Source organism: Nicotiana tabacum, chromosome 23 (assembly GCF_000715075.1).
Source record: "Nicotiana tabacum cultivar K326 chromosome 23, ASM71507v2, whole genome shotgun sequence".
Classification (NCBI taxonomy): Eukaryota; Viridiplantae; Streptophyta; class Magnoliopsida; order Solanales; family Solanaceae; genus Nicotiana; species Nicotiana tabacum.
The window spans coordinates 17,400,123-17,472,211 of record NC_134102.1 but is presented as its reverse complement, the minus strand read 5'-3'; the positions used below and the strand labels follow the sequence as shown (position 1 = coordinate 17,472,211).

General features: G+C 37.4%; 1 protein-coding gene and 1 long non-coding RNA gene across 4 annotated transcripts; one reads left to right on the top strand and one right to left on the bottom strand.

Moving 5' to 3' along the window:
* Window positions 1–20,257: 20,257 nt before the first annotated feature.
* LOC107766078 (putative UPF0481 protein At3g02645) lies at window positions 20,258–23,685 on the top strand. 3 transcript variants are annotated; one of them, XM_016584791.2, is made up of 3 exons: window positions 20,258–20,315; window positions 20,758–20,849; window positions 22,090–23,685. In XM_016584791.2, the coding sequence occupies exons 2-3, from the start codon at window positions 20,778–20,780 to the stop codon at window positions 23,569–23,571; spliced, it is 1,554 nt and encodes a 517-aa protein (XP_016440277.1). In that variant the 5' UTR covers window positions 20,258–20,315; window positions 20,758–20,777; the 3' UTR covers window positions 23,572–23,685. The 3 variants fall into 3 exon arrangements, with proteins under 3 accessions (XP_016440277.1, XP_075101318.1, NP_001311828.1); XM_075245217.1 differs by lacking the exon at window positions 20,258–20,315 and adding an exon at window positions 20,364–20,489; NM_001324899.1 differs by lacking the exon at window positions 20,258–20,315 and having other exon boundaries at window positions 20,778–20,849; window positions 22,090–23,571.
* A 32,963-nt stretch (window positions 23,686–56,648) lies between these two features.
* Window positions 56,649–67,606, bottom strand: LOC142177581 (uncharacterized). The gene is made up of 4 exons (XR_012706126.1): window positions 67,479–67,606; window positions 67,293–67,370; window positions 57,792–57,859; window positions 56,649–56,888 (listed from the first exon to the last, which is right to left on the bottom strand). It is a non-coding gene; the product is annotated as an uncharacterized LOC142177581 (long non-coding RNA).
* Between the last annotated feature and the right edge of the window lie 4,483 nt (window positions 67,607–72,089).

The following is a 72,089-nucleotide window of genomic DNA, read 5'->3' as shown; positions in this document are numbered from 1 at the left end:
CCATCCGGGAAGTTAAATACCCGGACTAGTTAGCTAATGTAGTGGCAGTGCCTATAAAAGGGAATAATCTAAGAATGTGTATAAATTACAAATATCAAAACAAGGCATTCCCTAAGGATTCTTTCCCTTTACCTAACATTGATCGGATGATCGACGCGACGGCGGGCATGAGATACTTAGCTTTCTCGATGCTTTTTTCCAGGTACAACCAAATTTGGATGGACCTGGACGATCAAGGAAAGACTTATTTCATCACTAAATTTGGCATCTACTATTATAATGTAATGTCGTTTGGATTAAACAAAGTCGGTGCCACCTATGAATGCCTAGTAAACGGGATATTCGAAGAACAGATAGGAAAATCAATGGATGTTTATATTGACGATATGTTAATCACGTCTCTGCGGCTAGAGGACCATTTGAAACATTTGCAGGAGACCTTCGACGTACTGAAGAAATACAATATGAAGCTGAACTCGGAGAAGCGCACATTCGAGGTCGGATCGGGAAAATTCCTCTGGTTCATGGTAGATAACGTCAAGGCTGTTCAAAGATTGATCGGGCGTATAGCCGCCCTTGGCCGGTTCATATCGAGGTCGTAGAACAAAAACCAACGATTCTTCTCACTATTAAAGAAGAAGAATAACTTTTCCTGGACCTTAGAATGACATCAAGCTTTGGAGGATCTCAAACGGTACCTATCAAGTCCGCACCTGCTGCACACTCCAAAGGCAGACAAACAACTATACCTTTACTTGGCGGTTTTTGAGTGGCGGTAAGTGGAGTCTTAGTCTGGGAGGAACAACGTACACAATTTTCTATTTACTATGTCAGTAGAACTCTAGGCGAGGCCGAATCAAGGTATCCTTACTTGGAAAAATTGGTGCTCTCTTTGCTAAGTGCCTCTAGAAAGCTGAGGTCGTACTTTCAATGGCGCCCCATATGTGTCGGGACCTCTTACCCGCTAAGGAACGTCATGCAAAAACTCGAGCTCTCGAGCCGATTGGCCAAATGGGACGCCGAAATTAGCGGGTATGATATCAAGTATCGACCCTGAACTGTCATAAAATCTTATATTTTGGCAGACTTCGTGGCCGACTTAACGTCAGCCTTAATACCCGAAGGCAAAAAGGAATTACTATTAACCCCGGGGACCATTTTAGGAATCTAGGCCCTTTTCATGGACGGTGCCTCGACTGCGAAAGGGTCTGGGCTTGGCATAGTACGGAAAATGTAATTAGGCAATATATTAGAACTGTGAAACTGACTAACAATGAGGCCGAGTATAAGGCCATGATCGCAGGCCTAGAATAGGCTAAGAGCCTTGGGGCCTAGGTGATCGAAGCTAAGTGAAACTCCTTTCTTGTGGTAAATCAAATTAATGGGACGTTCAAAGTAAAAGAAGAACGGATGCGAAGGTACTTGGACAAACTACAGGTAACCCTGCATCAATTCAAAGAATGGACCCTGCAGCACGTACACCGAGATCCGAACAACGAGGCTGATGCACTAGCTAACTTGGGGTCGTCAGTCGATGTCGATGAATTTGATTTAGGAATAGTAGTGCAGCTAATGAAGCCGGTGATAGAAGAAGGCCACTCCGAAGTAAACTCAATGAGTTTAACTTGGGATTGGAGGAACAAATATATAGACTACTTGAAGACCGGAAATTTGCCTTCGGATCCCAAAGAATCGAGGGCCCTGCACACCAAGGCTGCTAGATTTAGCTTGGTCGAAGGGGCATTGTTCAGGAGAACCTTCGACGTCCCACTGGCCAGATGCTTGGGACCTGGAGAGACGGAATACACCATGAGAGAAGTTCACGAAAAAAGATGCGAAAGACTTCGTATTTAGGGCTGAATGTTTGGTTCAGAGTCTATTTAGGGCCGGCTATTACTGGACCGAGATGGAGAAAGATGCGAAAGACTTCATATGAAAATGTGATGACTGCCAAAGACATACCCTGAAGATCCATTAACCGGGAGAAATGCTCTACTCGGTCTTGTCCCCATGGCCATTTATGAAGTGGGAAATGGACATCGCCGATCCCCTGCCACGGGCACCCGGTAAAGCTCAATTCATACTATTCACGACCGATTATTTTTCCAAGTGGATCGAGGCTCAAGCATTCAAAAATTTTTGGGAGAAAGAAGTCATTGACTTCATCTGGGACCATATAAAATGTCAATTCAGGATATCGGCCGCGATCGTTTGCAACAATGGAAAATAATTCGTCGGCAGGAAAGTGAATAAATTTTTTGAAGATCACAAAATCAAGAAGATACTATCAACACCTTATCACCCTGTTGGGAACGGACAGGCATAATCAACAAACAAGACCATACTTCAAAATCGGAAAAACAGGTTGAACAGTGCAAAAGGGAAATGGAAGGAGATCCTGCCCGAAGTCCTGTGGACATACCATACAACTTCAAAGTCTAGCACTAGGGCCACCCCGTTTTCCTTGGTTTAAGGAGCCGAAGCTTTAATACTAATCGAGGTGGGAGAACCGAGCCTTAGGTTCCAGTATGCGACCGAAGATCTAAATGTCGAGGCCATGATCTCGAGCCTTGAACTACTGTATGAAAGGAGGGAGGCCTCCCTGGCCCGGTTGGCCGCCCAAAAACAATGGATTGAAAGGTATTGCAATAAAAGAGCCAGCCTCAGACACTTTCAAGTTGGGGACTTGGTGTTAAGGTAAGTAACATTACACACCAGGAACTCGAACGAAGGGAAGCTGGGCACAAACTAAGAAGGACCGTACCGAGTTTTTAGAATAACCGACAAAGGCTCTTATAAACTCGAAGCGGTAAAAGGCATACAATTACCGAACAATTGGAACGTGACACACTTAAAGTGATATTACTGCTAAGGTACGAACTCAATTATTTTTTAATTATTTTATAAATCGGACTAACGTATGCAGGTAATCGGCTAAGGACGGATGTGGCTATTAGGTCTGAAAACATGCGTTGCACTCTTTTTCCCTCGAACCTATTTTATCCCGAAGTGGATTTTTCGGTAAGGTTTTTAACAAGGCAACTATAAAATGTGCTACCTTAGATTTGAAGACTGGTTTCAAACCTAAATCAATGATCGTTTACTTAGGGTCAACAATATTCGAGCCCTCACAAGTTCGACCTCGAATAACTGGGGGCCATTACCCTCGGATTAAGGTCTTTAGCAAGGAAACTTTATATGCTAAAAGCTAAGGCTTGGTGGTTAGGATTCATTGTGAGGGCCAAATGGTCATATGAACCATGCCTACATAGTCTACTCTAGCCATAGACACAAGTTTTTATGCGCTTTCGATCGTGTACCTTGCATACTAAGAAATGAAAGAAATTTCCACTTCCCTTACACTTTGTTACTGCACATTTTTGTTTCTTCGATCCCGGATCCTAAAGCCTACGGGTTACCCCTACTCGGGGACAATCGAGCCCACGGGCTACCCCTAATCGGGGACTGTCGCCCGATGAAAACCCAGGCTACTAAATTCCGGAGGCACCAAACCTATTAGGCGGTGTCCAGGTATAAAAGGATACTGCAACCCTAAAACAGCTCGGAAACATCCGAAGTCCGTAACTAGAAAGTAAGGCTCTTATGAAAATTCGAAACATACTAAAAGGTTACCCTCGGAAAAAACATCATCTGAAAGCACTTAAATATCTTAAAAATCTATGTTCTCACCGAGGATTCGAAGCCACAAGCAAACAAAGTTGCAACAAAGTCGGGCTTCAAAAAATGAATGCCCCAAAACTACACCTGATTCTATGCTAAGTCATCAAAAACAATACACAAATAGAAATTGCAAGAAGATGTTGGAAAAGTAAAGACACAATATTACCAGAAAGGGAAAATTTTTATATATATTCCAAAATATATTTACAAAGGACCGATAGAACGGCCACAAAGCAAACAAAAAGATACATAAGAAACAATAAAAAACTAAAAAAATACTAAGGCATTTACACCTGGTCTTCATCGGAGCCCGACTCGTCGCCAGAACCGTCGGAGCCCTTGGAACCCTCAGAGCCCTCCGAACCCTCAGAGCCTTCGGGACCATCAGGCTCATAGAGCTCATTTGTTTCGGCCTCTAGCCTCCCAGCTTCTTTAATCTCGGCCGATAGGTCAAAACCTCGAGCGTGAATCTCTTCGAGGGTCTCTCTCCGGGATAGCCGTTTTATGTATTCAGTCTTTGTCTTTAAGGGGGTCTCGGCTACCTCCACATCGTCCTTGTATCGAGCCACCATTTCTTCGGCATCAGTAAAGGTTGTATCCAATTTTGACCTCAGTGCCGCATATTCTCTTTCGAGAGCATCCCATTCTGTGACGGACGGGCTTAGCTGTTCCCAGAGATCATCATTCAGCCGAGACCATTTATCGTCTTTGTCCTTTGCAGCTTCCTTCTCTGAGGCTAGCAAGTCCATATTTTCCTTCCACACTTCGGTCTTGGCCTTGACCTCGCCCATCTCAACCCGCAGCTGATCGTTTAGGTCTATCTTCTGTTGGACCTGCGAAGTGGTGTTGTTAGTCACCATGACTAGCTGCTTGTTTTTAGCTTCAAAAATCTTTACCTTCTTAACCAGGTCGGCGTGTTCCCGCTTTAGGGTCGAGGCCTCCTTCTAAGCTTTTTCTAGCTCGGCCTAGAGAATCGAGAGGTCTTTAAAGGCCTCGCCATGTTGCTCACTAAGAGCCCTGTATATGTTTCTTCTTCCGGACCTGCTCTTTGAGCTCGATCTCGAGCTAGCTAATCTCCAAGCTGTCACGCCCCAAACCTAGGGGCATGACAAAAGTGGTATCAGAGCAGTTCTGTCCTAGGGAGTCTACAAGTCGTGTCTAGTAGAGTCTTATTTATGGGTGTGTCGTGCACCACACTTATAAACAGGAGGCTATAGGGCATTTAAAACTGTCACTCTTTCTTCTTACTCTATATCGTGTGGTAGAGCTCTGTTGTAAGAACTAAATTTCCTAAACTCTATCTTATTCATGATACGACGATACCTACATTCCGGAAGATGATTGGTAGAGATATAGCTGTGGAAGAGTTGAGTTAGAAAAACTCGAGTTTGTATCATTCCTATGATGGATAAATGTGAGGTCTTCAGTAGAACATGTGTGTACCTTACGTGTAAGCTTCTTGATAAGGAGCCTTAAGGCAAGAATATGTATCCACCTCTATGGTGAAAGGCAATGAGAGGTTCAGAAGATAGATACAAGCTTGAACAAGTAAAAGGAGCAAGATGGGAAGGATACGAGGTACCCAGTTAATGAAGATTACTGGTATTTTCAACTCCGGTAGAAAAGTATAAGCATTGTGACTTACCTTCAACAGTAACGGACGTATGTAGAATTGGCCACACCCATCTCAGTTATACCTTATTGGGGGCTAACATGTGTAGTTTAAGAAAAGGACAGGATATTAGGATCCAGCTGGGGTTAGAGTAACCCAAAATGGTAAATGGATTGTTTGTGTTAGTTGGCATTTCTGAAGGATATTACAAAGGTGCTAATAGATCTCCTTGTGAGGTACCCAGATGGTTCACTCTAGAATATTACAATTAGATCTGGTACGGAATATCTGGAAGGGATAAATATTACCTTAGTATGGCTCGCGTCCCTAGTAGAGCGAGAATGTTAAGCAACCCCAAGAGCCACTGGATGGAGCAAGGGGAGCTAAAAGCAAAAGAATCTCTTGTTCGAGTTTTCAGAATAAAGTCATAGACATAAATGTTAGCGGGAAATAAGAAAAGAGTTAATGAAGCATTATGAGTAAGATATGATACATGGATGACAACGGTGGATCAAAAGGATGACAATATTATAGAGTCTATAGTCAATTGAAGGGAAAGACGAGAGGTGATAGGCCTTGAGACAACAAAAGAGTATAGGCCATAAAGTCATATCCTCATTTCAAGAAATAAGTTCGTAACTCCAACGCGACTACCAGAAGGAAAGGTTAGACTCCAGAACAATAGAAATCAGTATGGGCTGGTGAACAAGATAAACTAAACATGAATTAGGGACTAAGTGATTGGATAATAGTCAGCATCATGAGAATTTCATATTTCGTTCCAGCGATAATAGAGTGGACAACAGAAGAAGATTCATGAGAAATTCAGAGAATGGTCATTCAGGAAGACGCTTCCCTAAAGCAAGCAAGGTGAGTAAAGTTAAGCTTAAGGGACTGTATATGCGAGTTACACTAAGTGTCACCCTCGTGAGTGAGGAATTTCTTTATCCTTGTTACTGAAGGATTACCGCGAGGCAAGTAAGGATCATCGATGATGTGAAAAGATGCCAAAGATGAGAGGGTAAAACATCTATACGTAGATCATCATAGCACTAAATCTTAGTGCTCCCCTAAAGGGGGGAATATGGTATGATGTGGCATTAGGTCAGAATTAAGTGGTTCTAGTAACTATGGAAATGGTAAAGGAAGAATGTGATAAGAATAAAAAAGGGATAAGATTGCACTTATTCAAGTCCTGCAAATACGCTACAATTCCAGAACATTATGCAAACACGATGTCAAGGAGAGGAGGTAAGGGTTCCTGCCCGAGATGTTATTGATAGATAAGGAGCTAGTGCGGGACGTAAGTTAAGATAAAGGAAATGACCCATGAAAGACTACGCAGAATATTGATATGAGAATTAGCCAATGAGTAGTTAGTAGTTGATTCAGGAAGAGCCTAGTTATGGCTAGACAAGAGAATACAGACAAACCAATAGATCGTGCAAGATAAACGGAGTGAACTCCAACATGGGGATTTCAGTTTCACAGATATGACATCGCGACCTTAAGAAATATTCGGATAGGAGTTGGGGTAGTTAAAGATACCGTATGAGTGTTAAGGGAAGACAGTCAAAACTTCAGTTCGGGAGCAACCGTACAAGCATATAAGTATGGAGGTAAGTAACTAAGGAATTTTATATGTGAGTACGAACATCAAAAATTCCGTCGAGTATACAATGTAATAAGCTCGCAGCCTTGCAAGAATCAGAGGGTCCTCCCTAAGTACTACAATGAAAGACTAGTGGAGGAAATAAGGAAGAAGTCTTTAACCAAGCATAGTCACCTAAAGAGGAAATGGTCATGTAACAACAGTCTCACAACAACATTGTATGCACTCTATCAGCAAGTGGCACCTATCGTGGCTAATGAACGGGAAGAAAAAAAATTATATCAAAATCAAAAGGTGATATTCAAGATCATATGGGTTGTATGAAATTCCAATATGTGTGGGCACTAAAATAGGCTAAGTATGCACGCAACAAGGAGGCAGAACGACCAGGAAAAGCAATTGCTTGCATTTAAAGAAAGTTGAGAAGGAATGAAAGGAATTATTCGATCAATGATCCAGAGATAATTATATAATGAATGTACCTAAGATTTCGGAGTATTATCCATGCGGCATATATGTTGACAATCATACAACCGTAGAAGATTCCGGTATAGGTTAAAACAAAGAATTGATCCTAGGTCATAGACAAAAGATTAAATTGTTATAAAATTGTATCATGTATATTCCATAGCGTCCATGAAGGGCTAAAGTAATAACTACTGCCATGAGCCGAAGATCGGAAGATAACTTAAGACTACATAAAGTTTGATCAGAAGGAAGAGGAAACTAAAGAGTTACAACAACGAAGTAAATCAGGAGTCTGATTATTGGACCTAGAAAATTATAGAAATTGTGCTTGAGAACATGGCAGAATCACTCTTAATATCAGAGGTGCAAGAGAGATAATACAACAATCATATTTTATAATGGCTCTATAAGGAAGCCAGTTAGAAGAAGTACCAACCTTATAAGAAGTCAGTATGAAGCTCTCACCGGATTGTGTATACACCAGAGGTGCAAGTACTATAATAGAGCTTTAAGTTGTGAATATGAATTATACCTATGTGGAAAGGAGGTCATGAAAGAGATAGAAGATGTGATGCGAGATTTTAAGGTAAGTAAGGTAAAAGTGAACAACATACGAGATACTCAGATGCAGAAGGTTGGGAATAGTCCATACTTCGGATGAAGGCTAGAACTGTGGGGATTCAATATCCAGGAATGATAGTGGCATCATCAGTGGTATATCTTATAGCCTATGGTTTCTAGGTAGAGAGAGGTCTGGTTAAGAAAGTAAAAGAAGAGTTAGAGATGATGTGATGTCTCACTTGATGTTCCAAAATAACACAAGGAAATCTATGGTTCAAGGAAGTTGAAGGAAGGCTGCGAGTAGTATAAATGGATATGTATGGGTCGCAAGCTAAAGTATTGTAGAGCGACAAGATTGTAGGAAGATAGGAGTAAGGATAAGAAAGGGCGAGTGAGAAGGTGACGAGAATGGATAAGCCTTCGGGATTAAGCCCACGAAAATGAGAGAGAGTTGATGGGTGCCTGAATAAGCTCAAAGAAGTCTATGACTAGTAGCATTTAGAAGAGATAGAATGTTGCCCTGGTAGTAAATTAAAGGTGTGATTGCGATAGATAAAGGAAGATGTTTAGGCCTTCGAGTGAATAATGATTTGAAGAGGATTTCATGGATTGTACGAGATTAAAATACCCACGTAAATGAATCACATTGGGATGCTATAAAATATGGTCATTGAAGTACAGTATCACCCCTAAGTGGATTAGGAAAGTCACTTCAAATGTTCCCCTAATGAGACGTGAGCCCTAGCGGTAGTGTTACATAAGAGGCCAAGTTATCGGTATTAAGATGAATCAACAATGGATGGACAAAGGTCACAAAGTATGAGATGAGATTAGGCCGTCATTATTAAGATGAACAGTAATGAGGGGGCATTAAAGGACTTAGCTTATTGCATATAGGATAAGCAACGAAAGTAATCTGGAGTTCGGTAGCAGCCCTCAATAATGATAAATCAAAGTAAGAGTTATGATAGTAAAGTCATACGGATGGATAAACGGATCTATGACAGAAGGTAGCAACAGTTACGAGATTAGAAAGATTCCGACTACAAGTCGTGGTGTGAGAAAGAAGCTTAAAGGGGGGAATGCCCTAGCCCTTAGAATTATTCACAGAACAGTTGTTTAGATGGCAAGGAAAGTACTAAAGTATTCAGAGGACATAAGTTATGAAAACGATAAGTATATCAGTCAACATTCGAGGACGAATGTTCCAAAGAGGGGAATGATGTTACATCCTGTATTTTCGTATGATAAAGTTTCGTCATAAGTTAATCGACGCAAATTCGGGAATGAAATTATTTCGTGATTATAAGCATTATGCTATTTTTAAACAAGTGATGAGTAAATTGGTGAAGATGAGAGGGTAAGCAAATCGAAGAAAATGAATTTCGTCGAAGTTTGACATTTTGGGATAAAATATGGCCCGAGCTAAAATACCCGGTATTTATGGACTAGTACCATACAAGGTACAACATGGCCATGATAGTGAGGTGTATAAGGTATGCTAAAAATGAGCAATATTTTAAGTAATTTGGGATAATTCTTAAGTATGTGGGTAATTGGTTAATTATTGGTTAATGAAAAAACTAACAAAGTTAATTATTAATTAGTGGTTAATTAAGGTCTTTTGGATAAAGACCAAAGATGTCACGTGGCAGCAAGGCCATGTCCAAATTGTAACTCTTACAATTGAGTGGATAGGTGGCAAATTTTTTAATATGTGGCTTAGTCCTTAGTCATAACATAAGCCTTGTAAATTCAAAGATCTACATATCTTTTAGCAATTAAGAGATACATATCTTTCAAGCAATTCATGGCAGACTCTCTAAAGTACAATAGATTTTGCAATTCAACTAATTCATGCAATTCTAAGCAATTTCAAGCAATTCACGGATAAAGCAATTCAACAAAGATTTCATAACATCTTAAGCAACGTGAGATTTTGCGATTCTAAGGGAGTACGGTGCAACCTTTTTCAAGAATATCATACGGATTTTTCCCTACTCCAGGTATGTTAAGGCTAAGCCTATGTTAAGGCTAAGCCCTTTCTTAATTTTGGCATGATCTCATAATTACACGAGTTTGATAACGAGGCATAAAGAAAAATTCATATCCCGGAATTTACGTATATTTTTCTAGTCTTGTAAGTTACAATATTCTCCTTATCGGGACTTTATGTTCAATTGAGTATTATCTTCTTCCAGTCAAGAGAGCATAGAATCTATATATACAGTATTACAGTATTTTCATTACCATCGAGCTATAATCGATGGGCAGGCCCCTATTGGGAAACCTCTGATCAGATGGTAAGTTATATACCGAGCCTACTGTGGCCGAGCGCCTATGAGCGAGCCCAGATGGCCGAGATACAGAGCCTAGTATGGCTGAGCGCCTATGAGCGAGCCTACTACGGCAGAGCAGTTATATATATACCGAGCCTTATAAGGCCGGACAACTATTTTACTTACTATATTGAGAGAGTTGAGTCAGTATCAGCAGGTAAGCATATCTTCAGATTATCATTGACTTCCAGTTGCTTTCAGTTATTATATTATCAGTTCAGTTTCAGCTTTCAGTATAGTGCCTTACATACTTGGTACATTATTTCGTACTGACGCCCTTTTTTTGGGGGCGTTGCATTTCATGCATGCAGGTTCAGACAACAGACGGGTAGACCTCCTTATTAGGTGTTGCCCAAGTTCAGCTTGATCGGTAAGCTCCATACCCTTCGGAGTTGCCGGGTCTAGAGCTTTACGTACATATATATATATATATATATATATATATATGTTATGAGTAAGTGGGAGCCTTGTTCCAATCACAGTATATCCATCAGTAGAGGCTTGTAGACATATCCTGTCAGTTAATGCAGTATGTTGGGCTTGTTGGATTGTCAGCTGTAGTAGTTATGACGGCCTTATCGGCCCAGCTTTTTATTGATATTTAGTCAGTATTCGCAATTATCTTGCAACGTGGCCCATGGCCAAAGTATGACATTATATGTCCAGAGTCCCTTAGTCGCAAGTTGGTACGCGAGGATAGGTGAGGCACCGAGTGCCGGTCTCGCCCCCAGGTTCGGGGCATCACACAAGCGGTATCAGAGGAAGCTTTCATGGTGAAGCACTGAAGCCTGTAAAACAACGAAATTAGTAGGAGACATCAAAAACCTAAGTGGGATTCACAAAGGGGTACAAAAGGGTTAACACCTTACCCGGTTCAATGCCTGTTGCGCCTCTTTGAAAAAACTTGACGTGCCTACCTCGTTCATCTTTGCCCAATCCTCCTCAGTCACAAGCTATCGGAGGTAGCTGGCTATGCCCACCAGAGTAGACAGGACCCGGGCATCCTCCAAGATTGTGAGAACGGTCGTTCTCTTACGCTCGAGGTCCACACTCAAAGCGGGAAATTGCTTCACTAGTTTAGGGCTCGAACTCGGCCCGTCAGCTCCCGAAGGCACATCCTTCTTTGGGACCTACAGGTGACCAAGCCCGAAAAACTCCTCCAGTGCAGCTATGTCCATGACGTCGAAAAATGTATTAAGGGCATCATCTGGACCCTGCACTCCCTCACTTGATTTTTCTTTGCCCTCTTGGGCCTATTCGAGCATGGACTCGGTATATGAGGGTGTCATCATGATGTCAATGATATCGGTTGCCTCCTTCGGAACAGGAGAGACTTCCTAAGACGCCGCATCATCCATCTCCCCCTCATGTTCCCAAGTTAAAGGGGAATCAACCTCATGGTCCTCTTTCTCAGTCGTCGCCTGCTCCCCCTTAATAATGGCTGACCCATGAGCAACAAAGATGTCATATTCTTCGGGCTCATCCCTGAGCCGGTACAGGAAGTCAGGATCAGGTACCCTGGACCTGGTACTCTTCTTGGGTTTTCGGACCCAGGTGGCCGTTCTCTTCTTCCTCTTCGCCTCGGTGCCCGGGGAACCCGAGGACTTTCTCTTTTTTTCTTCTTCTTCTCCTCCTTCACGGCAGCCCCGGGCAGCCCCGAAATGGAGGGCTCGGCAAGCAAGGACGGATCCTCATCCTCATCCAGCAGCCTAAGTTTGGTCATCTTAGGTAGACCTATAAGAAAAGAGAAAGGGTTAGCACTATGTAAGTTAAGAGCGTGGGGATAACTATACAGGGAGGAACCTTACCATGAGAACGGGCCTCCTATGTAAGTTAAGAGCGTGGGGATAACTATACAGGGAGGAACCTTACCATGGGTACAAAGCTCTTCATGGGGGGCTCCTGAGCCACCTCGGGAACGGCCACCTCGGCATCTGCGGCCGGGTGGGAAGATGAAGGGGCAGCCTGCTGAGGTACCGACTTGGAAGTTTTTGCCATTATAATTTGGAAAATATTGGTCTGAAGAAAAATATGAAGATTTGAAGATGGTATGAAGGTCTAGGATGAAGGTTCAAAGAAGATGTATGAAGATGAAGAAACGAAGGCTCAATGAATAATGTATGAAGGTCTGGAGAAGTTAAAATCCATTAGAATATTCGAAGGTAAAGTCTGGAATCGAAAAGTGGAAGAAGTGAAGAGGGTTGAGGTTATAAGAGAAAAGGCAATCAATGCGCGACGTTTCGCATTCGAAGACAGCCAACCGATGACTGACACGTGTGCGAAGTCAAAACGACGCGACTGATGGGACATTTCGATTTACTCTCCATCTCAGCTATAACATACGATGGAAAAAACCGGTGTTCATCTATCGTTTCCCGTCGTTTCGGCAAACCTACTCTCCAGAAAATGAGGGGACTATCTGTATACGGGTTAAATCAGGGATAAAGCATACCTTGATTTCCCGGTGAAGAAAACAGAAGAAGGGCATGGACGCACGAGAATGAAATCGAGTCCGGGAACCTTTCGTATTGAGACCCACGAAAGAAGAACGATGTGTTCATCAACGGTCGTGATAAAGTGACGCTCCCTGGACCCAGAACGAGTTTTAAAACCTCGAAAAATACGATAATCAGTTACACACGAAGGATAAAGGGCCGTGATATTCGCATCTGACCAGATATCACAGCGCGGATCTCGCTCGATATCGGTTACGAATCAGTAATTAGCTAGAAATGAAGATTTTTACTTTTTTCGACTTGTACTAGGGATGAAACTCTCCTACTATATAAAGGGAAAGTTTTTTTCTTTTGAGAGATATGGTAACACGCGAACCAACGCAATACAAATTTATTTTCCGGTTTCTACCTAGTGCAAAAGTTCCTTGCTTAACTGTTTTGTTCTTCATTAACGATTGGGTGGGAACCAAGGGTCCGATCGAGGGCAAACTACTGCTCAACCTAGGTTCAGGTCAGGACGTAACATTACAACTGGTTTGATCATTCATTTTGTCTTTAACTCGTTTATCTAATATTCTTGATTATTTGTGTTGAATCAATCCACATATCCTTAAAACCACGTATAAATTCAATTGTTATCCGATTTAAGGGTAAACAATATATAATCCTTATTTATTAGTATGACCATTAAATTTAATCAAGATAATGATTTTCAAAATTCTAATAAAGGTTAGAAATTTAAAAGCTGTTATAGTATAGTGGAAGAAACGTGCCAAAACGAAAATAATTGAGTAAAATAGTCTTTGATTTGATTCACTCTATTTCTCATTCACTTTTGTAATTATTGGCCAACTTTATTTTGTGTTGAAAGGGAAAACAAGGACAGATATCTGATTTTTTTTTTCATTACGTATCATATACTTTCGATTAACTTTTGTAATTATTGGCCAACTTTATTTTGTGTTGAAAGGGAAAACAAGGCCAGGTATCTGATTCTTTTTTTTATCATTGCGTATCTCATTCCTCTTAGAAATCCAGGAGAAGCAAAAGTTGAAGAGACCAACGAAAGAAGAAATTAACGGCCAAACCAAAGAAGTAACTTTCTGCATTTTCTCGTTCTATATATGCTCGCTATAAATTAATTTATGAGTATTATTTTCTACCTCTAGTGCAAATCACATGACTCAAATGGATAATAATTTTGTTTGAGTCTTGAGATTCTTATTGTCTCTTCTTCTTTTGTTTTCGGTTTTACACTTGGTATTTAATTCCTGCTTTGGGGCCAGTTTAATCCGAAATCACGACGAAACATCCCACTTTAGAGGTAAAATACTCCGTATCAAAAATAACTTCATTCCCAAGGCCGATCTAACACGATCGCTTTGGTTAAGAATGTATGAGTACTTATTACTGGCACTGTTTTAAAAGGCATTTTCGGGGCGAGGCGTACCAAAAACGCCCCGAGGCGATGCTATGGGGCGAAAGTCTCAAGAGGAGTACGCCCAGCAATTTGGGACATAAGCCCGGGCGTTCGAGGCGTATTCCCGGGCGTTCGGAGCGTACGCCCGGGCGTTCGGGGCGTATGCCGGGACGTTTAAGGCGCGTTTTGTTAGTGAGAAGTAAGCCCCAGAGACTTTTTCAAATTAAAATAAAATTTGTTGAATAAGTCCTTCATATAATACCCAAATTCTCAAAAGTCAGTTTGTTAATTACTCAAAAGGTTTAAAAAAGAACTCAGATGTATTAAATTTAAAAGTCAACACCTTTTTTATTGATTTAAGCCCTAATTCATGGTCTTTCCCAATTTTTAATCTTGTTTGCTAATATCTCCCAAAAGCAATAAATATTTAATTTTTTTTATAAATACAAAGAGAACTACATTCTCCTTCGTAGCAGCAAATTCAAAGTTCAAATTGGAGGTTAATCATCCTTTTTGTTCCTCCATATAGAACTTTATTTTTTTAGAATCAAATTACTTGTGCTTGTAAGTAGCGCACACACACACACACACACACACACACACACACACACACACACACACACACACACACACACACACACACACACACACACACACACACACACATATATATATATATATATATATATATATATATATATATATATATATTTTTCTTCAATTTTTATGCAATTTTACCTGTTTATAAATATTTACTGTCATTATATTATTTTATAAAATATTAAAAATTAAATACCTATGGGGCTTACGCCCCGTGCCTCGGGGCTTACGCCCTGCTGAGGCATATATAAAACGTCTCGCCTTACGCGCACGCCTTTTAAAACACTAATTACGGGTACCACATCCTCCGATGGTTACTCATAATTAGTCTTGTGTTCTTTTGGAAATGATGTACAATTACAATCTGTGAATTGAAATTTAATTCAATTTTGTTACCATACCATTTTAAACCTATATTTTGTTACTTATTGGGATTACGGTTCAAGAAAGTAAAGAGGGATTGCGCACTCTATTTCTTTTTTGGTTTTTTACTCGGTGTCCAGTACCTACAGTGGGCCCGACTAAATCCGGCGCGGGAAGTCCCACATTTGAGTTCAAGTATATTGATATGAATAAAGCTACTCAAAAATTAAAAAGATTATTTCTAGAACATTAATACTACCTAAAAGAAGATTTCATTAAACAATTATCTCAAAAAAGATTAAATAGATTAATTATTTATGTTATTAATTGAAAAGCAATGATTAAAATAAATTATATACATATCATTAATAATTTTTCATTTCAAAATATTTAAAAAACATAATTTAAATAAGAATATGTATGATTTTTTTAAAACTTAAGGCCTCTTAATAAAGTTTAGCTTTAGGCCACTATTTTTCTTGAGCCGCCCCTAATTGTAGCTGAAATAAATTCATTTCTGATGTAAACATATTTCACCTCTATTTTAACTCACCTTATATATATATATATATATATATTAAAGGAATAAAGTTACCATATATAATTGGCATTATGATTAAGCCAAGTGGCAAGTCAATAAATGTCAATAGTATATGGTAACTTTATTCTATATTTGACTATGTTAGTTAAATACAAATATACTCTCTCTCTCTCTCTCTCTCTCTCTCTCTCTCTCTCTCTCTCTCTCTCTCTCTTTATATATATATATATTGAATTTGAATTAAAGAATAATTTTGAATTTATAGATAAAGCTTTAAAATTCGAATTTAAATTAAAAATAAAAATATATCCTTTTTTTATCATGTTATCATACTTAATTTGGTTAATGATCATATGCAATCGTGTTAGGAACTTTTGTTATCTTTTCTAATTATTTAAATACTACTTTGCCTCTGGCCAAAAAAAAAAAACTTCTCCATATAACTATAAATCTCTTTCACATTCAAGACCCTATAATTATAGTTCTTTAAAACACTGTAGCTAGATTTGAATAAAGCGAATTTCTTTTAAAATAAATATAATATATAGGATACACGTCTATGTTTATCCAAATAACAAAAAAAATTAAAAATCGAGTAAAAGTTTACTTACATATATAATGAAGTAAATATACATGCTGGAGAAAGAAACATCACAAAAATCAGTCAATATTAAAAAAATATAAAAGGGCCAGAACTGTCCCTGAAGTATTAGAATTGATACAAAAATGCACTCCATCCATCTATTTGAATAAAAATACCCCTACCGTTATTTTTTTGGCTCAACATTACCCTTATTACCAACATAAAATTCTGAAAAAAAAATAAAATTTAATTAATATTCATGTGTCATCGTCCGATTGACCTAACTTAAATCCTAAACCAAATTTTAATTAAACCCACCCGTAACCCGCCCGATTATCGACCCGCCCCAATTTTAAAACATAACTCTTTCTTTCTTTCTCTCTCTCTCACCTCTGCCTCTTCGCCATTTCGTTTTAGTGAGTATTTTGTTACGAGTGTATGTCTATGATTATTCATGAGGCAAACTCAAGATTGAGTTCTCTATTAGAATAATTTTTATGGAAGATGAAAGGAATTGTCATATTCTTCTTAATGCAAAAAGTTTAGATTCTTTTTGTTGATGTAATGGATATTCTTTATTATATAATTTTTTTATTTGAAATTTCTGAAAGTTTTCTTCACTATTTTGTCATTCCTTTGTGAAAATTTGAGGATTGTTTTTGATTTTTTACTATTTATGTAATCTGTATTTCTATTTTTAATTTATTTCGCTATTTGTTCTATTAATTAATATGTAAGCTTTTCTGCTATGGGGAATTGGTATTGTGCAATTTCATACATATTGGGTTCATATGATGTACTAATAATAGTTGTCAATTTTTTTACTAGAGAGAGAGAGAGAGAGAGAGAGAGAGAGAGAGAGGAGTTAAAACTTAAAATCGGAGCGGGTCAATATTTGGACGAGTTACAGGTGAGTTTAATTATATTTTAGTTGATGTTTAAGTTATGGTAATAGAACAGTGACACGTGGATATTAATTAATTATTTTTCCTCCAGAAATTTCTATTAGTAATAAGGGTAATGTTGAGCCAAAAAAATAATGGTAGTGGCATTTTTATTCAAATAGGTGGACGGAGGGCATTTTTGTGTCAATTCTAATACTCCAAGGACAGCTCTGGCCCTTTTCCGTTAAATTATTTTTGTTTTTTTCTTTTTCTTTTGAAGAATATTTGTTTGAAGAGTCAATTTGTATAAATGGACATCAAACAAATAACAAAACTTTGGCTATACAATTGCTATTATTAATTTTAATTTAGCACATTTTAGGAATTGAAGGGTATAAGCTGAAACCCCTCCTTTTAGCTATAGTCAAACCAATATTGCAAGGGCATAATATTTTTTTCGTTGAAGAATATTATTTTTGAATCATTAGATTTTGTGAAATATTTTTTTTTTCTCGAACTCAACAAGAGAGATATTGGTTTCTAATTGATAGTTTCTATAACGATTTTTAAGTGTAACAAAGAGTATAATTTTAAAACAATATTGGTATGACATGAAATATTTTATTTTTTTTAAATGTAAATAAATTATTTCGAAAAACACTCTTTACTTTTTTCCACTTCAAAGATAATAAAAAGATAAGATATTTTTTAACATTAGTAGAGAGTTTTTAAAATTATTATAATAGAAGTCATATCATGGATAAACTCAAAAAACCGAAATCTTATGAAATATTTACATAAATATCCTGCCAAATTTATTCTTTACTTTTTATAACTAATATAAATAGATAATATAACGACAACACACGATTATACACATATTATATATGGATTATATATAAATTATACATCCTTCAATTTTTTAATTTAAGTGGTCGGGTGAGCACCTATTTAGGCTGATTAGCTAAAGCCAAATGAAAAATATGAAAGAATTTTAACCAAAGACTAAAAATATAAATAAAGTTCTTATGTAGACAATTTATATTAAAACTCATCCTTTTATAGTGAAATAGTAATTTTTTGTAACAAAAGAAAGAATGACATAAAAAATAATATAAAAGAAAATAAATATTGAAAAAAATGTATGAAAGATCTAAATACCAGAAATAAGAGATGACAACAACTTTCTTCTTATATTTTATCTTTGTTGAGTATAAAAAATTTGGAAGTTAATCTCATCGATTTCAAATATTTTTTTCAACTCAAATACATAGAATGTAAGATAAGAGTATTTTAGAATATTTTTTTTATTTACATTGTGTGTCATTTTTAAAAAATTACTATTACTAACAAACTGATATGATATTCGAATTTGAATTTAAATGCAATTTGAGTAGTTTGCATTGAGGTTAAGCCAAGTATGGTGTCAAAAAACAAACTACTTGGCAATTTTAAGACAATATATGCAATGTTATATAATAACAATCAACTAATTTAACATTTAATGATTCAAAGAACAGATTTTTTTATATATATAGGTTATTAAAAATTCAAAATCTGTGGCTAGAGATATCGATAAACTTAAAATGGAGTCATAATGAAATAAAGTTTTTCCGGCTAAAGAATTAATTAAATTTTTAGATAGTCGATTGAAGTGAATTTTAAATTAAGGATAACATTTTCACTCGTATCATTATAAAGATAATTATTATTGAAATATATATAAAGTTTTAGAAATTGGAATTTCAAAATAGAAATATTTTTGAAAGATAATATCATACCAAATAAGAGTTCAAGTCGTAGCAAAAAAGTCACGTCGTAATCAAAAGATCGTTTATATTGTGTCAACCTTTTGTGCTTTGCCATAAATATGAGTTATTATTTTGCTTTGTGGCTATTTTTAGGTTCCAATGACACCAATGAGAATAGTGCAAAAATAAAATCATTACTATGAGATTTGAGAAAATGTTAGTATTTTTTCATATAGTGTTTCCTAATTAATATCTAACGATTATCTATAATTATTTAGAAGGTTTAAATTTTAAGGTTATTTACATAGTATAATTCAAATAACTCAGATATTTAACATGGTTAATGTCAAATATCAAAATGGAGTCATACTGGGGAAAAACATCACTCGCTAAAGAATTTTTAAATTTTTTAGATAGCCAACTAAAATGAGTTTTGAATTAAGGATAATATTTTCACTTACATTATTATAAAAATAATTATTATGGAAAAATAAAATTTTAGAAACTGAAATTTTAAAAAAGAAATATTTTTAAGAGATATCAATACACCAAATAAGAGTTCAAGTCGTACTAAAAGAGTCAAGTCATACCTAAAGAGTCATTCATAGTCTCAATACTTGATTATTTTGCCATAAATATGAGTTATTATTTTACTTCCTGACTATTTTGAGGATCCAATGACACCGGCGAGAATGGTATCAAAAAAAATAAATAGAAAAAATGGTTAATTTTTTTCATGTAGCGATTTTTATTAATATCCAATGACTATCTATATTTAACGAGAAAGTTTAAATTTTAAGATAAGTTACATATAATCCAAATAACTTAAATATTTGACATGATTAGTGTCCGCGCATCCGCGCGGGTGCTAATACTAGTACTACCTTATAGTTACTAAATTACGACTCCATTTTATCCTTCATTCTTGTGTGAGTTCCACATGCATCGGGGTCACTTTAAATATGCTACTAAAGTTTTAATTGGCCCAAATTATCGTCCAAAACTTACGCGGCTGATATCATCTTCCCTTTCAGGTGGAAGATCACAAGCCAAAAGCTTTTTCTACACAATCAACACAATAGTGCTATCACCTGTCTACTACTGAAAACTAGTAATGTGATTATAGTCAAATCGGCACCATTATTATATATATGCCAAAGTCATTTTATAATAAAAACTCATTTCCATCATTAGGCATTATCAATAGTCGACTTTCGCTCAATTATTATTCCAAATTCATTTTATAATCAACACACGTTCCTATCATTAGGCAATTGGCAGGGAAGTTTCTGGTACAGAGCGAGTCAAAAAAGGAAAAGGTTTGATTGTTACATAATAATATAATAATATATAAAGAAAGACTTCCAATTGACCATAGTAATCACATTCTCTTATAAATCTGATGCCTCACTTCTCATCCTAATTAATTCAGGACAAGCAAGAGGTTAGTACTTCTGCATTTCTCATTCTATATATGCCTTGCAAAAGAACTTTTTTTCTTTCATTCTTTGCGATCATTTTACACGAAAAGATCTTTTTAGAGTATATTGTATACCGTGGGAACTGTGTAACATGACGATTTTAAAAAATTTCATATAATATACACTTTGTAGAAATGGTAATTTTTGCTAGTTTTTAGAGGAACAACTGCAATTATGTACGCTGCAATCCCAAGATAACTAGAATCAGCTATATAAATCATCACTATCTATTTTTTCACTTTATGGCATGTCAATCTTTTGTGTTTCCATTTCTTAAAATGTATTGTATTTTCTTTTTTCATTTTTTGGCAAAAGAGTAGAAGTTAATACAGCTCCAAATTGTAATTACTTTGGGTTGATACAATAAAGTCTTAACCCTTATTTCCCCGTCTCTCTCTGTTGTAGGAATTGCAGTTTCAAGAAGAATGGCACATCATATTGAGATTACCCAAATGGATCATCAAATTCCACTACTTGTTCAAACTTCTGTAAATGAGGTCTCTCTCACACACCACGCTATACTTCTTTAATTCAAAAATAAATGAAGTAATATATATTGTCCTTCACTTTATGCTATCCTTTAAAAGTTATTTCCTCATCTATCACCTTTTTCTTTTACACGTTTCTTAAGAAAATATTAAATAGAAGATATTTTTAACTGTTTTACCCTTATTTATGTTTTAAGATATAATCTCTCATCATTTAGTATTTACTCATAATTGAGGTATTTGTAGTGTTATAGAATAATTAATATTAAGGGTAAAATAGAAAAAAAAATAATTAATTAAGTCTTGAACTTCTAAAATAAAAATTAATTTGAGATAACTATTTTTAGAAATCACAAGAGTAAGTAATATAACCCAAATATAAATTCATCTTTATTACTTTTGGGTAACGATCTCCGCTCTTCTTAAGGCATTATAGACTTTCTATTTTCTCTACTCACTGCTTATTTTTAGTAAATTTATTTTATTTTATTTTGGAATTGCGTTTTTCTTGTTTCTTTTTGTTTGTTTTTATTTCTTGTTACTTGTTATTTCAATTGTTTTTGTTTTCTTTTAGTTTTTGACTTTGATATAACTTAATCTAAGTGAAATGTTAAGAAAATCAAAAACTAGAATTTCGCATGCGTGTACACTTCTGGAGCTCACCCACGCATTTTTCTTTATTTAAGCATTAATAATTAATAGAATAAGTTAAAAAAAATAGTAGTAAAAGATGTTTATTAAATTAATTAAACAAAAGAGAATATTAGTAAGGGAAGATATCAAGCAATAATTATTTATATTAATGATAAATGGGGTTAAAAGTATAGAAAATCAAAGTGAGAGGTAATCGTAATATCGTAAAATACAGGGAAGGTTAGTGTAATAAAGCAAAATGTGAAGAGAAATCTCTGAAATAATTTTAATTTTTATTTTGGACAATTTTCAGTCTTGATTGGAAAAAGATGAGTGTTGGCATAATTGGTAAAGTTGTTGTCATATAACCAGCAAGTCACGGGTTCGAGTCGTGGAAAGAGTCTCTTGCAGAAATTTGGTCTAAGTCCGCTTAAGATAGAATCTTGTGGTCTGACCCTTCCTTGGACCCCGCACATAGCGGAAAATCGAAAAATGAGGAGAAAATCTTTCTTCAGATTTTTATTTTATCTGATCATTATTTATTGACAATTTATGTAAAGAAAAGAAACACAAAAGAAGGAAAAAAATATGACTCGTTAATTTCCATTAATTACAGATAGAAGAAGGGAGGAAACTGGATCATTTAATTGAGATAAAGGAAACAAATGGTCAAGATCTGTCAGGACTGAAAACAAACAAACCTGCAAATGAAATCCTTGATGAAATATTTGCGGATTTCAACGATTCATCTACCAAATGTTGTACCATATTCAAAGTAAGTGCGGGGTTACGTGAATCAAATCCAGATGCTTATAGGCCAAATGTGATCTCCATTGGTCCTTACCATAAACACAATCCTGAACTTCGCTACATGGAAAAGTATAAACTGCGTTACTTACAGCGTTTCCTCCGCAGGAAAGAGGGGATTGACGTGGAAAGTTGCATTAGGGAATTGGAGGATGAAGCATTAAACTGTTATGATGATATAGAAAACCTTGACAGGGATATTGTTGACAAATTTTCAAAAATATTGTTACTTGATGGTTGTTTTCTAGTTGAATACATTCGAGAGCGTTGTGGAATGTGTCCAGAAGGAGAATGTTGGATTATCCCTGAAAATTGCATAAATAATCAAGTATGTCGAGATCTGTTGTTAGTAGAAAACCAACTTCCTTTCTTTGTCCTCACAAAGCTTCATCACTTGACTATGGATGAGGAAGATGAAATACCATTCACAAAAATGGTGAAGTGGATCTTTTTTCCTTACTTACCGAAGATGACCCCTGCATCCTATCTTGAGAGTGAAGGTAATGCCGCAAAATTCAAACATTTACTTCAAGTTGTACATATGTCATGTCACCCTTTAGAGATTAAAAGTAGTAGCCTAACTGATCATGAGAATCCTAGTTTGGAAATGGAACAATATTGCAGGAAGAGCTTATGTTGTAATCCGTTGCAAATAATTAGGTCAAAAGATAAGCCAATAGATAAGGACCACCTAACAGGGCATAACGTCATGCCAAATGCAACGGAGCTTTCCGAAGCTGGAGTTAGCTTCGTAAAAGTCGGATATATTTATGATTACTTGGAGGAAGAAAACTGTGGAGATAACACAAGTTTATTTGATATCAAATTTGAGAATGGGTTAATGAAAATTCCTAGTTTTAGAGTCACTGATGAAACGGAGGCTCTCCTGCGGAATCTGATAGCGTATGAGCAGCGGTCGTCTCATGTACATGGTCCTACATATTTTAGTGATTTTGCAATTTTCATAGATTATCTAATCGACTCAGACAAAGATGTGAGTTTGCTTCGCCAAAAAGGAATTATCAGGAATAGGATAGGGGAGGACAAAGAAATAGCTACCCTTTTTAACAAGATCGGGAAAGGGGTCGGCGTTTCATCTAAGAACTTCTATTACAAAGAAGAATGCAGAAAATTAGTTCAACATTGTGAACAACCATGGAACTTAATGAAGGCAAGTTTGAGGCACAATTATTTTAACAGCCCGTGGGTAGGAGCTTCAACTGTGGCAGCTGTCATACTCCTCATACTCACAGCTATGCAGACTGTTCTAGCTTTCACAGGTGGTATTTAAATAGTTATTGTTCTAATTATACACAATGGTTGTTTGATTTTGTTAATCCTTCCAGTTTGGTTTTCCTTACTATTATTTGTGTATCCAATACAAGTTTAAAATGTCTTCTACATATATATACGTCTATGAGGAATCTTCTAAATCATCAGGCGTATAAATTAAATAGAGGTGTAATGAAAAATGAAAATTAAACTAACAAGTTTTTCAAGTTACAATCCTCTGCCTTTTCTTCCTTCTAACTTATGTTTTAAGTCAAATCTTATATGAATTTATGGTAATATTCAGACATTTCTTTAATTTTCGCAATATAATCATAGCAAGGCGTGTCTATCTTGGCCTTCTGACTAAAATCTAGTTAAGGTCTCAAGCAAAGGAATCCACTCTTCCCATCTCTTTTTATTTTAGGGGCAGAGGTGCTTTTCAAACTCCTTAAAACCTTATGCAATGATAAAAGTGTATAAAAAAGAAATGGCAAAAATAGGACACCATAATTTGTCTTTGGGGCAGGTCACTTAATCAAATTGGACAAAATTTTAAGGTCAAAAGTTAAAAGTTTTCCCATGGTTAAGTGTCCTTAAGTGTCCCGCCCCAAGGTCAAAAGTTTAAGACCAGGTAAATTCTACCGATACTCATTTAAATTAAGTTTTGTAACACAAAAGCCACTTTTTTTTTTAACACAAAATCATCTTTCTAAAGCCTAGTTAATAAATATATAAAAGTGGCTGGAAGATGCTATTTTTGGCCTGAAAATGATGTGGCTATCTTAATTTGCTTAATAAGAAAGTTAGTTTCAGAGACCTCCCTTCATGTTTTGGCTTGTAATACTAACTTCCGTTGTGGTTAACGATATTTACGCTTATTTTTTAATTTTAATTGTTTTTAATCTCACTTATTTTTTTAATAATTATCTTAGCCTATTAAAAAAGTTAAAATTTAACTAGTTTACTCTCATAATAACTCTTTTGTTAAATTGATTTTATTAATATTTTAAAATTCTGTAAAATAAAGACAACGAAAAAGTGAAAATCAAAGAAATCAAGAATTGAACATGGAGAAGAAGAGGACAGAAAACAAGATAAATATCTAGAGGAAAGAAACGAATCAGAATAGAAAAAAACAAGTGAAGAAAGAAAACATCTAATATCTGAAGTATATGAGTTAAAGTTGATCATGCCTAAAATTTTCATATGTGAAGAATTAAAGATTGCAAAGAGCCCTTTAATTAGGAGAATTTATGATTCATCAAATGCTGATTGTGATGATGATCAGGCTCAATATCCTTCTAGTGATACTTAATCACATTATTGATTCAATTCCAAACAAAAAATCCGTGGAGAGGAATTCCTGAATAAGATGGTAAGTTTAGAAGATAATCCTGATATCGTTTAGCAACTGGATAGAGACACTTTCGATGTCCCGCATGTTGATCGAGAAAATATTATTGTGAAATGTGATTATGAAGGAATTCTTCTAAATAAAAATATATTTATAAAAATTAATTTAACAGAAGTATATATCAGTAAGGTAAATTAATTAGTCTAGTTAGTAGTAATTTATAAATAGGTTAAGACAATTGCTACAAAAAAGAATATGTGAGATAAGCGTAATATCATAAACTATAAGAGAATTTATTGTTACGAGGCGAAATCTGAAGCAGACTTCTGTGAAATTAACCCTTTTTAAAAAAGTTAAGAAGCCATGTTGCTTTTCCGGGCAAAAAAAAGCATATTTCGACTATTGTTATATTTGTGTTAATTATGCTTTGGAAAGATGATTTTTATGTTACAAACAAAGGAAAAATGACTTTTATATTACAAAGCTTAACTTGAATGATTATGTAAAATTTACCTTTTAAAACCAGCTCCTTTCAAGGCCATATGTAAACTTATGGGAAGAAAGTCAACAATGAGAAAAGTTTTTCATGAGTTAGGTGACTTTATTATATCTATATTTTGGTGCAAGAATTACTCGACACATATGCTGATAGGATACAACATATCTGATGAATTAATCAATATGTGCACCAACGTACTGATCTAAACAATTTAATTCCCTATGTCTTTGTAAGATTTTTTTGGTTAATTAGATTGGTTCTAGACATCAACTTAAAGTGACTTTAGGTTTTCACATTTCTGCCAAGTTTTATTCTTTGGGGTTTTGACTTAATCCCCTATGATTTTGTATTTGTTTTTCTGTTCAATAAATTCAACCACCTTGAAGTGGACTTTTTTCTCTCAGCCTGAGAAAAATTATTTTTTTTCTCTGCATATCTTAAAAAAAACAAGTACTTTAAACAAATTCTCACTTTTGTCAGTTCATATTATCCCCACAAGTAGGGCGGCAAACGGTCGGATCAGGTCGAATAAGGGTGGGTCGAAAATGAGTAATGCAAAAACGGATAAATTATCTAACCCGACTCATATTTAACACGGATAGAAAATGGGTTAACCGACAATAATTGCTTCTTGAATAGGATCACTTTTAGGAGAATTCCTAGTTTTCCAAACTTAAGGAACCCCTAATTTGAGTCTTTACAAATGTTTAAGTTAAACTCATTAGTTATCCATTTGTTATCTATTTTCTAATTGGATAATATGATTTTTATCCATATTTGACTCGTTTTTAAAAAGTTTATTAGCCAACCTTTTTTTAGTAAATAATATAGATAAATAGATGTACTTTTATCCATGTTGCCACCACTACCCACAAGATGGCCATAAATCTGCGAATTCGCTGTTATGTGACTGATAGAATCATATCACATGCACTGCAGTTGCTTCACGGCCAAGGCACCCACATTGTTGGAAAAAGAAAAATATTCTCAATCACCAGAAACTATAAAATATATTATTTGGATCGGGAACCCGGGTAGTGCGGAATATAGCCAAACAACAGTGTAATGACAATAACAAAGACAATGGAAGTTGATAACAACGACAATTAAAGTAGATAAAGAAGACACAAATTTAACGTGGTTCGGTCAAAGTGACCTACGTCCACAAGCAGAGAGGAGCAATTTACTATAACAATAAGAGTACAAAAGAGAGTACAAAATTAGAGTAAACACTCTAATTAATCTCAAATACCCTAAGGGAATAACCTCACAAGATCACTCCAAAGAAAGGTTCACACAAGTGCTTCCCAATACTTAACTCTCATACAAAACACTCTTAATAAAGGAAGAAAGGAAGAAACAAGAAATGAAGATTCAAGTCTTGTTGGTGTGTCTAAAATGAACTAATAGCCTTCCCATTTATAGGTAAAAAAATCTTGGCCTCTTAAGTGTAAAAGAAGAGATACAACTTGTGCAAATGATGTCCACCACATAATGCAATATTTTTGGGTCCCAAAGAATATTGCCAACAAAGTGCAAAGATGCTTATCTGATATCTGAAGTATATGAGTTAAAGTTGATCATGGCTAAAATTTTCATATGTGAAGAATTAAAGATTGCAAAGAGCCCTTTAATTAGGAGAATTTATGATTCATCAAATGCTGATTGTGATGATGATCAGGCTCAATATCCTTCTAGTGATACTTAATCACATTGTTGCTTCAATTCCAAACAAAAAAATACATGAATGAGATGGTAAGTTTAGAAGATAATTCTGATATCGTTTAGGAACTGGATAGAGACACTTTCAATGTCCCGCATGTTGATCGAGAAAATATTATTGTGAAATGTGATTATGAAGGAATTCTTCTAAATAAAAATATATTTATAAAATTAATTTAACTGAAGTATATATCAGTAAGGTAAATTAGTCTAGTTAGTAGTTTTTTATAAATAGGTTAAGACAATTGCTACAAAAAACGTATATGTGAGATAAGCGTAATTGTCACGACCCAAAATCTCACCACAGCAGAGGCGGATCCAGGATTTAAATTCTGTGGGTTCAATTTTAAGATTTTTAACATTGAACCCATTATATTTTTAAAGTTATGGATTCATATCTACTATTTTTGCAATTTTAATGAATTTTTACATACAAATTTTTACTCCGCGTCGAAAGTTATGGGTTCAATTGAACCCGTAGCTAATACGCTATATCCGCCTCTGCACCACAGGCGTCATGATGGCACCTAGTCTCTAAGACTAGGTAAAGCTGATTTCAATTACATTTCCAAGCCATTGTTTTTTTTGAAAATAGAAACTAGCAGCGAAAATAGTTATGAATACAACAATCTTCCAAGACTGGTAGTACTGAGTCACGAACTCTAACTGAAAATATGGAATGATCTCGAGGATCGAATGTACAATATTGTTCGAATAAGAAATTTACAGTACAATAAAATGGAAAGACTCCAAGGGACTGCGATGACCAAGCAGTCTTACCTTGAATCCTTGCGATCATACTCAAATCTTTGTCCGAATCCAATATCTTCAATACCTGGCTCTGTACAAAAAAGTGCAGAAGTATAGTATGAGTACACCACGGTCGATACCCAGTAAGTGTCAAGACTAACCTTAGTGGAGTAGTGACGAAATACATTCAAGACACTCATTAGTCAAATAATCTGTGATTTAATAGAAGTGATAGCAAAAATAATAGAAAACAAATAGTAGTGATAGCAACACCAATCAACTAGTGATTTAAACAGCAAGGCAACAGGAACACCATAAATATTACTCAAACGAATAATAAATACAGGTACAACCAATTAATCAAGTCCGTCAAAATATACATCTTTTATCTATAAGTTTTTCAATAAAAGTCTCTAGAATATAATCCTTTTCAATAAATATATTTCGAATATACTTCCTTCAAATAAATATCTTTCCATTATAATTCTTTCAAATAAATATCTTCCGAATATAATTCTTTCAAGTAAATATCTTTCAAATATAATTCTTTCAAGTAAATATCTTTCAAATATAATTTTTTCAAATAAATATCTTTCAAATATAATTCATTCAAATAAATATCTTTCTAATATAATTCTTTCAGATAAAAGTCACCATGTGACACCTCATTTAACTTTTCTCGCGTGAGAAATATATTCAACATATCACATCAAATGGCACGGCAATACCTTCGTGTACTTGTCTCATTCTCACCCAATACATATATGTAGATCAAATCAATTGGCACGGTAATACCCTTCGTGCATTTATATCTTTCTCACCATGCATACATATAACAGTACCAACTAGGTGGGAGAAATGTCAATAACAATAAAAGAAATAAAGTGGAGGCACACATGAAGCAACAACGACTACAAGTCACATAGAAAACATAGGTGTACAATAACATCTCAAGATAAAGGCATGAATATATACACAACAAAATGATATCACAATATAATGTATGTCTCTCGTCCTCACCTCCATGGAAACACCCTTCGTGCCATGAATATATGATAATGTGATGACCCAAAATGTCATCTTTAAATTTGATAATTAATTCTGTGTTCTAAGACCTTGAAAAGCACTATTTGTCACTCCTCGACTTACGTGCGAAGTCCGTAAAAATTTTCGAAAAGTGTTTATGTGAAAAATGGATTAAAATGTGAACTAGATCCTTAAAACTCAATTGAGTTAACTTTGGTCAATATTTTGAGCAAACGGACCCGGATCAGTATTTTGACAGTTCTGTATCGTGATTTGGGACTTGGGCGTATACCCGAAATTTAATTTGAAGGTCCCTAGCTCAAGTTATGACCATTTAACGGAAACTAGTAATTTAAAGGCTAAAGATTTTCAAGTTTGACCACGGGGTTGACTTTTTGATATCGGAGTCGAAATCCAGTTCCAAAACTTTTCATAGCTCCGTTATGTCATTTATGACTTGTGTGAAAAATTTGAGGTCAATCTGACTTGATTCGATAGGTTTCGGCATCGAATGTAGAAGTTGGCAATTTTACAAGACTAAAGTTTCGAGTGAGTTCGCACAAGATCTAACTTTAAATGAGCATAACTCTCATGATACGAAGTGTTATATAGTTTATTACCTATCAAATGAAAACTCTATGAGTCTAGTTTCAAACGCTTTAAACCGTTCGTCATTTGGACATTCCTACAAGAAGTTATGACCAAATTACCAAAATCTGGAAAAATATAATTTTGCAGCAAATTGTGCGATCGCATAATCATTATGCGATCGCAAAATACATTGTGCGACCGTAAAATGGGTCGCAGACCTATCCAGTGCAGCCCAGATTTCGGCATCGATTTTGCGGTCCATTGTGCGACCCGCATACCCATTGTGCGGTCCATTGTGCGACCGCATACCTGAGTTCGGAGGGTCCATTTACCTATTTTCATAACCCGACCCCATTTTGATAAATAGGTGTTCGGGCATATTTTTGGGCAATTACCTGATGATTTTATAGAGAAGTTAGAGTGTTTTTGAGAGAGGAAGAAGCTCAAGTGCTTTGTTCATCAAAAATCTTGTTCAAGCTTTGAAATCCAACAAGAAATCCCTCAAGTTCTTCATCAAAGAGGTAAGGTTCTAACCCCTAATCTTCAATTTCGAGTTTGGGTAATGATGAGTGATTAAGAGTATGATTCTTGGGGTAAATATTTCTTATCCTATATTGATTATATTTCATGATTCCATACTCATTTACATCATGAATACGTGAATTTAGGGAAGAAAAATCAGATTTTTATAAAATCTTCCAAAAACACAAATTTAAGATTTAAAGGTCCATTTGATATCGGAATTGGATAATTTTTATATGGTTGAACTCGTAGCGGAACGGGTGTTCGGATTTCGTAATTTTTTCTGGGATTTGAGACGTGGGTCCCACTGTCGAATATTTAAATAAATTTCGGATTTTTATCCAGAAAATTAGTAAATTCATATGGAATTAATTCCTATGATTCGTATTGAGTATATCGAATTGTTTGTGAATAGATTTGAAGCTTTTGGAGATAAATTAAAAAGGAAAAGTTGTGGTAGAGTAATTGATTTGAATTTGCAAAGCAAGGTAAGTGTCGCGGTTAAACTTGACTTGAGGGAATAAAATCCTTAAATTATTTGTTATGTGAAATGCATGTGAACGACATATAGGCGAGGTGACGAGTGTCTATACGTCGTCAAATTAATTGTTTGCCTACTTACTTGAAAAATCATAAATTATTTTAAATCATGAATTAATTATTATAATAATTATTTCTCTCCTATTCTTTGTCAAATATTAATTCTTGAATTCCTGCATTAATTGTTACATGCTATTTGAATTATGTGTCTTAATTGTAACTAAAAAGTCCATATTGGAGGAACGGGTTGCACGCCACAACAAACTTATTAAAAAGTCCATATTGGAGGATCGGGTTGCACGCCGCAACAGACTTATTAAAAGTCAATATTTGGGGGATCGGATTGTACGCCGCAATAGACTTATTTAAAAGTCAATATATACTTGATTAAAAATAATTATATGAGAGGATTGAAAATGAATATATTGTGGAAGCGGTTTGCACGCTATAACGAAAATTGGTTGAAATAATAATGAATTATTACGGTTGAGTTGGCTTCAATTATTATAAATGAGTTACCTGATTTATTTCTATTATTTGTTGATGTTACTAATATTGCATACAGGTTAATGTAAGTGAACCGCCTTAGCCTCGTCACTACTTTGTCGAGGTTACGCTTAACACTTACCAATACATGGGGTCGGTTGTACGGATACTACACTCTGCACCTCTTATGAAGATTTCGGAGTTGGTCCAAGCGGCGTACCATAGACTTGCTCGGATTTCAGCTATCAGAGGAGACTTGAGGTATAACTGCATGACGTCCGCAGTTCTAAAGTCCACGTCTACTTTACCTTAGTTGTGTGTTTGTTTCTAAATAACTTTATTTTATTCAGACCTTTATTTGTATTATTCTAGAAGCTCGTGCACTTGTGACACTAATTCTGGGATGGTATTTAGACACCGTTATTTTTGTGGATTATTCACTACATTTCAGACTTTACTCCCGCATTTATTTCTTTGTTATTAATAAATTTAAAAATTGTTTTAAAATGGATAATATTATTCTAAAGTTGACTTTCCTAGCAAGTGAAATGTTAGGCACCATCACGGTCCGAAGGTGAAAATTTCGGGTCGTGATAGATAATATAAAAATAATTGTACGGCATCACCCTTCGTGCTTTTACTCTCATCCTCACCTGATAATATAAATGAAATGGCACGGCATCACCCTTCGTGCTTTTACTCTCATCCTCACCTGATAATATAAATAAAATGGCACGGTATCACCATTCGTGCTTCACACTCTCAATGGCACGACATCACCTTTCGTGCTTTACACTCTCAATAGCACGGCATCACCCTTCGTGCTTTACGCTCTCCCTCACATGATAATATAATTCAAATGGTACGGCATCACCCTTCGTGCTTTACACTCTTCCTTATCAAGCATATGTATATCATTAACAAGCAAAGTAGGAAGCATAAATAATATCAAGGAGAGTGTTTAAACCACAACACAATACAACAATTCATATCACAATTTGCCACTTGCCACAACCAAATTCCAAATATGTAGCAGAATCAATATATTTCTCAACAAATAGCCCAAGGCTCCACACAACGTATATAAAACCTCAAAACAATCAACAGAGGTAAAAAAAATACTCAGTATAGGGCAACACCTTCATTAATCCAAATTCTTGATTTTTATATTAACTCCTCAATTTAAACTTATTTAATAAATATTTTTAAGGATTCCATCATGAATTTAATTCCATGAAAAATATCAAATCAACAAACACACAGAATTCACATAAAATTCAAGTGACAATAACACGAAATTATTATATAAAATACAAACTTGACAAATAAGGAATGAGGCATGATAATTCAAGGATTTGCTAATGCCAACAATTATCCAATTTAATACATAAAAATGCCTAAAACTTTAAACCAATAAAATTTACACATATAAGCCCGAGTAAGTACTCGTCACCTCGCGTACACGGCTTCCAATTATCCAATGTCCACATAAGACTCAATGCCTAAGGGGTAATTCCCCCACTCGAAGTTAGGCAAGATACTTACCTTTTTGAAGTTATGCCGATATTCCAAATTCGCCTTCTTGCTTGAATTGACCTCCGTACAGCTCAAATCTATCCAAATTAATTGTATAACTTCATTAAAATTCGTCGGAAACAATTCCGGATAATAATATGTCGACTTAGAAATTTATCCTTAAAAGTCAATGCTAGGCTCGCCTTTCGGAACCCGGCATAATTTTTACGAAATCCAAACACCCATTCCGATACGAGTTCAACCATAACAATTTTATCAAATTTCAATAACAAATCGTCCTCCAAATCTTGAATTTTCCTTTTTGGAAGATTTTTCAAAAATCTTGATTTCTTCCATTTAAATCCGAATTAAATAATGAATATAACCATAGATTCATGAAATATAATCACTTTCGGTATAGAACACTTACCCCAGTCGAAGTTGTGAAGAAATCCTCAAAATCGCCCAAGAACCGAGCTCCAAAAATCCCAATCGAAAATGAAGAAATGACATATTTTCAAACCTTAAGTTTCTGCTCAGGTTCGCATTTGCGGACAAAAACTTCGCATTTGTAAATGAACAGTGTTTTCGCATTTGCGGACACAGACTTCGCATTTGCAGATGAAGAGTATTTTCGCATTTGCGGACATAGACTTCGCATTTGCAAATGAACAGTATTTTCGCATTTGCGGATAAAATTTCGCATATCTTCTCCGAAATGATCTGAAACTCATCCGGAACCTCCCGGACACAAATCATATATGAATTTCAATCATAAAATATGCTACGGATCTGCTCACATACTCAAAACACTGAAAAGAGGTCGTCTTGACCCGATATTAACCATGGTCAAACTCCCAAATTTCTTAACTTTACTAGTCTCTCAACCAATGATCCAAAAAATACAACCAAGCCCCTCGGGACCCGTCAAATCATACCAACAAGTCCTAAAACATCATACGGACTTAGTCGAAACCTTCAAACTACATCGAACAATGCTAGAACCACGAATCATACCCAATTCAAGCTTAATAAAACTAAGAAATTCCAACTTCTACATTTAATGCCGAAACCTATCAAATCACGTCTGATTGACCTCAAATTTTGCACACAAGTCATAAATGACATAACAGACCTATACAAATTTTCAGAACTAGATTCCGACCCCGATATCAAAAAGTCAACTCCCCGGTCAAACTTCCCAAAAATTCTATTTTTGCCATTTCAAGCCAAATTCCCCTACGGACTTCCAAATAATTTTTCGGACACGCTCCTACGTCCAAAATCACTATACGGAGCTATTGGAATAATCAGAATTCAAATTTGAGATCGTTTACACATAAGTCAAATCTCCGGTCAACTCTTTCCATTTAAACTTCAAAAATGAGAATTGTTCTTTTAATTAAATTCTGAATCTTTCGAAAACCAAACTCGATCGCACATGCAAGTCATAATACGCATTACGAAATTGCTCGGGATATTAAGTCGTTGAACGGGATATAAATTCTTAAAATGACAAGTCGGGTCATTACAGTAATATCATAAACTACAAGAGAATTCATTGTTACAAGGCAAAATCTGGAGCGACTTCTATAAAATTAACCCTTTTTATTAAGAAATTAAGAAGCCATGTGTAACGACCCGGCCAATCATTTAGAGAATAATAGCCCTGATCCCCTATTTACTGCTTCTCCCATATCTATTTCTGCTATTGTGACTTGCCGAGAGGTTTTGTTTTGATTTTTGGAGTGTTTTTGGACACTTAGTCCCTAAATTGAGGTTTAAACCTTAGGATTTGGACCATAGTCGGAACTGTGTGAAGAAGACTCCGGAATGGAATTTCATCGGTTCCGTTAGCTCCGTTAGGTGATTTTGGACTTAGGGGCATGTTCGGATTGTGTTTTGGAGGTCCGTAGCTTATTTAGGCTTGAAATGGAGAAAGTCGAATTTTTGGAGATTTTAACCGGTAGTGCACTTTATGATATCGGGGTCGGATTCTGATTCCGGAAGTTGGAGTAGGTCTGTACGGTTGAATATGACTTGTGTACAAAATTTGAGGTCATTCGAACGTGGTTTGATAGGTTTCGGCGCCAGTTGTAGAAGTTAAAAGTTTCAAGTTCTTTAAGTTTGAATTGGAGGGTGATTCGTAATTTTAGCATTGTTTGATGTGGTTTGAGGGCTAGACTAGGTTCGTATGGTGTTTTAGGACTTGTTGGTATATTTGGTTAAGGTCTCGGGGACCTCGGGTGTGTTTCAGATGCTTAACGGGGTTGAAATTTGGACTTAGGCCATTGCTGAAATTTCAGACATCTACTGTTTTCGCACCTGCGATGGGGATACCGTAGGTGCGGGCTCGCAAATGCGAATAAGCAAGCGCAGAAGCGGATTTGGGCAGCTCAGTCTAGGATCGCAGGTGAGAGGTTAGTTCCGCATCTACGATGCCCGCAGATGCGAGAGAGGAATCGCATATACGGTGAAGGACCGCAGAAGCGGACAGGTATCCACAGGCGCACTCACGCAGGTGCGGCCCCATTGCCGCATATGCGTACCCAGCCTTCATAAGTGACTTTCGCACCTGCGATGCTTTTCCCGAAGGTGCGGTACCGCAGGTGCGATGATGAGGTCGCAAGAGGGTTCGTTGTGCAGAAAAGAGAGAGTTTCGAGGGTTTGATTCATTTCTCCATTTTTGGACTTAGGAGCTCAGAAATTGGCGATTCTTTGAGGGATTTGCAGAGAGATCTTTGGGGTAACGATTCCTTACTCGTTTTTGGTTGTATTTCATTAATCTATAGTTGTTTTCTCCATTTAATTTCGGATTTAGATTGAAAAGTTGGGAAAATGGGGAAAAAGTTCCCCAACCGAATTTCTCAGTTATGATTGGGAATGGGTGTTCGTATATTGTGACTTTTACCCGATTCCGAGACGTGGGCCCGAGTCGACCTTTTAGGACGAATTTCGGAATTTTTGTTAAAGTCTTGATTTCATTAATTAGATGAGTCTATTATAATTGTATTTATGATATGTAATTGCTTTTGGCTAGATTTGGGCCATTCGGAGCCGGATATTCGTGGGAAAGGCGTTGTGACCGATTGATTGAGCTTGGTTAGAGGTAAGTGGCTTGCCTAACTTTGTGTGGGGGAAATAAAATCCCCTTAAGATTTGGAACTATTGTGATATGTGAGCACCGTGTATGTGAGGTGACGAGTAGGTACACGGTCTGGTTATGGAAAAATCCGATTTTCTTACTGAGCAGCAACATGTTTTCCTTTTTATTTTGAGATATACCATTTTAATGAATATTAATCTATTTTTATTCTTAATTGAGTTATTTCAATATGTGTATCTATCCTATTTAGTCTAATACAGTATGTCTACGTGTCTTAATTGCTTATGTGAACTCTGTGCAGCATGCTTAGTGAATTTCCTGCTTCTTCCTTGACTGGTACTTAGTCTAAATCGTAAGACTTCGTGATGTAGTTGTATTTCTATTGTTTGCGCTGTATATTTAATTTGGGACTACGGAACGGTATTCCGGAAGATCCCCATGTACTGCATATTTACTTTGGGACTACGGAACGATATTCCGGAAGATCCTCCTGTACTGCATATTTACTTTGGGACTATGGAACGGTATTCCGGGAGATCCCCCTGTCTTGCATATTTACTTTGTGAATACAGAACAGTATTCCAGGAGATCCCCCTGCACATTTACGTTTGGGACTACGAGACGGTATCTCGGGAGATCCCCTGTTGTATTTCTGTGTATTGAGCTGTTACCTTCTATAAATTCTTTCTTGTTAAATTTCAGTTTTTATTTTACTGCGATATTTCATTTTTGGCCTTGCTTTATTATTATATTCCAGTAGGGCCCGGACCTGACCTCGTCACTACTCTACCGAGGTTAGACTTGGCACTTACTGGGTATCGATTATGGTGTACCCATGCTACTCTTCTGTACATGTTTTATGTGTAGATCCAGGTACTTTTTATTAGCCCCGCTACTAGCTTAGAGTGCTTGCTGCTGTACGGAGACTTCAAGGTATATCTGCCGCATCTGCAGACCTCGGAGTCCCCCTCTATTCCCTCGTATGTCATTTACCTTTCTTACTTCTGTTATTAGACTCTGGTGTACAGAGATACTAGTTTCCTTTTGTAGCTTGTGACTTATGATGTTCCGGGTTTTGGGATTACTATGTATTTTGAACAGTTAGTTGTTTAATTCATGTTTTTATTTCATTATTCCGCAAATGTTAGGCTTACCTAGTCATAGAGACTAGGTGCCATCACGATGTCATACGGAGGGAAAATTGGGTCGTGACAAGTTGGTATCAAAGCTCTAGGTTCATAGGTGTCGTGAGTCACAAGCTGATTTATTAGAGTCTCGCGGATCGGTACGGAAACGTCTGTACTTATCTGCGGGAGGCTATGGAACTGTTAGGAAAATTTCACTACTTTGATTCCTTGTCGTGCAAAAATTGTTGACTTCAAAAATTCTAAACTTCTGTGTTCTATTCTCTCACTGATGGTGAGGACACGTATAAGCGGATCTGATGACCAGGCACCCGCGCCCCCTGCTAGAGCCGCGAGGGGCCCGGGCCGGGGTAGAGGCTAAGGACGTCCACGTGGTGCAGCCAGAGCACCTGCACGAGCTGCTACAAAAGAGCCCCCAGTAGCTCCAGATGGAGGGCAGACACTTGAGGCATATGTTCCTGCACCAGCCCTCCAGGAGACTCTAGCCCAGTTTCTAAGCATGTTCAGCACCTTAGCCCAGGCTGGTTTGATTCCACTTGCTCCTGCCATATCTCAGCCCGGGGGAGGAGCACAGACTCCCATCGCCGGTACTCCAGAGCAGCGGGTTCAGGTCGACCAGGTTCCAGAGATTGTACCAATGCAGCCCGTAGCTCCAACTCAGCCCGAGGTTAAGGCAGCAGCTTCTGAGATGGAGCAGTTCAGACTTGAGAGGTACAAGAAGTACCACCCACCTACCTTCATCGGATTGGCTACAGATGATGCTCAGGGTTTTCTGGAGGAGTGTCATCGTATTCTCTTTACTATGGGTGGGGTTTCTTTTACTACTTTCCAGCTTAGAGGGGCAGTCTATCAGCAGTGGCGTGCTTATGAGTTGAGTAGTCCGGCTGAGGCAGCTTCACTTACATGGACTCAGTTCTCGGACATGTTTTTGAGAGAGTATGTCCCTCAGAGCCTCAGGGACTCATGGTGCGCGGAGTTTGAGCAGCTGCGCCAGGGTGCTATGGCTGTGTTAGAGTATGCAGTTCGCTTCAGTGATTTGGCCCGACATGCACCGGACCTTGGTTGCCACAGTTCGAGAGATGGTTCGACGATTTATTGAGGGACTCCACCCCAGCATCCGGATTAGTATGGCCAGGGAGTTAGAGATGGATATTTCTTATCAGCAGGTTGTGAGTATCGCTAGGAGATTGGAGGGCATGCTTGCCCGGGATAGAGAGGAGAGGGAGGCCAAGAGATCTCGAGAGGCTGGTTCTTATTCTGGTACTCATGCCCCAGCAGCTCGCCATGGTAGGGGTTATGTGAGTCGCCCCATCCATTCAGATCTTCCAACCGCCAGTGGTATTCCGATCCCTTCTAGGCCCCAGGAGCCTTATTATGCACCGCCAGTATCTAGTGTGCCTCCTGCACGGGGTGTTCCTAGCGGCCAATCTAGCAGATCTGACCAGAGCCAGTCACATCAGCCACGCCCTCCTAGAGCTTGTTTTGAGTGTGGCGACACTCACCATATGGCGAGGGATTGCCCCAGATTTAGGAGGGGTGCACTGTCACGACCCAAAATCCCACCACAAGCGTCGTGATGGCACCTAGTCTCTAAGACTAGGTAATCCGATTTCTATTACATTTTGAAGCCATTTTCTTTTAATTAAATAAGTAACCAAAACTAACAACGGAATAAGTATGAATATACAACCTCCCAAGACGATTAGTACTGAGTCATGAACTCTAACTGAATACATGGAATGATCACGAGGACCGAATATACAATACTGTTTGATTAAAATTTAACAGTACAATGAAATGAAAAGACTCCAAGGGACTGTGACGACAAAGCAGCTCTACCTTGAATCCTTACGGTCCCACTTTAACTCTGCTCAAGTCTGATATCTCCAATACCTGGCTCTGCACAAAAATGTGCAGAAGTGTAGTATGAGTACACCACAGTCGGTATCCCATAAGTATCAAGACTAACCTCAATGGAGTAGAGACGAGGTACAGTCAAGACACTCACTAGTCTAATAACATGTGCAATATAATATACAAAATACTAGGAAACAGATAGCAATAAGGGTGGGATAAAACAACCAGTGGTATGCGCAGCAAGACAACAAGAATACCATAAATATCACTCAACAATTAATAAATACATGTACGCCTAATTAATTCAAGTTTTTCAAATAAATATCCGTCACATATAATTCTTTCAAATAACTCTCTTACAAATGTAGTTTTCTCAAATAATTATTTTTCAAATATAATTCTTTCAATAAATCTTTTAAAATATAATTTTCTCAAATAAATATCTTTCAAATACGATTCTTTCCTATAATTCTTTTTGAATAAAAGTCGTTCCAAATAAATATTTTTAATATAATTCTTTCAATTAAAAAGTCATCATGTGACACCTCATTTCATAATCATAAAAATACGGGTCTCAACCTATTTTCATATTTTCACGACACCTCGTGCCCATAATTAAATCATCATATTTTCTTGGCACCTCGTGCCCTCATTTCATATCACAACTGCACGGACAATTCACGTGCTAATTATCATTATCATTTCATCACAGCACCTCGTGCCCACATTTTATATCACAACTGCACGGATAATTCACGTGCCAAATATCCTCATTATTTACTCACAGCACCTCGTGCCCACATTTCACTTTATAATTCGCCTGGCAATGGCCACAGGCTCCCAATTTCAATATAAATCAGATTGTTATCAATTTACCAACAACAAGATAAATTGCACAAGGTATAAAAATAAACACAAGCAAATCACAACATCACATGAAAATTATCAACACCACAACCCCACATCATCACATAACGTCCCCGACAATAGCCACCCTTATCGCTCCTATTGCCACCCTTATCACTCCTATAGCCACCCTTATCGCTCCACCCAGACAATATCAATAGCCACCCTTATCGCTCCGCCCAGACAACATTCCAACAAATACGACAACAGTGAAATGCCACCCTTATACCCACATAACATCAACGGTGAAATGCCACCCTAATCTCCCCAAAATAATAACTCACACAACACAGCAATTTACACGAAAAATTAACACGACAACATAATCAAATCAATTCATGTCACAATTTGCCCAATGGCCACAACCAAATTCCAAAGATATAACAAAAATCAATTAATTTCACAACAAATAGCCCAAGAATCCACACAATGTATATAATACCCAAAAACAATCAACAGATATAGAAATTACTCAGCATAAAGCAAAACCTTCATTGATGCAAATTTAGATAATTATATTAACACTTATTCTTAAGCTCGCTTAAATTAATTATTTGCATAAGAAAATTCATATTGGAATTTAATTTCCAAGAAATATTAAACCAACAATACTCACAAAATTTCATAAATATTTCAAGTAACAATCACATCAAATTATTATATAAAAACAAATTCAACGATAAGGATTTAGGCATGGCAAACGGATGATTTAATAATTTTCCATAATTTCTCAATTTACTATACAATAATGCCTAAGACTTTAATTCAATGAATTTTGCACGTATAAGCCCGAGTACGTACTCGTCACCTCGCGTACACGGCTTTTAACATTTCATAAATGGCACATAAGACTCAATGCCTAAGAGGTAACTCCCCCACTTGAGGTTAAGCACGACACTTACTTTTTTGAAGTTAAGCCGATATTCCAAAATAGACTTCTTACTTGAATTGACCTTCGAACAATTCAAATCTATCCAAATTAATTGTATAACTCCATTAAAATTCGTCGGAAATAATTCCGGATAATAATATGTCGACTTAAAAATTTATTCCAAAAAGTCAACAAATGTCAACGCGGGACTCGCCCCTCGGAACCCGACAAAATTTTCATAAAATCCGAACACCCATTCCGATACAAGTTCAACCATACCAATTTTATTGAATTCCAATAACAACTCGACCTCCAAATCTTAAATTTTTGTTTTTGGAAGATTTTACAAAAATCTTGATTTCTTCCATTAAAATTCGAATTAAATGATGAATATAATCATAGATTCATGAAATATAAACACTTTAGGATATAGAACACTTACCCCAATCCATATGGTGAAAAATCGCCTCAACAATCGCTTCAATCCGAGCTCCATAGCTCCAAATATGTCAAAAATTTTTCGGCCCCAAAATTTCTCTTCGCGATCGCGAAGAAAAAACTCCCCAACTCTTCCAGACAGCCTCTAGTATAATGGTCATAACCTTTTGTACAAAACTCCAAATGATGAATGGTTTAATTTTTTGAAAACTAGATTCCAAGAGCTATAATTTTTATTTGTTTATCATCTCCAATTCCTTATATATTTTGAGATATAAGCTTCCAAAGTCAGCCCTATGCAACAAAGATTTTCAAACTCTTCCCGGACAGCCTGTAGTATATCTACTATAACCTTTTTTACACAACTCCAAATAACAAATAATTTACCTTTATGAAAACTAGACACAAAGGGCTACAACTTTCATTTTTAGATAATCTCCAAATTCCTTATAGATTGCGAGATATGAGCTTCCAAAATCGGGTCAGTGCGACAGGAGTTTCCTCTACGCGATCGCGAAAAGGCTTCCGCGATCGCGATTCACAGTCTCCAAACAGCAAAATTACGCTTCGCGACCGTTTGTCCATGATCGCGATGCATACCTCTGTGGCCAAAAACTAGCAACTAAAAATGGCCTAAAAATGGTCCGAACCCACCCCGAAACTCACCCGAGCCACTCGGTACCCCGTCTGAGCATACCAACTAGTCCCAATACATAACACGAACCTGCTTGAGGACTCAAATCACATCAAACAATATCAAAACTATGAATCACACCTCAAATTAAAATCTATGAACTTTGAACTTTCAAATTCTATATCTTGTGTCGAAACATATCAAATCAATCCGGAATGACTTCAAATTTTGCACACAAGTCATAAATGACATAACGAAACTATTCCAATTTCTAGAATCGAATTCCGACCACGATATCAAAAAGTCACCCCCCGGTCAAACTTCCCAAAAATTTAACTTTCGACATTTCAAGCTTAATTTCACTACGGACCTCCAAATAATTTTTCGGACATGCTCCTAATTCCAAAATCACCATACGGAGCTATTGATATGATCAAAATTCAAATCTGAGATCGTTTACACATAAGTCATATCTCCAGTCAATTTGTTTTTTATTTAAGCTTCAAAAATAAGAATTATTCTTTTAATTAAATTCTGAATCTTCCGAAAATTAAACTCGACCACACTCGCGGGTCATAATACATATTACGAAGCTGCTCGAGACCTTAAGTCAATAAACGGGGCTTAAATTCTTAAAATGACAAGTCGGGTCGTTACATGCACCTCCACAGACTTCTCAGCCACAACGTGCCCCACCGGGTCCTTAGGCCATGATTACAGCACCAGCTGCCACCCCACCTGCTCAGCCAGCTCGAGGTGGAGGTCGGGGAGATAGAGGTCGCCCTAGAGGGGGAGGCCAGGCCAAATATTATGCCCTTCCTGCTCGTACAAAGGCAGTCGCTTCTGATTCTGTCATTACAGGTATTGTCCCTGTCTGTCATAGAGATGCGTCAGTATTATTTGACCCAGGCTCTACATATTCTTATGTGTCCTCTTATTTTGACCTATATTTGGGTGTGTTTCGGGATTCTTTGAGTTCCCATGTTTATGTGTCTACTCCTGTGGGAGATTCTCTTGTTGTGGACCGCGTGTATCGGTCATGTTTGATTGCTCTTAGTGGTTTTGAGACCAGAGCCGATTTATTATTGCTCAGCATGGTGGACTTTGATATTATTTTGGGCATGGACTGGTTGTCGCCCCATTATGCTATTCTTGATTGTCACGCTAAAACCGTGACGCTGGCTATGCCAGGTTTACCGCGATTAGAGTGGAGAGGTACCTTAGAGTATACTCCCAACAGAGTTATTTCTTTACTTAAAGCTCAACGAATGGTTGAGAAGGGGTGTGATGCGTATCTAGCTTATGTGAGAGATGTCAGTATTGATACCCCTACAGTTGAGTCAGTTCCAGTAGTGAGGGACTTTCCAGATGTGTTTCCAGCTGATCTTCCAGGCATGCCGCTCGACATAGATATTGATTTTGGCATTGATTTGTTGTCGGGCACTCAGCCCATCTCTATTCTTCCATATCGTATGGCTCCTCCTAAATTGAAGGAGCAGTTACAGGAATTGCTTGATAAGGGCTTCATTCGGCCCAGTGTGTCACCTTGAGGTGCTCCTGTCTTATTTGTGAAGAAGTAGGATGGTTCTATACGAATGTATATTGATTACCACCAGTTGAACAAAGTCACAGTGAAGAATATGTATCCATTGCCTCGTATTGAAAATTTTCAAAATTCATTTTCAAGTGAAAATTAAAAAATTTATGACCAAACACTGATTTCTAAAAAAAGTGAATATTTCAAAAAAAAAAAGTGAAAAAGATTTCGTGGCCAAACGGACTCTTAATATCTCCCTTTACCAAAAACGGAAAAACTCTGTGCACTACTTCATTGATGTAATATTAACAATCAGTTTAAGTTATATATAATTTATTTTTTTATTATCAGACTGGTAATATAAAATTCTTTATTGTAATTTAAACTCAATTATTAAAATAAAAAACGGCAAACGGTCGGGTCGAATATGGGTGGGTCAAAAATAGATAATGCAAAAACGGATAAGCTATCCAACCCGGTTCATATTTAACTAGTGAATTAGTCGCGCTTCGCGCGATCAATAAAAGGTTTAATAAATTTAGAAAGTGATTGCTTTGTTTAGTTATTAAAGTTAATAAAGAACGTGGATTTTTTTATATTTCATATATCTTCTAAATATACTAACATATTCCAAGAAAGAAAAAAAATCAAATGAAATTTAATGTGTTAACTGTAGTACTTGAATCCCAATACACATTTTGGGATGTACGTCGAATCAAAAATTGTTTGCATTAGGTATTTTGATCCTCCTTTTATAATTTTAAAACCACTCCATCGGTTCGAAAACAAAGTTTTGAAATTTGGTATTTTAGAAAACAAAGTTTCATAGTATTATTTTTCCTTAAACATTTTTACCGTTTTCTTTTGTACTTGTTTCTTCCTATTTAATGTATCTTTTCTTTTCACCAATAAACTTGAGATGACAATAGCAAACTTGACATCAACCATGATATCAATTTGAGATGTTAACTAATTAATATCTACTTGACCATAAATTTGAGATGTTAACTAATATCTACTTTCATGATCAGTTAATAGCAAACTTTCATAACGCCCGAGAAATCAACCAAAAATTAAGTAGAGATGAAGAAGTATATGATTTAGTGCCGGACTGAGTACAAATAACATATTCTTGCTTGTCATAAATGTTAGCTTGATTATATAGAAGAATATACATATAAACCAAATGGAAAGAAATCTTGCAATACTCAAAGTAATTAGCTATGAAGTGCTAAATTTTTTATTGAGTTGTTGCCTTCAATTCCATTGATATTTTCCTCATATTTGGAATGAGATAAGTAGCATGATGAGATATCGAGTCCCCCATTCCACATCTTGAAGAGAAATTCAAATCAGGCAAAACAATATTGACATAATAAGCCCAAAAATATTAAAGAAATTAAGAAAAGGTCGAAATTCACCACGAATTGAAGGCCACCATGAGAGCCTAGCCTGTTATAACAAAGAGCATGAACCAACGTTATTTTCTATGCGTACATAAATATCATATGCATGTATAAAAGTTTTAATAGACTTGTATTTGATAGCTTTAAGAAGAGAAACATAGATGGAAAATCCAAGAACAAAATACGCATTCTAAAATACAGTTAACTCCATGATAAAAGTGGCTTTGAGCCTGAGACCATTTCTCTTGAATATTGAATCAATAGATTCTAACAGAAGGCAGAAAGAGAAAACTCTGCAAATTTGAAGACAGAGAGAGAGGGAAAAGAAAGAAAAGTTCTCAGTGTTGTTAGAGGAAAACAATGCTTTTATAATGACCATCAAGCAAGGAATTGCAAGCATCGAAGGGAGAATTCATATCTTGCTGATTGTACTTTAATTTTTATGGTTCCGAGTTGATAATTTTTATATGTGAAAGGATTGAATAAGCATTTATTTGAAATAAAACTAATAGTTTGACTTTATAGAAGGATATTATCAGTGATGGAGCCAGGATTTTCACTAATAGATCAGAATATAAAAAAATAAACTCACAAAGAAGCCAAGGGATGTCAATATATAGTATATATACATAAAATATTACCTATCTATATAGTGTAATTTCCGGCGAAGGGATTGAATTGTCATTACTGAGAAGCAAGTTGTTCTTGTTGGATGCCGATGTTATTTTATCCGGTAAAACTTACCTCGTACACAATGTTATGACACATGTCTTCACATACATATTTTTTATTTTCCAACCGGTGTTCGGTGTCCGGTACCCGTATTAGAATCCGGCTATATCCGAAATCGCGCTGCGTAGGGCCCCATTCGGAAGGAAGCGTGTTATGTACCAATATGATAAGGGGGATACAATAGTCAATTGTATAGAGATAGTAAAGGCAGTTCAGTCATTACAGAGTAAAGTTAGTTATACTGTTAGGAGTCGTTAGAGAAGCTGTTAGTCGGTTAGTAGCTGAGGATTAGTTGAAGATTAAAAGGGGAATCAATTGTAAAGGGGAATATACTTTTTGATTAATAAACTCTTCTCTCTTCAAATCTTATACTCTATTTTCCATATCTGTAGCATCGCTTAGGAATTATTCTTCTCATTTTAATTCCTTAGAGCTATAATATTGTGCTCAATTGATTTAGAACATACCAATTTGGTATCAGAGCCACTGTACCTTGGCCGGAAACCATGCCGGACACGACAAGATATGGGGAACTCCATCGGGAGGTGGAAGAAATCGGGGAACAAGTTTGAATCTTAGGCGAGCGGCATGATAACGCAATTTCAGAGATTCGACAACTCATGACAGTTGTGACCACTCAAAATCAAGCCCCAATTCCACCAGTTGTGACACACACGAATGATGGGGAATTGAACGAGCGAGGTAACCCTCATAAAAAATACTCTAGATTAGAATTTCCAAGGTTTAATGGGGACGATCTAGAAGGGTGGGTCTACCGGTGCGAGCAGTATTTTGATTTTGAGGGGACAATAGAGGAAAAGAAGGTTAAAATTACTGCAATCAATTTGGAGGGTAGGGCCTTGCAATGGCATCGGGCGATGGTGAAAGCTCGAGTCGGAAGAGAATTGCCCATTTAGGGTGACTACCTTAGAAGTTTATACCATCGATTTGGGCACACATTACATGAAGACCCCATGACCGAGTTAATTAGCTTGAAACAAATCGGGGGTGTTCAAGAGTTTCTGGATCAGTTCGATGGATTGTTAAACCAAAGGGAATTGTCTGAATAATACTCCATTCGTTGTTTCTTGAAAGGGTTGAAACCAGAATTTGAAGTGCAAGTAAGGATGATGGCCCCAAGAACTCTGATGAAGGTTTATAGTTTGGCTAAACTAGCTGAACACTCGTTGAAGTTACAAAGATGTCAAAATTAGCCGTTTATGAGGAGTTCCAAACCACTATTTCCTAGTCCAAATACTTCCTAGAATCATATGCAAGGAGATATTATTAGGCTCAAACTCTTAAGAATAGCAAGGGGATAGAAAATAGACCTTTAGTGAGTTCTTCAAGAAGACTTACACCTGCTGAAATCGATGAAAAAAGAGCCAAGGAATTGTGCTATCGGTGTGATGAAAAGTACAACCCTGGCCACAATTGTAAAAATAAGAAACATATATACATTTTAGAAGTAGAGGTAGAAGTGGAGGAATGGGAGGTGGATGATGAATTGGAGGTAGAGGAGAATGTTGATGAATCTGCATAGAGTCCTCAAATGTCAGTTCATGTATTAGATGGTACAGTTGACTATAGAACCGTGAGAGTCAGGGGAGGAGTCAAGGGAAAATGGTACATGTTTTGATTGATTCCGGTCAACAAATAACTTCATGGACATCAATATGACTAGGAAGTTGAGACGTAAATCAAAGACAATTCCCACATTCTTTGTCTCGGTTGCAAATGGCAGTAAGGTGCACAGCTCGTACATGAGCAAAGGGGTCACGTGGAAAATGCAAGGTTGATGGTAGGCTATAATCCTGTGTTTTAGTCGCTTATTACACTCTAATTCACTGCACTTTACTTGTGTTGAGCTTTAATTGGTAGTGTTTTTGCACTTATTATGTGTTTTATGCCTTGTAGGAGTGGTTTCGAGTTATGTAGATGTTGTGGAGCTAATTCGAGCTATTTCGAGCTTTGAAGTCTGAGTAGAAGCCCAAACAATTAAGTCGGGATTACGTTCGAGGATCAAAAATCAAGTTTGGATGAAAATAATTTGAAAAACTCATTTCTGGCAACAATTTGCACGACCGCCCCGCGGCATGCCACGGGGGGCGCGGGGCGCTAGTGCAAAAAGTGTTCAGATATCATATTTTGGCACGTTCTGACATTTCCTACATGCGCCCCGCATGGGGCAGCGTGGCATGCGGCGCGGTAGCCCAAAAATGCTAGAGTGACTTCCCAATTCCGCTAAAAAGGGGTAATTTCATCCAGGGATTATTGGGGGATGGCTTAAATACACGGGAAAATGCCATTTTTGGGACTTTTGACATATTATCGACCTAAGGAGTCTAAGGAAGAGTTGGAAGAACACAATCACAAGGATTTCATCATTCCTTCCTCACGCAAGATTCAAGTTTGGATTGAATTTATGTTTTCAAATACCTTAGTTACATTTGTGAAGAACTTCTCCATGTCTATGGAGTAAATCCTTTTGGGTTTTGATGGATTTGGTATATTGATTATTGTTTGTGGATTATAACTCTATTTTTATGTATTTGAATTGTTTTGGAAGATTTAGTTGTTGCATCTATATTCACTTGTTCTTATAATCGAAAGAGGCATAATTTGTGATATCTATACATTATATTGTTGGTTGAGTTCATAGATTCTTCTAAGTAATCGAAAGAGGCTAGTTGAATCATTGATTAAATCTTGTTAGGAGAATAATCGAAAGAGGTTTTCCTAAAGAACGATCCATTACGCATTCTTGCATATCTTCACAGTGCTTAAGTTGGTTCATCTCGTGAGGTTAAGACTTAATCGAGAGAGAAGTTTTTGTTGAACGTTTGAACTAATAATAGAGTAAATTCGAGAGACTCACTTGAACATTGGAAGTGAATTATCTAGAGTTAGATCCCGAACAATTATCTTGCACTTATTCTGTCAAAACCCAATCCTCTTCCACTGATAACCTTAATTGCTTATTTCTTGTTTAGATAGTCACTAGTCAATAGCTGTAGAGTTTAGATTCTTAGTTAACTTTTATTATTAATCATATAAATCTCAACTGTTGATCCTCCTAGATAGCAATCAATCTAGAAACTACGAGAATACTATTTAAATCCAATCCCTGTGGACAGGATATTATACTATACTATCTTTGACTAACGAGCACAATTTAAGTGTGTGTTTTGTGCTCGTCAAATTTTGACGCCGTTGTCGAGGATTGAAAATCAATAGTGTTTGAAATAGTTTGTAGTATTAATTTAGGAGTTAGTTTCTAATTTTTTTCTTTAATTTTTAGTTTTGTTTGGTGATCTTCTCTTCAAGATTTCTTTTGTTGAAGAAATCTTGAAGAGCATATTGTTGATATTGAACTCTAAAAGATGTGAAGATGGAGTACAACCAGCCTGAGAAAACGGTTAAAGAGTTAGCAACTAAATATTATCACGTGCTATGTATTTTAAATGCGGTGGAAATCATCTATGGGTTGATTGTCAAGAAGGTAGGTATTCTTCCTATGGTTCATCCTTTGAGCACTCTCACTTTGTCTCTAGTCTGTATAGGTATGAGGATTCATATGGGCATAATACTGACTCCGATTGGGATGAATACCCTTATTATGACTGGAATGCAAGCGAAGTAAGACAACCACCTCAAGCGGAGAATGTTATTTTAGAAGAGATTATGTATAAGTTCATTAATAAGGTAGAAGAGAGATTTACACACGATGATGAATCCACTAAGAACCTAACAATGCAAGGTAATCAACTAATAAGTACACTTTTAGAAAGGTCATTGCATTGTGATAGTGAATATATGGAGGAGATTCCCGAGATGATGAACATCTACAAAGAGAGTTTTCCACTCTGCAAGAGGACTCTTTTTCGACTGAGATGATTGAAGATGAGGGTTTAGTTGATTGTGCATCAATAAAAGAAGAGTTCAAATCCCCATCCACCTATCCACATTTAAAATTTTTAGTAAAAGAGAATGAAGAACAAATGGTTTTGGACATACCAGAGAAATATTCACATGACCTTTCTTCTTCATTTTCTTATTCTAATCTTGATCATGTGGACTTTATTTTTGGGGATTTACAAGAATATGTATGTAAAGACGCGGTCGGTCGTTTCGAGAGTTATAGCTCCGTTTCCCCCATTTCTACTTCTTTTTGTGTTATTCAGCTATATAATGTTATATCGGGTTAGTTGGTTCGGGTTCGGAAGGAACTCAGAGTGAAATGAGACACTTAGTCTTATAATTGAAAATATTGAGTTAGAAAAGTGGACCGGATATGAACCTATATGTAAACGATCTCGGATTCGAATTGTGATAATTTCAATAGCTTCGTATGGTGATTTTGGTCTCAGGAGCATGTCCGGAATATTATTTGGAGGTCCGTAGAGGAATTAAACTTGAAATGCCAAAAATCTAATTAGAATACCTCTGTTATGTCATTTATGACTTGTGTGCAAAATTTGAGGTCAATTAGACGTGATTTGATAGGTTCCGGAGTGGTTTGTAGAAAATACAAATTTCAAAGTTTATTAGGCTTGAATTGGGGTGTAATTCATGGTTTTAGCGTTGTTTGAAGTGATTTGAGGGTTCGACTAAGTCCGTATGATGTTTTGGGACTTGTTGGTATATTTGGTTGAGGTCCCGAGGGGCTCGGGTGAGTTTTGGATGGTTAACGGGTTGGATTTTTGGAATTGGAACTCTGCTGGAATTTTTCTGATGCACCATCTGGTTTCCTTCATCACGTTCGCGAGTGAAGCCTCGCATTCGCGAAGAGGAACTGAGAGGTTGGCAATATTTTCTCTTCGCATTCGCGAAGGGTGGACTGGGTGTGCATCGCGAACGCGAGAGGTGTTACACGTTCGCGAAGAAGAGAGGAAGCAGCCGAAGACCACAGGCAATTGGTCTACGCGTTCGCGTAGGGGGGTGTCGCGTTCGCGTAGTGAGGGGGGAAATGAAGCATCGCGTTCGCGATGGATTGAATGCGTTCGTGTAGAAGGCATTGAGGCAAATGAACTTTTGTGCTTCGCGAACGCGAGGCACTGTCCGCGTTCGCGAAGAAGAAAAGTCTGTGCAGTGAGTTTAAGTTCTGAAACGTTTTTGACGATTTGGAGCTCGAATTTGAGGCGATTTTGGGTGATTTTCAGAGGAAACAATGGGGTAAGTATTATTAACTCAATATTGGCTATATTACCCGAATCCATGGTTGTTTTTATCATTTAATTGGTGAATTGAGTTGGAAAATTTTGAAAACCCTCTTGGTTTAAATTGAAGATTTGAGGGTCGAGTTGGGGTCGGATTTTGGTAAAATTGGTATGGTTAGACTCGTGGTTGAATGGGCTTCCGTATTTTTTAACTTTTGTCGAGTTCCGAGGTGTGGTCCCCACGGCCGAGTTTTGAGCTAATTTTCGGGTTTTTATGGAAAATTATTATTTTCTTATGGAATTAATTCCAATGAATTTTATTGACTGAAACGAATTATTTATGACCAAATTCGAGACATTTGGAGACCAATTCACGGGGAAAGGACATTGTAGAATACGAATTTCGTGGTTTGAGGTAAGTAACGATTGTAAATCGAGTCCTGAGGGTATGAAACCCTGGATTTCATATCATTTTACTACTTTGAGGTGACGCACATGCCAGGTGACGGGCGTGTGGGCGTGCACCATTGGGAATTTGTGACTTGGTCCGTCCCGTAGCAACTGCAAAGTTGCATATTTTGTTGAAACTATATGATACTCATATGTTTTAGAAAGAATTTCTGTAAATTGGGCTGAATGCCATGTTTGGGCGTTGCGCCAGTGCTGTTTGGACCCTTAGGGGCTGTTTCTTACTATCCTCTCATTGTTTTTGATTGAAAATCTATACTCAGTCATGTTTATACTTGTTTACCGCATAACTCAGTTTTATGACTCTATTTTGATGCATATAAATGTTTTGGGCCGAATGCCCTGTTTTATTGAAATGCCCGAGTAGCTTGAGCGGTTTATGACTGAGTGAGGCCGAGGGCCTAATTTGTGAGGATGAGTGTGGATCGGGGATGCCCGCCTTCAGCATACTTTATTATTATAGTACGTGAGTTGTCCGTGCAGATTATAGCGCTTGGGCTGAAGGAGCCCCTCCGGAGTCTGTACATACCCCCAGTGAGCGTAGGGAGGCATGAGTGATCGTGAGGTATGCCTGAGTGGCAAGAGTGATTGTGAGGTATGGCCGAGTGGCATGAGTGACTGTGAGGTTTGCCCGAGGGGCTGTATATGAGTGATGTTTTGTCCGAGGGGATGTTTATGATTTCATCATTTTTGCTCACCTTTGCATTGAGCCTTTGTTTGAAAAACTATTGGAAAAATATCTTTAAATGATTTTTACTGGAACCGGGTTTAAACGAGATGATTTGATTCAAACACTGATTTTTAAAGCATGTTGTACTTTACTGAGATTTCATGATATGAACGTTATATGCCTTATTGCTCGTCACTACTGCTCAGTCTTTATTTATTGTTATTACTTACTGAGTTGGCGTACTCACGTTACTCCCTGCACCTTATGTGCAGATTCAGGTGTAGCTGGACACGATAGCGATTATTGAGTGTTCTGGTTGCAGATTTTCTTGGAGATACCAAGGTAGCTGTTTGGTGATCGCAGCCCCCTACTCTTCTCCCTCTTATCTTCCTCTAGTTGTATTTAGCTATTTTTCAGACTGAGTTAGCCTTGATATTGTTAGATAGATTGTAGTAGATGCTCATGACTAGTGACACCCCGATGTAGGGCTTTTCTTTTCCGCACTTCTGTTTTCTTTGATTTGAACTCCTTAAATGAAGGTTTTATGTTAAATAGTATTGAAATTATCTTTGAAATGAAAATATCGGTTTGTTTGGAAATGAGTTGGCCTACCTAGTTTCACGATAGGCGCCATCACGACAAATTAGGTTTTTGGGTCGTGACAATGTAGGGATTGATCTTGTGAATGAATGCAGAAACAAGTTGAGGATAATCCTACAAGAACAATCCACCGCTCAAAATGAGGCCAAGAAAGAAAGAAAAGAGCGGGTCTTACAAATATCCTTAAAGGACTTTGGCCTGATGAGCTCCATAAAGAATCCCGATGAGCGAAAATGAAAAATTGATTAGGGTTCTTCATAGAGGGGGAGAGTTTTAGGGCGGCGGATTTTGAGGGAATATGATTTTTTGTTTTGGCAAATTATACTACTAGCCGTGCCCAGTAGTTATTTTATTAATAATAGAAAAGAAAAGCGCAACACATAGGAAAAGTACAAATAAGGGGGACAATAGCACCAGTAGTGTTGCCTGTTGCCTTGGCTATATAATCACTCCTCTGCGCCTCACATTGCCTTATGATGACAGTCTCAGGATCTGCCGGCAAAGTCTCACGAGGGCATGTAATCTCATAGCCAATTGGACGTCTTTCCAAAGGCATAGGACATGAGCAACCACATACTGGACCTAACCTTACCTTACTAATCCTATTGATGCATAAATATCCTCGCCTACTAACAAGCATGTAAAAGAGCTAGAGAGCACTAAATATTCTATGATCATTACAGAGTTTATAACATACTCTGTAATGATATTACAAATGACTATACTAATAAAATGGTAAAAAAAGATGTAGTAGGAATTTGATTCTTGTTCCTTGTTTCCCAAACTTGTAACTTCTTCAATTTATAGTTCTTGATCATCTTCATCAAACCTCTTCATAATGTCTTAAAAATTCATGACTTTTTTATTGAACGTTTGGACCTTGTAGATGTAGTTAGGGCTGCATGTTTTTGTTTGGCAACTCTCATTGGGAGTCTCCTAACGTTTACTTCCTCAGAAATAGCTGGAGTGGTTGTAACCAATTGATGTTGTCCAGCTTGTGTAGTCGTTACTGCAATACATGGTTGTAAATGCTGCTGCTGCTGTCCAGCATTTGGAGTTGATATTACTGCTTGTGGCGTGCTTGCAATTTGCTTCTGCTGTCCAGCAACTGCTGATGTAGCTGCATATTGACCAGACACAAGAGTATCAGCTGGAGTTTTTGCAAAAATCTGATGCTGCCCAGTCCTTTTTGTTGTTGCATTTTTCATCCAGATAGCACTTGCTTTGCTTGTTCCAATATGTTCCTGCCCAGCATTTGGTGGGGTTACTGCATTGTGAATGCATGTAACACCAGGAGGCTTTCTAAGAATGAACTCTGGAGCATCCAAATTAAGCTTGCTCTTTAGTTTTCCAGTCGAAGTACTTTAAGTTTTTGGCATCAGATGGGCATCCTTGATAATTTTTTCCACGTGAGGGCTGGAAAACTGCAGCATTGTAGTGTTCAGATTTTTAGGACCTGAAGACACCTTCTTGCTAGGTGATCGAAGTACTACTGACCAATCATTACAGATAGCATCTGCATTTGCTTGTTGATTGACACATGTTGACAATAGTTGCTGTCAAGAATCAATTGCTCGTTCACCATAAGAGTCCATCTTTTGCGAAGGGACCTCACAAACAGAGGTATTCAAGGTAACCAATGGTGGGTTAACTTTTTGAATGGTATGCAGTAGCACAGCTGTGTTCGAGTCCTTTATCATTTTATCCAAATCTGGATTACAGATATGAACTGTTGGTGTAGATGTTACTGCACTTGGATCGTCAAGAAGAATAATGTCTGTTGAGACATTAGTTGGAGCTGCTGTTTTGTTTGAGATCTGGTTCTGTTTTGCACTGCCTGGTGCCTTTGAATGAATGTTTTTTGAGGCAGCCTCACATTGAAGCTACTGCAGTCTCTTACCCACATCATCCACCGCGGGTTCATTCGCCAATGTCGCAAAGGAGTTATAGATAGTAACTTCATTTGATGTATTAATCAGATTTGCACGAATTGGGGCTACATGGACAGCCACTGCCTTTTGTTCATCAACATGGATCAAGTCCTTTGAATTGCCTGATCGTGCACCAGAATATTTGGGCTGCTGTTGCATTTTTACACTGCCTGGAGTATTTGGCTGCCTAGTATTTGATGGTGCATCTCGATCAACCTGCTGCTCGTCCATTCCAGTATCAACCAGCACAGGTTCATTCTCTAAAACATAAAACGAATTAGCAACAGTAATGTTTTTCGAAACATTAACATGCACTGGAACATTCTTCTTGTTAGGTGAAGATTGTGTGTGATTTATCACTGACCAACCACTCTTTTTTGATTGAGCTTGAAGGTCAGATTTTAACAAATCAGCTGCGTCAATGTTAGCTGCAACAGACATGCCTGGAGATTTGAGAGAGTCCTATCAGTTTGACGATGCACCCCTGTCCCAATGCCCCCCTCCTTATCACATGTTAACTGTTTCATATTAATATGCCCTTGACTTTGCGCAGCTGACTCAACTGCAGCAGATTTGCCTGTGAAGTGAAGTACATGCCCAGCTGATCCTCGATCAAACCCAAAACCTGTAGCAACCTTCAGATCTTTAGCAACCCTATTGAGAGCTGCTGCAACTGGAACTATTACAATACCATCAGCATCTGATTTATGATGCGCATTAACAACATCTGTAGCAGTAATTCGATCAACTATGTTATTCACAACAGCTTGATCTTTATCACCTTTTCCTACAATTTCAACCATAGGATTCCCAGGTGCAACAGAAATAGCCTTGGGGTCTTTAACAACCTTCACATCTCTTTGAAACTCCTCAACAATTCTTCTTTTATCTGTTTTAACTGGGACTGTATTAATTCCATTAACAGCAGCTGTAAGTTGCACCGGCATATTATCTGATCCTTGACGAGAAGCAATGGAATTTTCACCACGACGTGATGCATTTGTTTTTTGCTGCCACTTAGCATTTAAATAATCCCTAGCATCCCCTTTTAATTTTTCCACCTTGCTCATCTCCTCGACCAAAGCCAAAACCTCAGCAGGCATTACAAGATCATTACCGACAATCCTTTCGATCAAGTTTTCCTGCTGCTGCTTGATTTGTCCGTTCTTCAAACGACATATCTTTTCCTCGTGATCTTGATGTTACAGTAGCTGCAATAACTTGGGAGATTATCATACACATAATCTTGAAAGTGTTCTGTGATTCTTCCTGATTTTGTGTCCATGTATTACAACCTAATTCTTTTTGGATGATTATCGAGCAAGTCTAACTCCACCTTAACTCGTGCTGTGCTTGATCTTGATCTATCATGTGTTGCCTTATCAATTGCCATTGGATTTCCAACAGCTGAAGCAATTGAAAGCAAGGAGGTCTTTGCAAATAAATCTGGAGGCAAACGTGGCAGTGAGATCCAAACCCAAGCCCTTAAAGTTTCCTCCTTGTGGTTAAATAACAATGTCCAAGGGAACAATCTGTACAAATAATCTTCCCCATTGAAGTGAATATACCCAACTGATTTTGAAGAAACAAGAACATAGTCTTCATAGAGATCAAATCTAATGAGCATATGTCTATGTTCTAATTGCCCTATGCGGCAGTGGCCCTTAATCCCAAACAATTTCGGAATCGACTTACTTAAATCCTGAACTGTTGGGTGCGTGTATGCAAGCTTCATCACAACTGCTTGATGTAATCCCTCCTCAACACTGAATTGTTGAACTTCATCCATTGTAAACTGTATCGTAGGTTCCCCATGGAGAAACTCAATAGGTTTTAGTTGCGATTTTGATGGATTTTGGGCGGCAGATTGCTTGAAATTTAAGCTTGTTGCATATGAGGTGACATTGTTATAGTTTGGAACTTCATTATTGCTTTGAATTTCAGTAGCTAACCCAGAAACGAACTGGAAATTTGCAGAATGTCCATGGCGACTATTTGCTACAGTAGTCGCGTCTCCAAAATTGAGATGTGCGGCATCTGCTTTGGAATTTGTTGGAGCGCCCAACTGGGGTTTGTCCGCCTTTAGATTGTTGTGTGTCACGGGGACATACCACAATTTAAAGTGTGGTGTGGGGATGTAAATATACAAATAACTGTTTGTTTTCGTTTCTTGTGTGTGTGTTTTCGTTTCTTGTGATTGAAATTTTTAAAGTCGAAGAAAACAAAATATTATTTTCTTTAGGTAGTATAATAATTCTCCCTTGATTTTACTTTGTGCCGCGATTCTTTTTCAAGGGTTTTGTTTGAACCGGGTGTAGTTAGTTTTATTATTTTTAGGAATAGGAGATCTTGTACTGTGATTTTAAATGAAAGCAATATCTCTTGACTTTATTATGCATTGAGAATAGTAAGTTCTTTAGTTGTGACGCTTATGCTCAGTTTTTTACTCTTGTATAAGTACCTTAACTTGTATGATCTTAACTTTGCTTAACTGTTTTGACTAGAGTATATCTGTCACGACCCAAAATCTCGCCTGTCGTGATGACGCCTATCGATACTAGGCAAGCCGTCACTCTCAATAAACTCCCATATATTTTGAGTTTGAAATTATAATATCTAAATTTAGCGGAAGAAAAACTCACAAATACATATATAAACACTCACAAAACCCGGTATCACTGAGTACATGCGCATCTAATATAAATATAAGTCTGAAAAATACGATCTATAATAGTCTGAGATCAAATACATTAAAACAAGGAGATAGGGAAGGAGAGCCAAGATCTGCGGAACACGACAGCTACCTCAAAATCTCCTGAAAATCAACTGCGTTAAATGATCAACACCCGCTATGTCCGGGAATACCTAGATCTGCACACGAAGTATATGATGTAGTATGAGTACAACCAACTCAGGAAGTAACAATAATAACGAAGGAACTGAAGATAATGACGAACAACACAGTTACAGTTAGTTTTCTGTAATTCCAGCAAAGAATAGACACGCTTCCAAATCTGGCAGTTTAAGTCAAATTAATTTTATGCAGTTCAATTTCATGTAATCCGAATAAAAAAATCTTTCAGAGATTTCACAACAATGACAGATAGCAATCAAGTGCAATAACAATTGCAAAGCAAGTACAACCTTTCATGCAACAATCACTCAACTCACCACAACAATTCAACCACTCGGCTCTCAGCCCTCAACACTCACACTCAATGGGTACCCGCGCTCACTTGGGGTGTACAGGACTCTGGAGGAGCCCAAGCGCCATAATCTGCATGGACAACTCACGTGCCATAATATCCTTACCTCACCGACAAGCCCTCAACCTTACTCAGTCCTCAACCTCTCTAGTCTCTCGGGCTCTCAGAAATCACAAAGATCAACCCAAACAAAGATAACATAATGCATCAACAAATATCAAGAAAGACTGAGGTATGATACGCAAGTAAAATCATGACTGAGAGCAAGATAGAAATTAGCAATTAATTCAATAAGTACGTGCCCTCTGTGGGTCCCAACAGTACTATCACATAGCCTAAGCATGATTCTTAACATGATTTATAGTTAAATTTCCTCAACACATAAAGAGCATATAGCTAACAACAAATTATTAAACTTTACAGTTTCACGTGATGGACCAAGTCACAATTCCGTCGGTGCACGCCCACACGTCCGTCACCTAGCATGTGCGTCACCTCCAAAATAATCACATGATACCAAAATTCGGGGTTTAATACCCTTAAGACCAGATTTAAAACTGTTACTTACCTCAGAGCGTGAAATTCTTTACTCTGCTATGGCTTTGCCTCACAAATCGGCCTCTGAATGCCTAGAATCTAGTCACAAATAATTCGTTTCAGTCAATAAAATTTATTGGAATTAATTCCATAAGAAAATGCTAATTTTCCATAAAAATCTGAATTTTAGCTCAAATATCGCCCGGGGGCCCCACGTCTCGGAACTCGACAAAAGTTATAAAATTCGAAAGCCCATTCAACCATGAGAATACCCATACCAATTTTATCAAATTCTGACCTCAATTCGACCCTCAAATCTATAAATTTTATTTCCAAATTTTTAAGTTCCAATCTCCGATTTACACTTCAAAATTTGTAATCTAGTCGGATTATTCGATGATAATTCAATATTATGGAGTAAAAATGATCACAAGGGACTTACCTCAAGTTTTCCTTGAAAATATATCAAAACTCGCCTCTCCTCAAGCTCCAATTTGTCAAAAATGGTAAATTGGACGAAGTCCCTTGTAACGACCCCGTTTTCCCCTTTACTGCTCAAATTTTACTTTACAGTTATTGTGTCACTTGCCGTGGCAATTGGTTCGGGTCCAATAAGGTTTTGGAATGAATTGAAACACTCAATTCCAAGGTTTAAAGCTTAAGTTAAAATAGTGACCGGATGTCGACTTATGTGTAAACGACCTCAGAATTTAATTCTGATGATTCCAATAGCTCTGTATGGTGATTTTGGACTTAGGAGCGTGTCCGTAAAATTATTTAGAGGTCCATAGTGGAATTAGGCTTGAAATGTCGAAAGTTGAATTTTTGGGATGTTTGATCGGGGGGTTGACTTTTTGATATCGGGGTCGGAATTTGATTCTGGAAATTGGAATAGGTCCGTAATGTGAAATGTAACTTGTGTACAAAATTTGAAGTCATTCCGGATTGATTTGATGTATTTCGGCACTAGATATAGAATTTAAAAGTTCAAAGTTCATTAGGCTTGAATTGAGGTGTAATTCATGGTTTTAGCGTTGTTTGAGGTGATTTGAGGGTTCGACTAAGTCCGTTTGATGTTTTAGGACTTGTTGGTATATTTGGTTGAGGTTTTGAGGAGCTCGGGTGAGTTTTGGATGGTTATCGGATAATTTTTGGCCTTGGTGAGATTGCTGATATCTGGTGCTGCATTTTTCTGATTTTCTCTTTCGCGTTCGCGAGTGGGCCCTTGCGTTCGTGAAGAGTGTTTTATGAGTGTGAGGTTTTGTTCTTCGCATCCGCGAAGGGGAGGACGCGAACGCGAAAGTATGGTATATGTGTGCATTGCGAACGCGTGAGAGGTGTCGCGTTCGCGAAGAGGAGTGAGGCTATTGGGGACCCACGGGTCCTTGTTCTACGCATTCGCGAGGTGGCGGTCGTGTTCGCGAAGGTCTGAGCTGGTAAAGCTTCGCATTCGTGTTCGCTAAGGGTAAGGTTTGCAAAGCTTCGCGTTCGCGAAGCCACGGTCGCGGAGGGTTAATTTTGTGGGCAGTCGAGTTGTGCTTCGCGAACGCGAGGGACCTGCCGCGTTCGCGAAGAAGAGAGGTCTGGACAGAGAGTTTAAGTTTTGAAAATGGGACTTCATCCCATTTTCAGTTTTTGACGGATTTGAGCTTGGGAAAAGGCGATTTTCGGGAGTTTTTCAAGAGAAACAATGAGGTAAGTGTTCTTAACTCAATATTGGTTAAATTACCTGAATCCATGGTTGTTTTTATCATTTAATTGATGAATTAAGTTGGAAAAAATTAAAAACCCTCTTAGTTTAAATTGAGGATTTGAAGACAGAGTTGTAGTCGGATTTGAGTAATTTTAGTATGGTTGGACTCGTGGTTGAATGGGGGTTCGGATTTTGTAAGTTTTATCGGATTCCGAGATGTGGGCCCCACGGGTATTTTTGGGGCGTAATTTCGGATTTTTGAAAAATATTAGTATTTTGATATGAAATTAATTCCTATAATTTTTGTGAGCTGAATCAAATTAATTGTGACTAGATTCGAGCTATTTGGAAGTTGATGCGCGCAGAATGGAATTTCTGGAGCATTTCTTAGCTTGCTCGACATTGGATTTGGCTTGTTCGAGGTAAGTAACTCTTCTAATCTTGAAGTTGAGGGTATGACCCCTGAATATATGTATTTCGTGAATTTTTGGGAGGTGACGAACATGCTAGGTGACGGGCGTGTGGGCGTGCACTATAGAAATTGTGACATAATTATTTCTGTGGAATTTTGTAGTTAAATGATCTTGGCATTTTTCATGTGATTTTATGAGTTAAAGAAATTGAGCTGAAAAGCATATTAAAAATCATGTTGAGGCTATGTGTCAGTATTATTGGGATCCACAGAGGTCATATTGTTGTGAAATATTTATTTTAAAATGAAATTTTATACTCAGTCATATTCAGTTCATTGCATATCGTATCTTAGTCTCTGTTGTTATTAATTGATACATCATATCATCATTTTGGGCTATTCTCATGTCATTGTATGCCCATGAGAGAGAGACTAGAGAGATTGATGACTGAGGGAGGCCGAGGGCCTGATTGTGAGAATATTTTTGGGATCGGACTGCACGCCGCAGCAGGCCATGTTGGCTTTATATATATTATTACTATTATATGGATCGGGGCTGCCCGCCTGTAACAGGCCTTATTAGCTTATTATGGCACGTGAGTTGTCCGTGCGGATTCTGATTGGCCGTGCGGATACTTATATTATTATTGCACGTGAGTTATCCGTGCAACACGTGAGTTGGCCGTGCGGATCCTTATATTATTATTGCACGTGAGTTGGTCGTGCGGATCCAGATATTTATATTATGGCACGTGAGTTGTCCGTGCATCGCGAGAGTTATCCGTGCTTATAGCACTTGGGATGTAGGAGCCCCTCATGAGTCTGTACGCCCCCACTGAGCGCAATCGACTATAAATAAGGATCGGACTGCACGTCGCAGCAGGTATTGTATAGCGCTGAATGATTGAGTGTGCTGAGCACAGTGAGAGAGAATGCGAGACAGTGAGATTGAGTACTCTGAGAGTGTGAGTACATGAGTAAAATCTCTTAGATAAATTGCATTGACATGCACACATGACATATATGCATAGAGATGTGTTTTCCTCATGTTGTACGGTATCACATTATTCATGATTTCTCACACATGTTGACAGATGGGCATAGTGATGTATTTGTTTTACAATGGTTATCTAAAAAGAAAATGAGATATTTTATTTATTATTGAAAGGATTTTGGAAAATTTTTTGTTTTCAAACTTATTCACATTTTTGGTAACTTTGGCAAAAGATTTGGGTTTTCACTGATGTACTTGAAAGGAAGAACTATTATTGTTGAAATCATGATGTGACTGAGCATTTTATCTCTGAGTTACTTTTGGTATTATTTGCTTTATGTAGTTATTAACTATTGTGGATTAGTGGATTTGGATCTGACCTTGGTAGAAGCTCGTCACTACTTTCAACCTAAGACTAGGTTTGTTACTTACTAAGTACATGGGGTCAGTTGTACTGATACTATACTTCTGCACATTGCGTATAGATGTTGACTGATGTTGTTGCTGTGCTCGATGGTTGCGGGATTTGAAGATGTACCTGCGTTCCTGTTGTAGCTGCCTCTTGTTTATGGTAGCCTTAAATTATAAAAGCTCTGTTTATGTACTATTCAAACAGACTATGTATTTATTTCATTTCCGCTTTGTATACTCTATTCTTAGAAGCTCATGATTTGTACTATCAATTCTTGGGGATTGTATAAGATCAGGATCTTTATTCACTTAAATTGCTTTAATAATTATTATTGAAATTGGTTAGTTGGAAATTGGCTTACCTAACGGGATGGGTTAGGTGCCATCACGACTAGTTGAATTTTGGGTCGTGACAATGTGGTATCAGAGCTCTAGGTTCATAGGTTCTACAAGTCATGAGCAAGTGTCTACTAGAGTCTTGCGGATCGATATGATGACGTCCATACTTATCAAAAGCTCAAGACAACTTTGACTACAGGTCTAGTATTGGTGTTGCCTACATGTTTAGAGTCTTATACTGTGTATTGTGACGCATCGCGGATTGGTCTCGGCGCAGTAATTATGCAAGACGGTAGGGTGATTGCATATGCGTCCAGAAAGTTAAAGGTACATGAGAAGAATTATCCAGTCCACGACCTTGAGTTAGCAGCTATTGTTCATGCCTTAAAAATCTGGTGGCATTACTTGTACGGTGTCCAGTATGAGGTATATACAGATCATCGGAGTCTACAACATTTGTTTAAATAGAAGGATCTTAATTTGCGACAGCGAAGGTGGTTAGAGTTGCTTAAGGATTATGACATTACTATTCTCTATCACCCCGGAAAGGCCAATGTGGTGGTCGATGCTTTGAGTCGTAAGGCAGAGAGTTTGGGCAGCTTAGCATACTTACCGGTAGTAGAGAGGCCTTTAGCCTTGGATGTTCAGGCCTTGGCTAATCAGTTTGTTAGACTGGATGTTTCCGAGCCGAATCGAGTTTTGGCATGTGTGGTTTCTCGATCTTATTTATATGATCGTATCAGAGAGCACCAGCATGATGATCCACATCTGCTTGTCCTTAAGGACACGTTCAGTACGGTGATGCCAAGTAAGTCACTATTAGAGATGACGATGTATTACAAATGCAGGGAATATATGTACCTAATGTAGATAGTTTGCGTGAGCTGATTCTCCAGGAAGCTCACAATTCGCGGTACTCTATTCATCCAGGCGCCACGAAGATGTATCAGGATTTGAGGCAGCACTATTGGTGGAGGCGGATGAAGAAGGATATAGTTGGGTCTGTAGCTCGGTGTCTAAATTGTAAACAGGTGAAGTATGAACATTAGAGGCCGGGAGGATTGCTTCAGAGACTTGAAATTCCGGAGTGGAAATGGGAGCGTATTACCATGAATTTCGTAGTTGGGCTCCCACGGACCTTGAGAAAGTTTGATGCTCTTTGGGTGATAGTAGATCGGCTGACCAAGTCCGCACATTTTATTCCAGTTGGTACTAATTATTCTTCGGAGCGGTTGGCTGGGATTTATATTCGCGATATTGTTCACCTACACGGTGTGCCGGTGTCCATTATTTCAGACCGGGGAACGCAATTTTCCTCACAGTTTTGGAGGGCAGTGCAACGAGAATTGGGCACACAAGTTCAGTTGAGTATAACATTTCACCCTCATACGGACGGACAGTACGAGCGCACCATTCAAATATTGGAGGATATGCTACGAGCTTGTGTCATTGATTTTGGGGGTTCTTGGGATCCATTTCTACCACTCGCAGAGTTTTCTTATAATAATAGCTACCAGTCAAGCATTCAGATGGATCCGTATGAAGCTTTATAAAGGAGACGGTGTCGGTCTCCGGTGGGTTGGTTTGATCCTGGTGAGGTTAGACTATTGGGTACTGACTTGGTTCAGGATGCTTTAGAGAAGGTCAAAATAATTCAGGAATGGCTTCGCACGGCACAGTCTAGACAGAAGAGTTATGCCGACAGGAAGGTTCGTGATGTTGTTCACATGGTTGGGGAGAAGGTTCTGCTCAAGATTTCACCAATGAAGGTGTGTTGAGGTTCGGGAAAAAGGGCAAGTTGAGCCCTCGGTATATTGGGCCTTTTAAGATACTTAAGAAAATTGGGGAGATGGCTTATGAACTTGCTTTGCCACCCAGTCTATCAGGTGTTCATCCAGTGTTCCATGTATTCATGCTCCAAAAGTATGTCGGGGATCCGTCTCACATTCTGGATTTCAGTACAGTACAATTGGACGGTAATTTGACTTTTGATGTGGAGCCGGTGGCTATTTTAGACTGCAGGTTCGAAAGCTGAGGTCTAAGAACATAGCATCAGTGAAGGTGCAGTGGAGAGGCTAGCCAATCGTAGAAGCTACTTGGGAGATGGAGCAGGAGATTCAGAATAAATATCCACACTTATTTGAGACTCCAGGTATTATTCTAAACCCGTTCGAGGACAAACATTTGTTTAAGAGGGGGAGAATGTAACGACCCGGCCGGTCGTTTTGAATATTATAACCCCGTTCCCCCATTTATTGCTCAATTTATGTCTTGCAATTAATTTATAACTTATCTGGTTAGTTGGTTCAGGTCCGGAGGGAATTCGGAAAGAAATGAGACACTTAGTCTCATAATTGAAAATTTAAGTTAGAAAAGTGGACCGAATATGGACCTATGTGTAAACGACCTCGGATTTGAATTTTGATGATTTCAATAGCTCCGTATGGTGATTTTGGACTTGGGAGCGTGTCTGGAATATTGTTTGGAGGTCCGTAGAGGAATTAGGCTTGAAATGCCGAAAGTTTAATTATTGAAAAGTTTGACCGAGGATTGACTTTTTGATATCGGGGTCGGAATCCGATTCTGAAAATTTGAATACTTCTGTTATATTATTTATGACTTGTGTGCAAATAAAGAGGTCAATCAGACGTGATTTGATAGGTTTCGACGTTATTTGTAGAAATAAGAAATTTCAAAGTTCAATAGGCTTGAATCGGGGCGTAATTCATGGTTTTAGCGTTGTTTGTGGTGATTTGAGAATTCGACTAAGTTCGTATGATGTTTTAAGACTTGTTGGTATATTTGGTTGATGTCCCGAGGGCCTCGGATGAGTTTCGGATGATTAACGGATAAATAATTGAACTACAACAGCTGCTGCAATTTCCTTCTGTTGGAAATTTCTTCTATCAGATTCGAGCCCAAAAATCACTCAGAATCGAGCCCAGATCGAAGCCATGATCGACCCCAGGGTCGAGGGCCACGATCAAAGCCATTATAGAACCCAAGGTCGAGGGTCACGATCGAAGCCATGATCGAGCCCAGGGTCGAGGGTCGCGGTCGAAGGCAGGGTCGAAGACATGATCGAAGGCTAGGGTCGAGGGCCATGATCGAGGATCAGGATTGAAGCCACGATCGATGCCTAGGATCGAGACCTAGGATCGAGGACCAGGATCACAGGCCAGGATCGAGGCCTAAGATCGAGGACCTTGATCGAAGGCCAGGATCGAGCCAGAACCGAGGTTGTCTGGGCAGAATTATAAAAATAGGGACTTCGTCCCATTTGCCATTTTTGACAAATTGGAGCTTGAGGAGAGGTGATTTTTGATATATTTTTTAGGAAAACTTGCGGTAAGTCCCTTGTGATCATTTCTACTCCATAATATTGAATTATCATCGAATAATCCGACTAGATTACATGATTTTGAGGTGTAAATCGAAGATTGAAACTTAGAAATTTGGAAATAAGATTTGTAGATTTGAGGGTCGAGTTGAGGTCAGAATTTGGAAAAATTGGTATGGGTAGACTCGTGGTTGAATGGGCTTTCAGATTTTATAACTTTTGTCGAGTTTCTAGATGTGGGCCCATGAGCGATTTTTGAGCTAAAATTCGGATTTTTATGGAAAATTAGCATTTTCTTATGGAATTAATTACAATAAATTTTATTGACTTAAAGAAATTATTTGTGACTAGATTCGAGGCATTCGGAGGCCGATTTGCGAGGCAAAACCATAGCAGAGTAAAGAATTTCACGCTCTGAGGTAAGTAACAGTTTTAAATCTGGTCCTGAGGGTATTCTACCCCGGATTTTGGTATCATGTGATTATTTTGGAGGTGAAGCACATGCTAGGTGACGGATGTGTGGGCGTGCACCGAGGGAATTGTGATTTGGTACGTCCCGTGAATTTGTAAAGTTGAATAATTTGTTGTTAGCTATATGCTCTTTATGTGTTGAGGAAATTTGACTATAAATCATGTTAGAAATCATGCTTAGGCTATGTGATAGTACTATTAGGACCCACAGAGGACACATACTTATTTAATTAATTGCTAATTTATATCTTGTGCTCAGTCATGATTTTACTTGCGTATCATACCTCAGTCTTTCTTGATATTTGTTGATGTATTATTTTATCTTTGTTTGGGCTGATCTTTATGACTTCTGAGAGCCCGAGAGACAAGATAGGTTGAGGACTGAGTAAGGCCGAGGGCCTGTCAGTGAGATAAAGATATTATGGCACGTGAGTTATCCGTGCAGGATATTATAGCACGTGAGTTGTCCGTGCAACACGTGAGTTATCCGTGGAGATTATGGCGCTTGGGATGTAGGAGCCCCTCCAGAGTCTGTACAGCCCCAGTGAGCGCGGGTACCCATTGAGTGTGAGTGCTGAGGGCTGAGAGCCGAGTGGTTGAGTTGTTGTGGTGAGTTGAGTGATTGTTGCCTGAGAGGCTGTACTTGCTTTGCAATTGTTATTGCACTTGATTGCTATATGTCATTGTTGTGAAATCTCTGAAAGATTTTTTTATTTGGATTACATGAAATTGAACTGTATAAAATTGATTTGACTTAAAATACTGGATTTGGAAGCATGTTTATTCTTTGCTAGAATTACTGAAAACGAACTGTAACTGTGTAGCTCATCATTATCTTCAGTTCCTTAGTTATTATTGTTACTTGCTGAGTTGGTTGTACCCATACTACACCCTGCACTTCATGTGCAGATCCAGGTGTTCCCGGACATAGCGGGTGTTGATCATTTCACGCAGTTGATTTTCAGGAGATTTTGAGGTAGCTGCCGTGTTCCGCACACCTTGGCTCTCCTTCCCTATCTCCTTATTTTAATGTATTTGGTCTCAGACTATTATAGATCGTATTTTCCAGACTTGTATTTATATTAGATGCTCGTGTACTCAGTGACACCGGGTTTTGGGAGTATTTATATATGTATTTGCGAGTTTTTCTTCCGCTAAATTTAGATATTATATTTTCAAACTCAAAAGATATGGGAGTTTATTGAGAGTGTCGGCTTGCCTAGTATCGAGATAGGCGTCATCACGACTGGTGAGATTTTGGGTCGTGACAGGACAATGACCCAAAACTAATATACAATAACAAACAGACTAAAGAATGTATACCGATATTTATTATGCATTTAAGAAGTAGCGAACCAGACAAACATAATATATGAATATAAACATTATTATTTTAATTGCACTCGGCGACTTATCATGTTCTGAAAACGATCAATAACAAGCATCATTAGTTGTTCAGGCTCAACAGAGATTAATGTATTATTTCATGTTGTTTTTTCCTTTTTGAATTTCTTGGCCACCTTTACTGTAAGTTTGTGGCCTATTAGAAATATGCTGCCTATGAAGATATATTGATACACAAATATGCAAATTAGAAAGAAAACTGTATCCAGCTTGCCATGGATATGTTAATTGGTCAGCTACTCAAGCTACTTTAGTTTTCTTTTTATATTGTGCCATCTACTAATTTACCCGATAGCTAATTTTAGATGCTAACAAAGCCAAAGCCAATTACTTTATCAACCAAAAAAAAAAAAATGACAACAATCAATTAAAAAACAAAGATTGATAATCTGAAAATCTCTAAATGCACTATTTTATTGTGGATTATCCTCGCTAAGAAACGAAAAACAAGAAAGTAGGACTACATACCTTGTCGACTTGTTGGGGCTTGGCCTTTGAAATTTTGGAAAGCACAAAACAGAATAGAGGTCAAAATGTGAGACACCCCTAAAATCAAAGATTAAAAATTATATTTTGTATGAATTGTTTTACAAAATATATAAAATATAATAGGAAAAAAAAAAAAAAGAAGGAAGAAGGAGAAAGAGTATACACCAAAAAAAGAAGAAGGAAGAAGCAGTAGCGGTGGAGGCAATAATCAGCAATTGGGGCAAAACCCTAAGTTTGTTTGATTTGTGCGCAGTTGAATTGTGAAGGAAACATGTCTGTTTATTTTGTTTTAGATATGCGTTTTCCTTAAATTTGATTTGTGTTTTTCTTTATTATAAAAAATGGAAAAAGGTAATTCTAAAGCCTGAAGGAGACATACGTACTTTGTCGTTTCTTCTATTGCTTATTTAGTTTTTTTTTTTGAAAACAATTTTTTAAAAAAAAACAAAAATTTAACAAAATTCTGTGTTGCTTTCCAGAGGAATAGAACCCAAATGTTTCCCCTATGAACCCAGAACCTTTGCCACTGAACCGTGATCTTTTTTGGTGCTGGATTCGGCGTACTATATTTATATAGTAATAATAAATTTTTCAACACAAATATAGGGTCCGTGAAAAAGTCACTGGGTTCGTCCGAACCCACATACTCTACTGTAGTTCCGCCCCTGGATAGGATATGTACAGTCAAACCATTATATGACAACATCCTTATATAATAGTCATTCACTATAAAAGTTGAGTTTTTCTCGGAACCTATTATTATATTATGTTATAATATATATCCTCTATAACAACACTTCACTATAACAGTAAAAAAAAATTGGAACAAACGAAGTTGTGAATTATAGAAAGGTTTGATTGTACTCCTATTCAAGGATGTCGAGAGACAAAACTCAAACTTATCTTCTACAACTAATTGCAAGTACTTCTGTGATGGTTTCTTCACATTCTCACTTACTTGCTTTGTCACTACAGAAGGCAATTTTCTCAGAAGAAACAAAGAACGAAAGCATGCAATAAGAGGCAGAGGCAGAATTTGAAGTTTATGGGTTTGGGAATCTAGTACGTTTAAGTTACTGGATGGTAAATTAATAATTTACACATATTCAATAGATTTTCTTAAGACAAATATAAGATTTGTATTAAAGTTACTAGGTTTGACCAAACCCGAAACTTGTATTCTAGCTTCGCCCCTGCCTGCAATCGGACCTATTGTTGTTGATAAGTAGCATTGAGAAGCCTAACAATATGCCACTCAGATATATTATAGTGGCACCATAACATAATGCATTTCGGAGGGAGGAGCAATATAATACCACTATAATATTACAACTTTATAGTATCAAGAGACTACTACAATTTTGGAAGAAATAACACTATTTATTTTAAACACTTCATTACAATATTACTCACACTCACTAATTATCTCACACACTATAATTTGTGGATTACTCTCTCTAACTTCTATTGTTTTTCTCTGTTTTTGGTGTGTTTGAGATAGAATGAGAGACTCCCTTTTATAGGGAAAGTTGCCGCCCCAAACAGCCAATGAAATTTGGCCTTTGCAATTGCAAATGCAAATTGCTCACAACCAATGTTTTAAAAGGCGTGAGCATACGGCGAGGCGTTTTACATATGCCTCAGCGAGGTGTAAGCCCCGAGGCACGGGGCGTAAGCCCCATAGATATTTAATTTTTAATATTTTATAAAATAATATAATTACAGTAAATATTTATAAACATGTAAAATTGCATAAAAATGAAGAAAAATATAAATATGTGAAATATATATGTGTGTGTGTGTGCGCGCAAAAGACTAGTCAAAATAATCTATTATACGTTACTTAGAAGCTCAAGTAACTTAAGTCAAAAAGAATAAAGTTTTCTACATGTAGGAACAAAAAGGATGACTAACTTTCAATTTGAACTATGAACTTGGTGCTATGAAGTAGAATGGAGTTCTTTTTATATTTGTAAAAAATAAATTGAATATTCGTTGCTTTTGGGAGATATTAGCAGACTAGCAGAAAAGATAAAGAATTGGGAAAGACCATGAATTGGGGCTTCAATCAATAAAAAAGGTCTTTACTTTTAAATTTAATACATTTCAGTTCCTTTTTAAAACTTTTGAGTAATTACCGAGCTGCATTTTGAAAATTTGGGTATTATATGAAAGACTTATTCAACAAATTTTGTTTTAATTTGAAATAATCTTTGGGGCTTACGCCTCACTAAAAGAACTCGCCTCAAACGCCCGGGCATACGCCCCGAACGCCCAGGCGTACGGCCCAAATTGTTGGGCGTACGCTTCTTGAGACTTTCGCCTTACACCATCACCTCGGTGCGTTTTTGGTGCGCCTCGCCCAGGCGTTATTGTTTTCCTTTTTTTCTAAAAGTAGACGTCCATGGGAGATAGACGTGTCTGGTGTTATTTTTTACGTATTAATTAAGTACTTTTTCTTTTTATTTCTTTTTTGTTTGATTTATTCTTTCAAAATTTTCACACATTGAAATTTCTATTCTTTTTTTGTCTCTGTAAAATCTTATATGATTAAACAAAATGTGTACATTAAAACTAGTAGCAGTGTATGATATAGCATATAGTCAATGGATTCAACTGATCTCAATATTTTCAATATGGAAAATAGATATAGATATAAGAAAATTACTTTTTTTTAAAAATTAAACTTATAATTCCAAAAGTGCAATGGGTACGCAATCGTAAGAACTAAAAGTTGAACCCGAAAAATTTATTTTCTGGATCCACCTCTTCTTAATAGTGTACTCATCCTATCAAAATCCTGGATCCGCCTCTGTTTAACTCGTAATTGTCCTGAAGCATTGCCCTTTGAGCTTTCAGTTTGGCCCTGTAACTAACAACTGTTTCACCTCACTAAACCCTAGCTCTTCCTCGTATTCTTGACAGATATCAATATATGCCAGTAGGTCAGCATCACACCTTTTCCACATGTGTCAGTTTTTTAATATAGACCAATTGAGGTTCTCGGACCCAAATACCCCCATAATTAAAAATCAAGTCCACGTTTTCTTGTATTCTTCAGAGCCAGCACATGCAAGCCATTTTCGGAGATTTGAAGTCTGAGTAGAAGCCCAAGCAATTAAGCCGAGATTATGTTCGGGGGTCGAAAACCAAGCCTGGATGTCAAAAATTTGAAAAAGTAATTTCTGGCCACAATTTGCACTACCGCCCCGCGGCATACCCCGCGGGGCGCTAGTGCAAAAAGTGTCCAGAAATTATATTTTGGCACGTTCTGAAATTTCCTACATGCGCGCCGCATGGGGCGGGGCGGCATGCGGCGCGGTAGCCCAAAAATGTTAGTGACTTCCCAATTCCGCTAAAAAGGGTAATTTCGCTCGGGGATTATTGGGGTATGGCTTAAATACACGGGAATACACCATTTTCGGGACTTTTGACACATTTTCGACCTAAGGAGGAGTTGGAAGAACACAAACACAAGGATTTCATCATTCCTTCCTCACTCAAGATCCGAGTTTGGATAGAATTTATATTTTCCTATACTTTAGTTACATTTGTGAAGAACTTGTCCATGTCTATGGAGTAGATCCTTTTGGGTTTTGATGAATATGGCGTATTGATGATTGTTTGTGGATTATAACTCTATTTTTATGTATTTGAATTAATTTTGGAAGATTTAATTGTTGCATCTATATTCACTTGTTCTTGTAATCGAAAGAGGCATAACTTGTGATATCTTTGCATTATATTGTTGGTTGAGTTCATAGATTCTTCTAAGTAATCGAAAGAGGCTAGTTGAATCATTGATTAAATTTAGTTAGGAGAATAATCGAAAGAGGTTTTTCTAAAGACCGACCCACTACGCATTCTTGCATACCTTTACAGTGCTTAAATTGGTTCATCTCTTGAGGTTAAGACTTAATCGAGAGAGAAGTTTTTGCTAAACGTTTGAACTAATAATAGAGTGAATTCGAGAGACTCACTTGAAAATTGGAAGTGCATTATCTAGAGTTAGATCCCGTACAATTATCTTGCACTTATTCTATCAAAATCATATCCTCTTCCACTGATAACCTTAATTGTTTATTCCTTGTTTCGATAGTCACTAGTCAATAGCTGTAGATTTTAGATTCTTAGTTAAATTTTATTATTAATTATATAAATCTCAACTGTCGATCCTCCTGGATAGCAATCAAGCTAGAAACTACGAGAATACTATTTAAATCAAATCCTTGTAGACACGATATTATACTATACTATCTTTGACTAGCGAGCACAATTTAAGTGTGTATGTTGCGCCCATCAAAGGTGTAGAATTTAAGGTGGATATGCTGGTGATGCCCTTGGGTGGTGCGGATGTAGTATTGGGGATTCAGTGGTTGGTAACTCTGGGGATATAAGGTGGAACTTTAAAAAAAATAAAGATGGAGTTCGAAATTGGAGGGAAGAAGGTTTCATTGAGTGGTAATCAACCTGGGGGAACAAGGGTGATTGATAATCAGAAAATGGATAAGCTACTGCACAGGTCTGTTGATTTGAGCATGATATTAGTTTCCCATGCGCAGCATATGAGCCCAAACAGTACCGTCCTTCAATTACAACAAGTCAAGGCTCCTGATGATTTACAGAATTTGTTGAATCAATACTCAACCTTATTTGAGACCCTACCACTCTACCTCCTCATAGAGCTCAAGACCACATGATCATTTTGAAGGAAGGAGTAGCACCAGTGAATGTATGACCTTACAGATACCCAATAAGCCAGAAAAATGAGATTGA

Bases quoted from the DNA above. Each gene is read 5' to 3' on its own strand.
- LOC107766078 (XM_016584791.2), top strand. From the start codon at position 20,778: ATGGCACATCATATTGAGATTACCCAAATGGATCATCAAATTCCACTA. The intron at 20,850-22,089 runs GTCTCTCTCACA...CATTAATTACAG, and splicing joins TTCAAACTTCTGTAAATGAG to ATAGAAGAAGGGAGGAAACT.